General features: G+C 47.5%; 1 protein-coding gene across 1 annotated transcript; it reads right to left on the reverse strand.

The window, feature by feature from the left end:
- Positions 1–28886: 28886 nt before the first annotated feature.
- Positions 28887–58777, reverse strand: TPI1 (triosephosphate isomerase 1). Its single transcript, XM_085619845.1, has 7 exons — positions 58456–58777; positions 49446–49569; positions 48284–48368; positions 47707–47839; positions 47531–47616; positions 30775–30862; positions 28887–29486 (listed from the first exon to the last, which is right to left on the reverse strand). Exons 1-7 carry the CDS (start codon positions 58565–58567, stop codon positions 29368–29370), a joined length of 747 nt encoding a protein of 248 aa, XP_085475971.1. The 5' UTR covers positions 58568–58777; the 3' UTR covers positions 28887–29367.
- Positions 58778–72089: the final 13312 nt, after the last annotated feature.

The following is a 72089-nucleotide window of genomic DNA, read 5'->3' on the forward strand; positions in this document are numbered from 1 at the left end:
GTTTGTAGCTGCCCTCAACTGGCGGGTCAGCTGTGCCAATTTAGCCCAGGCACCACTGGGTTCTGGGGAAGCCCCTCTCCGGGACTCCTAACTCAAATGGCCCAAACATTGCAGCTGCCCTCTGTCTGGCGGGGCAGCTGTGGCATCACCCTGGGCACTACTGCACCCCTTGAGCCCCACTCCAGGACTCTCCTAGCTGCAGGGGGGAAGGCCCCGGCAGTCCCCCTCCCGCATGCTCACCCTAGGCACCGACAAAGTGCCTTCGAGGAACGCCAGCATTAACCCCCCTCACTCACCAGGGGCTCCATGGCAGACTCCACACGAAGGCGGGGTAGGCTCCCTGCTCTTCTCTCTTGGAGCGGTGTCCCTGTCTCTCCTCATTGTTTAGTGAGCATACGAGGCTCTGGCCTGCCCTAAACTGCATGCGGGGCTCTCCTCACCACACGGGAGCCCCGCCTCGAGTCAGGTGCAGTGCTGCCTGTCTTCCGCTCCGGCCACGCTACCAGCTCTCTTCCACCAGTCGCGGGTTGGAACTCGCCAGGCTCCGACGCTCTGGGCAACACGCAGGGCTCCCTCCGGTGCACGGGGGCCCCGCCTTCCTCAGGTCAGGCTTTCGTGCTGCAATTGGCCAGCTGATAAGCTCCGCCCACAACCAGGCAAGATGCCGGTCTTCCGGGCAGCGACGGTCCCTTTTCTCGGCGGTGAAATGCGGGGTGGGCACTCGCTTTTTAAATAGGCACAAATGCACGGTGGGCTCCTGCAAAAGCGCACCGAAATGTGGGGTGGGCTCCTGCTTGCTTGGCAAAATGTGGGGTGGGCTCCCGCTCGATAAATGAGCAAAAATGCGGGGTGGGCTCCTGCAAAAAGCCAGCAATGCGGGGGAAGCAGGTCACCACTCACACTGCAAAGGCACCAGCACTCTCCCCGTCATGGGAGAGATGTTTTAGCGCACACAGGGCGTTCAGGTCCAAAGTTCCAGGGGGCAAAGGCTGGTCCCAGGCAGGCCAGCACACAGGGCCCTCCAGCAGGGAAGCAGTCCCTCGTTGCGGTTCCTCCTGGGGCCCAGCAGCAGCAAGTCGCCTGGAAGCACAAAAGCACAACATTTTCATGGGGTCACAGCCCCAATATTTATACTAACATTTTCTATGTCTGCCCTGGCACAGGGCTTGGGGGAACCAGTCCTAGCTGGTTCTGGGTAGTGTGGCGCACTTTGTTTACAGGGCTCCTTTTCCCCTTTGTCAGGTGGGGGCTCGTCATCAGACACACCACAGGGGGGCGGAGCCAGCATTCACATAGGCAGGCACAGACCTATTCAGGGTCAGGGGACTACTCCCCCCCCCCCCCCACTACAAATGCAGATGCCCTATTCAGCCTAGCACTAACACACGCTGCCCCTCCTGGAGCCACACACACCTCACCAGCCCCTGTCACTCCAAAGCCAGACATGTAATTCACATCAGGCAGGCAGACACATAGCACACAGAATTGCCAACTTCTAAAAGTGGCATTTCTAAAATGGGTATAATAAATCTGCGTACACCATTACGTAGCATTTATTATCACTATTCCATATATACCAAACTTGACCACGCTGCTCCTCTCATATTAGGAATTACCACTGAAACACTTATCAGGGAATCCTCAATGCATTTCTATGGGAGGGTTGCCTCACAGTAGTGAGAAACCAAAATGGCTGTCTGTCACTACCAGGACATGTCACACACTTTAGGTACATGTCCTACCTTTCACCTGCAATGCAACCTGCCCATAGGGCTAGCTAGGGCCTACCTTAGGGGTGACTGATATGTAGTAAAAGGGGGGTCACCGACTTGGGACACACTTTAGGTGCCACTTCACAGCGGCAATAACACTGCGCGCACAGGCCCTGCAATGGCAGAGGCCTGGGGTAGGTTTGAAAGGCTACTTTGGTGGGTGGCGCAATCAGCGCTGTAAGCCCACCAGTAGCATTTAATTCACCAGCCCTGGGCATATGAGATACCAGTTTATAAGGGACTGACAGGTAAATTAAATAGGCCAAACCGTTGTAGACCAATCTTACCATGTTTATCACAGAGAGCACATGCACTTTACACTGGACAGCAGTGCTAAAGTGCCCAGAGTCCTAAAACCACCAACACCATGTCAGAAAAAAAGGCTAGGAGAAAGGCAAAAAGTTTAGAGATGGCCCTGCAAAAAGGGCCAAGTCCTACAGCCAGTCACTATATATTAATTTAAGTGTCTGATAAAAAAAATGAGCAAGTTAAAATCTCTTAGTGAAATCAGGAGGACAATAATAACCAACACAAACATAGTACACCTGACTTAGGGCCACCAGACCAAACTACCAAGCCAAAAATGCATTTATTCTGGGGGCATCACACCCCAACCACCCCCTGAAGCTATGCCCCTGATCATTGCCTCAACCAACCACAAGTGTGTTTTGGGTACAACATGCTGGGAGATGCACAGCGCGCAGCAGACACTCAGAAGGTGATCCCCATGCAACACACAAGGAACACAGGTCTTTGATGATGCAAGTTTTGTGTTTATCACAATGTTCATCCTTTTCAAAGGCTTTTTGGTCTAGTAATGTTAAGTAATATACAGATTTCCTGTCAAAAGGTGGCACCTGAGAAAGTGCCATATGCCAGGTTGCCATAGGTTTTTGGTGTCAGGGTAAAAAGGTGAGTGGTAGGAGAGGTCCCCTGCAGTCAGTCAGTAAATGACTGTGGGTGGAAGATTCTTAAAGTAGCAGGGGCTGTTCCACTGCCGAGCCCTGGTGCATCGTCCCTCCCTCCATGTGTCGCGAGACAACTGCCTGGCAGGTAGCACTCCACTGCCTGCTCTCTTGGTGCCACTGCAGCATGCCAAGAACGCGAACGTCTGGAGTCCTTGCGTGAGGTGAAGGATCACGGGATTGGTTGTGTGCCCTGTTTTGGGGGCCTGGACTGTCCCATAAACAGGCACTCTAAGGGGTGGGTCACATTAGGAGTATGCACGCTTATGACAGGGCCTGTGTCAAAGCAGCCCATCCATACCACTAATAAGCAGGGTGGATACAAAGCTCCAGTCCAGACAAAACTGTGAGCTGCAGTAGAATATAGGAAATGTACACATGAGAAACGTTGATCAGTCACAGCCCCTGTTTTTCTTATTATCCGATGTTCATGTCTCATACAAAAACAAACCTTGGCAATGCCAATCTGTCTCACTTATGGTTGCATACAAGCTAGACCGATTAGCATTGCCAATACTTGTTTACACTAGTTGTCTGTCAAGATCAGTGTGTATCTTCCACATCTCTGCTGCAGTTTTTCTAGTGAACATTAGGTGGCACTGAAAGGCAGTAAACTGGTTATTTAAATGTTGCTTTGTCTACAATGCTGTGTTCGCAGCAGGAGGAATGGCAAAACCAACAAGCGTTTGCCTTGCAATCGGTCTCGCATTTGTGAAAGTTAAAGCTATTGCCACTGTAAATGACAGTGGGCCTGATTTTGACTTTGGTGCACTTGCGCCAGTGGAGAGCCTGCACTGCTGTGCCGAAGCTGCACAAGGACCGCCTGCCGTATTCAGGGCCGGACTGGCCATAGCAGGCACTGGGCATTTCCCCGGTGGGCCGGTTTTGGGCCCCTGGGGGCCGATTTTGTTACAGGGACGTTTTTGCAGTATCGGCCGCTGTAACGAAATCGGCAGAAACCGGCCCTGGTAAACAGCTCGGCCGCACCCCCAAACCCCTGGGGGTTTGGCCAACCACTTTGCAGGGGCTGGTTTTGGGTCCCAGTCCGGCCCTGGCCGTATTAAGAGTTTAACTTGTGTATTGTGGATGGTCCTTCCCCCTTTCATGGCGGTGCCTGGAAAACAGGGACCACAAATAGAAACAGCAATAAAGTTCCGGCACGGCATGGACAGTGACATCCATGCCGTCTGGAATTTAGTGGGAATACAGACGGGGGGCACATGTTGTGCCCCCCTGAATGTATTCCTATGGTGGGGGTGGCATGTGGGCCCGGTTGCGCCCCCTTAGTTCCTGCGCCGCCAGCCTTTAAATGGCAGTTCTCCGTCCATGAAATGGCTGTCGGTGCAGGAACTCGTAATCTGCTCAGCGGGACTGTCCCGCTTAGCATACTACATTGTGGCACAGCTCAGCCACTGCCAGGAAATGACTGTTACCTGGCGCAGCCGGTGGTACTCCGCCACAATTACTTTACAAGTCGTAATGCGGGACGGACCTCCTCAAAATCAGGCCCAATGTTTTTTATTTTTGTTTTCAGTGGAGAGATCATTGTCCTTAACGTTACCGGGGCCATGTATAAGTTGTTTACGAAGGTTATTAGAAAGCGTTTCAAAGCACATGCACCGGATGTTTAATGAGCAAAGGGAGTATGTAGGTGAATGTTAATTGAACAGTAAGAATGTCCTACCACTGCTCACAGACATTGATAAAAAGTGCGACTGAGTACACTTAATGAAAACATGTGCAGTGAATACTACTTAATTAAAGTTTGCTAAAACAACTACATAAACAGTCAAGGCGCGCAAGTAGCTTTGTTTAAATGTGACTAAAGGGAAAATAATGAAGTGTTGTGTATTCATGCGCGTTAATGTGGTGCAGGTACGCCCTTGATAACCGTGGAGTCAAGGTTTAAAAGTCCAATTCACTTCCTCATTAATCTGTGATTGCTACCACAGGCATAATCTTACATCCCGAGTGCCGAACGTTGTCATATATTACTGTGCCGGAGATCAGTAAGAAACATATCCCATAAGGTCTGTGCACAAATATAAAGGAAGAGGAAATACGATTATCAGAGACCACACCCACTTGAGGAAGACTGTTGTCGAAACGCGTCGTGGGGTCTGAAGGAGTGCGAATTGAATAAAGAAGTGTTCCAAAACCTCTGGGAGTGCAGCGTCTCCATTTGGTGAATCATTGTTTGGGGTCCGTGGTCTGACATCCCAACGCTGCACCGTCAGTAAGAGTGCGCCGCTTAGAGACCACATTTGATGGGAAATATATATAAATATATATAAATTTGTTTTTTGTTTTTTTTTACTCTGTCAAAAAGAAATTGCCACCAAGGAGAAACATCACATTTAACCCCTTCTGTGCCCATGATGAGCTGGACTCGTCATGGGCCGCGGTTGCGCTGTGCCCATGACGAGTCCAGCTCGTCATGAACCCCGCCCGCTAATGCAACGCCCGGCACAGGGCGGGGAAAGGGCGTGGCACACAAGGGGTTAAATCTGTTCTGGCCTAATTATCTTCACATTGACTGGCACATGTGCTGGAACACATAGATGAGCATTTTTCTAGTCAGGCAAACTTTTGAGACACAAGCTAATCATTGTAGAACTTCAAGTGGCTGAGATTTAAATTCTCTGGGCAGAGGGAGCCACGGGAGGCCAGAATATAAATGGAAGAGAGAAAATTGCAGTCTATCAATGTGAGATCTACCCTGTATGAAAATGTCTTTTTTTATGGTCACCCCCAGTTTTTTTTCTTTGAATGATGCTGCTGGTTTTTCAACTCTGAGTGCACTGAGGCTGATAACCAGACCTCGGTTCCAGTGCCCTGACCCCAAAACATAAATGGGGCATTGGCTGTATCCAGTTGGCATAGACTATCCTACCTATAAGTCCCTAGTATATGGTACCCAGGGTCTGTAAGTTAGAGAGTCACCCCAGGGACTGCTGTACTAGTGTGCAACCCTGGGGGTGACAAGAGTAAAACGAGTCTCCCAGTCTGCCATTGCAGACTGGAAGGGCAGTTTCAAACTGCTAGCCCGACTTTGCCATTGAAAAACCATGGCAAAGTCAACTTTGCCCCTGAAACTTGTTTAAGTCACCCCGATGGCAGGCCTACCAAGTGCTAAGGCAGGGTGTAGCATATTTCATGGGCAAAACATGTGTTTGGCGTATTCGGACCGATAAAAGGGGAAACTATCATTTTTATTATGAAAAGGCTTGGCCGCTCCTTTAACGAATGAGTGACCCCCTCAGCTGTGCTAACTCCTGAACGGTGATACCAAAGTTGATACTCCAAGGTATCAAACAACTTGTTATATTAAGTTTGACTTGGTTATCAGGTCAAAATTAATGTAGCAAATTACAGTGTGCAACTTTTACAAAGATGCCACTTTGTTACCTTTAATCCCTTGTGCCCTTAACAGTTGCACCTGGAGCTTAAATCGGAGACAGCTTTCTGCCCTCCTAGGGAGACATGCTGATGACTCCAAGGAAAGGAGACAATAGGGCCTGCTCAAAGTTGCACCCGAGTTCTCTGAGCCTGGGAGAGTTGTAAGAGTGCAGCTTGGTCATCCAGAAACCAAGTTAACGCCCAGGGAAGAATTTTGTTGTAACTGCAATACTGGGCGACTGGTATCCCAATGGCAACTGGATTTCTACCAGCACCAAGAGGACTTTGAGGGATGTCTGCCCAGTGACCAGGACCTCCTTTGTCGACCAAGGAGTAGCCACAGCAAGACCCACGTCAACCGCATTGCACCCACAGCATCCTTCATCCCTTGCATCAGGACCCCTTCCATAGGAGTCCATTGCAAAGTGGATAAAGTGCCTGGAGACTGCTTCACTGAGGATCTTGCTGGTCCCCCTATCTGGCTTCCTACTGGAGGTGGTTGCCTGAAGAGACCGAGTGACAGCATTGCAACTAGCCCAACTTTTTGGTGAAAAAGTATCTAAGCATCTGATTCACTAAATGGGCCGCTGCTTGTTCACGGTAGAGTCAAATGCTTGGATTTACTTTTCCATCTCCAGAACCCTGTGGTGGATTTTTTTTTTTTAACTGTAGTCGGATTTCTTGAGTGTCTGGTCGAATTCAATTGTTTTGGTGCTGTTTAAATACTTTACATTTCTTCCTTTGGGTACGCGTTCCTGCTCAGAGCCACGGCTACCCAGGGTTGAGCCATAGGTTTGACAAACAAAACCTAAGGGTCCTGAAGGTGTCGGTGAGTGTATTACACGCTCAGGTTGCATGACCACACCATTTCCCCACATACTCTGGACCATCACAAGGGGAGGGCTGGCGAGGCTTGGCCCCAGGCCCCAGGCCCCACGCCTTTTGAGACTCCGTTCTCTTGTCACAACAGGATTGTTACAAAACCAAAGGTCCGATCTGTTCCTTCTCGCTGCTGTTGACAATGGGAAACCACTCCGTGGCGGCAAGCTTCACACGTTCCCTTACCCCAGAGTACATGCGTGTCTATCTCCAAACTACTCTTGCCTGACGACACCGAAGAGACCCCGCTATAATGCTGCCCCTCCCCCACGCCCCCATCATAAACTCGAAAATGCCTGCTGTTAACCTGTTGCCATGTTTAAGTACCTTATCTGGTATATTAACTCACTCCGCTCACCATGACAAAATAAGAGATGTGATGTTAGCGGCACACCATGCTCCCAAATCCTTAATGCCTAGTTTCACAGACTGGGGGACTTGAGTTATTAGGAGGAGTTCCACAGGGGGATATTACCCACTAATATATGTGAGCCAATGAGATGCCTCGAGGGCGGGGCTAGAGGATGGATACCTACCTGTGAAGGTCCAGAAGTTTGATCCTTAATTAGGCAGCTGCTGCTCATGGGTGAACGGTGGGGGGGTGCTAGTAAACATGAGGCGGTCCGAGAGAGACAAAGATGGAACAAGTGTCTAGGACATGGGTGGGGAAGGTCTACTGGAATACAAGTCTTAAGAGCTCCACTACCTTCTGGACAAACACTGCACCTCATGCATCCTCGATCCAGGAACAACAGGCAGCAGAGGCCCGCCCACCCACACAGGAAGCACCCATTCAGAGGAGGGAGCGGGTGAGGGGGGAGCACCGCCTCGAAGAACCGCTGTGCACAGCCTGCTCTCTCTCAGCCATGCGCCCTGATGAAGGACCAATGAAGTATTCAGGGGCCATCTTGTTTGGCCTACCTAGGAGACTTTGAATCCAGACAACCCAACCTCTTTTGGTTCAGAGGTTGTTGGCAAATAGGTTCGGATTATAGAGCGTGACCCATATTATGTACATTTTATTGAGACTCACTTCTGTAGAGAACCCAGTTTCAATACACAAAGGTTTCAATCCAGCCGCACTTTTTTGATCAGCCAGAAAGTGTTAATGTATATAATCACTTCCCTGCCGTTGGTATGCAGACCTTATACTGCCACAACCATATTGCAGGTCATTCCCCGGCCTGCACATCCCCCACATTGTTGCCCTGTGGGAGTGAGGCGGTAGTATGGGCAAACTTTTTTAAAATCTATAACAAGTCGCCTGGCACTTTTAAAGTGTGGACCTGCCACCAGCATCACTCCTGAATGATGAAAGGTGAGCCTGTATGTTTGGCTGGAGAGGGAGGTGGTCCGGGGGGGGGGGGGGGGGGGGGGACTGAGTGAGGTCATGGGCCCTGGTGAGGTTGTGTCAATTGACACAGCTGGTATCCATGCAATATTTAATTAAATATGTATGCAAGAGGAAATGGGGCAAGCTTTGTGCAACAGATATTGTACTGTATCAGAGCAGTAGCAAGGATGGGGGAGCAACCCAGGTGGTGCAACCCAGATGGAGTAAGAGTACATTTTTCAGTGGGGTGCCCTGAGAAGTATTGAAAATATAAGAAGAAATCACTAGACCCCTCATGTAAGGGGTCACAGGATGATACCGGAAATGCACAACCCGAGGAAATCCACAGTAAACTGTTTGTGCAGAATCTAGACACCCCAAGGACACAACCCAAGAAATAATATTCAGGTTCCCCACTTCAAAGCAAGCTTTGAAAAGCTGGCAGAAAGCATAATCCTGTGCAGAGAATACAAGCGAATTACACAAATGAGAGGGAAGGACAGGAGGCCATGTTGAGGTGGGGTCGAGTGCACAAGAAGCCGCTCTGGCCTTAGGTACTTTGACGCCTACATTTTAGACACCTCAGTACAAGGTGAATAGTGTCCACCCTGGGTCACTAGGGTGCCTACCGACGACATTTAAGACACCACAACAGGGTTTATGAGCCTATTCCAGGAGCTGGGTGAGTACAAGCAGAACATCTAAGTGCATAGGCTCGCTGCGGCAATCCGAAGCTGCGCAGATAAGGACTACCCCAATGCAATGCGCGACAGAGACCTTCTCAGAAGGTGTTCACTTGAGCCCTTTGGACCCAGAGGCCAGATTTTGATGGGTGGATGCAAGCAGTGAATGACAGTTAAAGAGACCCATAGAAGAGGAAGGCGGTCTGAAAGTCCCTCCATGTATACATACAAGTACTTTAACTACATGGGGGGGGGGGGGGGGGAGAGAATCATGGTCTAGTTGAGAAAGAAAAAAGAAACACCCATCCAAAGGGATCCACATATCCCCAAAGACCTGAAGGACAGTCATGCGTTTTCTAGAATCTATACAAGCTTCTAATGAGGCTAGTGTGTACCTTAACTCGGGGCACAACGCAAAAGAAAGAGGTGGTAACTAACCAAGCTAGGCAGTATGCAAGTGGCATCATGGAACATGGCATCACAGCGCTTCACATTGCATGTGGCATCCCAACCTATGGCCTCACAGGAAGTGACCTCACATCTTAAGGCCTGAAAATGTCACATTAGCTGCCACAAACAATTAAATGTCACGCATAAGTAGTCTTACACCTTAGTAGCCCTGTTTAACATAGGTAAATGTAGGCATGGTGTTCCCTGAATACGTAATAAACAAAGGGGATTAGTTCTGGAGGGACATAGGATTTATTTTAATCCAAGCAGGTGCATTGCAAAGGTAAAAGCATTTTACACTGAATGTGATCCCATAACAATTTAAATTTACCAGGGCCATTGGAATAATACAGCATGGAAGGACCAAATTACACGGCAGTGTTGACTAAACTATGCAGCAAGAAAAGAAAAATTACATGACATAATGGGTCACATTTTGAGACTGTATTACTCAGGTCATTTTTAGGTCTCGGCCTGGCGAAAAGCAGCGCATGCGCTGCTCTGCCATGCAGGGGGCTTTTGGAATCGATACGATTCCAGCATGCACGCGGGGAGACAAACGAGACAAAGATGTGCACGCAGGTATTGGACCCTTTACTGGCGGCGTGATACTCTGTGGACTTATTTTTTCGCTGCCAAAAAAGGCAGTCCCTGCGTGCACATCTTCTGTCCCTCCCCTTGTTTTACGAGGCGACCTCCGACTCGCGCGAGTGTGTCATGGACGCGCGCGCACGATTGAAAACATCCTTCATTCTCTGAGAACATGAGAAAGCTCCTTACAAGTGAGTCTAAGCGTTCCCAGACCATTTACCGTCTAAGTGAGCTGGCCAGAGCAAAGCGAGCCTCAGTCTGGTTCGAGCCGCGCGAGGTCAGATTGTCGTGGAGGAATAGCATGTGGAAGGCATGGCTCCTAAGGAAGATAAACTACTGGTTGGAGCTCGCTCTCGCACCTCATTCAATGGCCGGCACATAGAAGAACTTCAGCAGTGCTGGTTGTGCTAGCCTTTAAGGGGCAGATTTATGACGTCTGGCGCATCTCTGCTAATCAGCAGAGATGCGCCAGAAGAGTTGCGACGCATCTGCCCACCCGTGCGCCACCATTGATGCGCCGCATTTACAATGTGGCGCACCGTGACACTCGGATGGGCAGATGCGTGACGCATCTCCTGTCGGAAAGGCGGCGCATTGCTGGAGTTGCGTCGCAAGCGCGACGCAGCTCCAGCAAGGCTCGGGGGTGCCCTATCCCTTACATGCTGCGTCAATCCTTACGCCTGCTTCAAGCAGGCGCAGGGTTTTGACACAGCATGGCCTTAAAAGTGACTGAGTGAAATCTTGTAGATTTCACTCAGCCTCTTTTTGGAGGCGTTCCTGCGCCGGAACGCCCCCCCTGCTCCAGAACGCCTACATGTGGCGCAGGGCTTTACAACGTGACGCATCTGCCAGATGCGTCACATTGTAAATACCCCGCAGCATGGCGCAGGATTGGCGCCGCCGCTGCGTCACAAAAGTGACGCAACGGCGGCGTAAATGAGGCGCAAGGAGCTCATAAATCTGCCCCTTAATCTATTAAGCTTCCGGGTCACAAAGTACCTTAAGGTAAAGGAAGGGAGAGAGAATTGACGGCGTGGACAACTGTACAGACAATTGATGTAGCGATTTTCATAGTGGCAAGACAGAAGGCGCCCCATGTGCTTCAAGTCTGTTCCTTGCACCTCCGGCACTAGACCGAAACCCGACGCTGTGGTGAAAAAGCACATTTATTTGCTAATGTATTTGTTTTCTTCCGTAGCCCCGTACTGCTGATCAGCAAATCCCTTGGGTACATCAGCTAATATTGAATCAATGTGATTACACTAGGTCGGCGCAGGTCAGGTCGCTATTCAGACTTGATGCTGTTCCTGGCCAACGTAGCTTCAATGACTGCTGGACCTCAGGAGGCGCTTATTATTAATTTTCAATGTCCGTCCGAGCCCAGGGAGCCGCAGGCTACCTCCCAATTACTTCCACCTCATGGAATGGCGTTCAAACATTTAATTGCCTGTGCTTTGCTGTTTGCATGGAGCAAAACATGTCAGATTGTTTTTCAGTATGCAGTCGCTTGGTGAGTTTTTTTTCATTTTAGATCTAGGTTTTCCTTTCTTTTTCTTTAGTTTTTGTAAATCGGCACCATTAGCCTTATTTCAGGCAACCGACTTTTTCTTGTAGTCTTTACATCGAAGTGTGTGGATCTTCTTTTCACGTTCCCATTAAAAGCGACCGAGTCTTGGTGAGAGAAATAAATGCGCACTTGTTGAGAAGTGTCAAGAGCGTCCCAAATAAATTATTGGGGATCAAAGGGAAGTATGGGTATAGTCTGGGGTCAGGGCTTTAAGTGCGGCGAAAAAACGGGGGGGGGGGGAGTGTCTCTCAAAGGGGCGTGGTCGATGTAATTAAGGGCATGGCTTAAACACATAAGCTAAAAATCTTTGCTTAGGATAGTGCCAAAGTATTTTGCTGCTTCTGTCATTGTATCCAGATATATAAAACAACAAGTAACATTACAACTACAGCAAGCCAGAACTATTGGCTTTGTCAATGGTTGTTAGTTGCATAAGATAAATTAGCAACACCTATGGCTTCGTTGTATATAATATTGAAAATGCGTTAGTTTTTGTGGGAGAGGTTGTGGCATTATGACTAAAGCTACTGACTCTGAAGCTGAGGAAGTAGCTTCAAGTCTTACCTTCCTCTCAATATCGTGTGATTCTAGCCAAATCACTCAAACACCCGTAGTCTACCAACAAAAAACCTAAAATGAATATGTACCTGGTGCTCATGTAATGTGACCTTCCACCAGTTCACGCAATATAAAAGCGCAAAAAAATAAAAAAAAGCGACGTGCTGCAGAGTGAAGATTCTTTTTCTCCCACCCTGAGGGTGAGGGCAAGAATGGAGGGCTCCATTGGCACCCGTCTCAGCACCTGCTTTTTAGACCTGCCGGTGCTGAGCACCGGCAGGACCCGGCCCAGTTAAAGCCCTGGGTATAGTCACAAATGAAAGTGTAGGGGCCTTCAAAATAAGCGATTTTACTGTCTCATTTTACTGAGGCTGTGCTGAGGAGAGCAGTGAACGCACTGGAGACGCAATGTTCACTAAAGGCAATGTCGCACTGAACTATGTTCTGTATTTGTTTTTTAATGCTGGTTCTGTCCGAATTGTTATTGCACCGTTTTTGAGAACTGCCAGTTTTGTCCCTCTAAAATAAACAAAAGATGTGCTGCATTCAAAGCCACTCAACACATCTTTACCATCAGCTTTTTGGGGCAAAATTTTACATAGGGACAAAATATTTAATCCTGACCGGGATCTCCAAGTCCACGGGCATTCCCTTGTCCCTGTACTTCCCTATCTTCCCCAATAACAAAGGCAAACAGCGTACAAGCTGCTGGCCAGATAGAATCATATCACAACATGCCGCTAGGTGTCACTGCTGTGCTTGGCCCAGTGTGCTGTGGCTAGACTGTGAAGATCAGACATGCTAGCGCTTTCTCTTCTGTCCTGCAGTGCAGTGAGGTACGTACTAGCACTCTCACCAGCACCTGGTGACATTGCATATGTTATTATTTTATATAGCACACAATGTTGTAGTTGAGCGGCTTTAAGTGCTTTTGAATTAGACAGAGAACAGAAATGAAAAATAACGGTTCGAGATCACAATACTTCCGCTAAGAGAGCGAAGATCAGACGCAGGTTATCCCTCCCCACGTCGTGTGTCTCGTGACAGCCCGGGATAGAAGCCCCCCCCCCCCCCTTCATACACCCAGCTGAATTATAACAAAAACAAGCATTGAAAATGCAATAAATTTCGCCTTTGATTAAGTTAAAGCCATTTGCTTTGCTAATGGTATTGTATAGCAAAGCAAATGGCTTTAACTTAATGAAAGGCGAGACCTATTGCATTTGTAATGCTTTTTGTGTTTTTGTTGCAATTGTGTTTAGGGTAGCGCGAACTCGACCTGAAGGTCTGTTGTGCTTTAAATGCGCACCAGTTACACTACACAAGGACACATTCCTTTTTTAGGGGCGGGGAGATTAAGTGATTTGCCCAGGATCACAGGAGCTTCCACATACCCCAGCGCTCTGAAGGCACTGCCAACCCCACTTTTCAATCAATGGGCACAACACTCGCACCCTCAAGCTCAGATTCACACTCGGGAAGCCCAACCAGGACACTGAGGATAAAGAGACCATTCACCTTCTGTTTAATTGCATAGTCACAACCATTGCGACGCTTAAAATGTTAGCTCGACTCCGAGAACATTAGCGCGAAAAGACACCTTCCTTTACTTCTCCAAGCATTTGCCTACTACCTACGACTTGCCATCTGACAACGCCACCATGCCTCTTGGTTGACTTAGACTACTGGACAACACCCAGCCGGACTGACCCCAGTTACAACTTGGCATGCAGTAACAAGGGTAAGGGGGGGTAAGTCGCCTACAGCTGGGATTATAGTGGGGCATCGTGACCAGCCTGCAGCTGCTGTGTGGTCCCCAGATTTACGAGGAATACATCTTTGAACTACAACGATCCTGTGTTTTACTGAGGCACACGCATAACCGGGATATTCAGATCTCTATTAATGCACGCCCTCTCACACGTCTTGTAGGTACTCGAGCACGGCAAGATTGTTGTTCCACACCTTCCTTGGGCAGACACGGCTCACGTCCTCCCTGCAGGCCTCATTAGACAGCTTCCATCCGGCGGGCCCATGCCTCACGGGCAACACAACGACTTGTGGCTGTGGGGCCGCCGCGCCCCCGGCTTTCAGGACGTCTACTGCTATGCCATCCCCACATACCCTTAAAGTCCATAACCCTAACTATGAGAGTTCCCAGACTCACTGGGACATTACTTCTGGCACCCACCCCTTCCGCGCCGTACTCTCACAAGGGAAACCCAAACAAATACAAACATGCAACATTTTCAAATAGGTTACATGGTTCACTCGCCATTCAACAACTCCTCATCCCCCGCCTTCAAACATCATATTGGGAGACACTAATATTTTGGGACAACCATACAAAAGAGCCCCCCTCTTTCGCCGAACGCACGATAACGGTTTCAGAATATAATGGGCTGTACCATCACCTTATGACCTTGCCCGCAGTAAACCATGACTGCGGCTGCTGGAACTAAGAAAGATCAGAAGAGAAACGAGCTCGAACGCAGGGTGAGTGCGAGGGAAGCACTGCGTGTTTAATTTTGCATCTCGCTTTCACTAAAGTGAAAGCGCGATGCAAAAACAAACACGGAGCGTCATGTCTCCTTTTTTGTCCGGCTCAATTAGAGAGCCGGACTGGCGCATGCAAGACAGCGTGACGAAGCTTCTGATAAGAAACTTTGTCATGACAGCCGTAATGCAGGCGAGCCAGTCCAAGATGGGCCGGAACAAAAAGCCAAAGGGAGGCAACCGAAAACCCTCCTTTTCAATGGGAAGCCAGCATTTAACATAAACGCTGACGCTACCCAATGAAAATGAGGGGCGGGGCTTCAAGCCCCCTTCTTGAAACTGACTTCATTACTATAGCTCTCGCAGGCGAGGAGCGCATGTGCGCTACAGCGCCAGGCAAAACCTAAAAAGCATTTACAATGCAATAGGTCTCGCATTTGCACGATTTTTTGCTATTGGCACTGTAAATGCCAGTGCCTTTTGTTTATGTTTAAAAAAAAAAACCTGCAATAAAAAAGGCATTGTCATTTACAATGCCAATCGCTCAAAATTTTGCAAATGCGAGACCTATTGCATTGCAAACGCTTGCTGTTTAATATTTGTTCCAATAATAAGAGTTTCCTATAAGCGCTCTACATGTGAAAGGGTGAAAAACCCCCTTCGACGGTTACTATTAAAAAAAAGTTCAGAGGATGAAGTGAAACGTGGCTTGGGAAAGGGAGCAGTGGTAGCAGACTGCTCTCCATCAGGTGGAAACTATGCCGAGAAGAGGAACAGAGTAAATGGTTTTTCCAGCGATGTTCCCTGCAAAACGGCGATAACCTTGCTGATACGACCCTGTGGTCCTATCAGCACAATCCTCCCCCATATTAGGTATGCCTAAGTCTGCATTTTAGCAGACGTTAGTTTTCAGCAAAAACAGCAGTTTTCGCCCAAAACTAACATCTGCTAAAATGCGTTGGCAGCCTTGTAAATATCGCGATGTGCACATCAGCGATATTTACAAGGTTGTACTGCCCAGTGACACCCACTTTGCATCACAGAGATGCAAAGGGAGGCATTGGGTAAAAGGGTGCCAGCATGCGCTAATGCATGTTAGCACCCTCTTGTTAATAGGGCGATAGTTTTATCTCTGCTTTTTTTGCTTTAAAAGACCAAAAAAGCGGAGATAAAGCCCTTGTAAATATGCCCCAGGGCTAGAGCCCTGAATACAGGAATATTTCTATCTCACTAATTTTCAAGTCAAAGAATTTAGCCTGTTGCCACCTTTAAGGTATTTGGGCACAGCTGGGGTGAGAGAAGAGACATACAGCTGCTCTGTTTCCTTCTCATTTTCTGATACCATACCCCCCGCCCCCTCTCCGCCCCTCCCTCCCCCGCCTGTGGGTTGGCCAGTGTAGAATAAAAGCATTGGCTTGGAATTTTCTTTAACGCTTATTTGTATTATATTTCAGGGTTTTATTACCAGAGTGCTAAAAACAGTGTTTTTAAGCAAGCATTGAAAATGCAATAGGTCTCGCCTTTTATTAAGTTAAAGCATTTGCTTTGCTATACAATACTATTAGGAAAGCAAATTGCTTTAATTTAATCAAAGGCGAGACCTATTGCATTTTCAATGCTTGTTTTACAAGTTGGCACTGCCTGGGCAGACTGTTGACCTAATGTGTACTTGTTTAATATATGAATATAGTAAAAAAAAAAAACAAAGTTGGCTGTCAACTTTTGCATAGGGACTTCTGCACGGCAACACTTCAAATTTAGTATCTTTTGATCCATTTGAGTTAGAAACAAATTTTGTTTTGCTAAAACCTGTAGCTTATGCAGAGGACGAGGAGTTATGGGGCAAATTCATAGTAAAGTGGAAAAAGACTCCACTGCAGAATTGCAGTGCCCCGTCTATTACCAAAACAGCAAATACCCATATCTCCATGGGCCATTGCATACATCGGCATTATGTCCTCCATTGGTTTTATTATATGCAATGCTTAAAATACCACTAGCCAGACTATCATTGGTGTCTGTAGAAGGGAACTTCAGGGGAGCACACAGTCCTAGATAAACTGGTGCTACACCTGGGCCCTCAGAATTAGGCATTAGATGGAAAGGGGAACTGTCAGTCTCAGAATGGGAGCTCTGAATTTATGGTAAATTAACTTGTGCTGCCAAAAAAAAAAAAATGAATCTTCAGCTCTTATATTTATTTGCATCTGCATACCCCTTACAAATCTACACCCCTATTTACTCACTGACAGAACATTCACTCAGCCCCTAAAGTAGAAAGGTTAATAAAATAATTATATTAAAAAGTATAAACAGCTCAGTTTTCAGTGCGCATGCTCATCCCACAAGGATAACAATTTGCTCTTTGACGCTAAACAGATCATGGAAACTCCTGCTGACGTCATGTGGATGCAGGGGGCAAAGGTGAAGCACTTCTACAAAGTGGTTGGCAACTGCGAGGGATTGGTGTAGTAGGGGCACCCCTCGCCATTCCTTCCAGGGGGGCACGCTAGGGTTTTGTTACGCTTGGAGCATTGTAAAGCACGTACTCTAAACAAACGTAGGCAGGTGTCGTGCACCTGAAGTGCACAGCCTCTGGGAACGGGGTGCCAATTAGATGTTCGCCCCGGGGTTGGCATGGATGCAGAAGGCTATTAAAGGCAGGCGGTAACTGTCCGGCGTGGTCTACATGGGGAGCGCCCTACTTTCCAGGGCTCTTCCCAGGATTCCTACTAACGTGCTTAAGTCCTTTAAACCTGCTCTGTGCTCGCCGCGTCTGCACAGTTAACAGGCAGTTCATTCTTTTCTATAGGTTGTACACATGTACCTGCAGATAGACGTTAGGTTGCCTACCACTCTGCCTTGTCTGACGCGCCGCCGTTAAGGCCACCTCCATACAGTCCCCATTTTAGGGTTCCTGCAGTGGTCAAATTCCAGCACTGGTTTCAGGGTACACCATTTGCTCCAAGGTATACATTATTTCTTGGCCACCGACCCCTCTAAAGTAAACATTAATTCAATCCCTGCGGTCCGCAAATAGACCAGTTATAGGGCATCAGCTCCATCTTCAGTATGGAAAGGGTTTCAGGCCATAAAAATGCACTGAAGGCACCATAAAAACAAGCATTGGAAATGCAATAGGTCTCGCCTTTAAGTTAAAGGCGTTTGCTTTGCTAATGGACCTATTGCATTTGTAATGCTTGTTCACTTTATCATCCAATGGGGCTTGGCTACAGGTCAGTAATCAGCCAATGCACCTTGGTTCCTCCTTCACAGGCGCTATGTATGGTTTCTCCTGCCTATGCTTACTGCTCTGCCTTTCCTCTTCATTTAATTTTAAAGCACTAAACATGGTAACTGCATTATATTTGTAGGCTATGACATGGATATATGTGTGTTAGGCAATACAAGATTGAGTGGTATGCCCCATTAATCACAAAGGAATTAGAGTCATTAAAAGGCTGATAAACCAAGCGGACTCGCAAGGATTTTAGCGTGTAATTATTGGGTGTAGCACATATCCTTGAAATTAATGTTAAAACTAACTGCCGGATTTGATAAGTCACCTTGTTATTATCGGCATTGGAAGGCTGATGAACTGAGCAGGCTTGCATATATATGTGTCTATGCGTGCTGCTCCCCGTTCCCACCACCCCCCCCCCCCCCCGTTTTTTGCATTTTAATGTGTGCTTGTAAGTGCGTATCCATGTTGTATTAAGGTGCCTGGAAACGGGGCACTGGGCAACGCAGCTACAAATGTAGCAATGAATATTAAAAATGTTATGAGCCCTAACTGTGTGTGCAAAAGCAAAGCTTCTGTGCGATAAAGAGATCCTGAAAGAACACTAAGCAGTGTGATCAGATAAAGCATTGTGAACTTACCGACATTGGGAGGCTGATGAACTGAAGGTACCTGCACGTATGTGAGCCTGATATGTGAACGTCACACTCAATAAGTTACTACTTGTACCTACGCAGAGAATAAAAAAAATAAAAACACAAAAAGAGTGACTGGCTGCTAAACAAGCATTGAAAATGCAATAGGTCTCACCTTTGATTAAGTTAAAGCCATTTGCTTTGCTAATGGTATTGTATAGCAAAGCAAATGGCTTTAACTTACAGGCGAGACCTATTGCATTTTTAATGCTGGTTTGTAATGTGGCTAGCTGTGGCTGTTGGGCCTTAGCTCAGTCACCACGTAGGGAAACCTAGCACACCTGAACATTTTGGAAAACTATACACTAGGGGGATTGTAGGGTGGGGTGACTTACGTGGCACTCACTCGGTTTTCTTACCAGAAGCCCTTGCAAGCCTCAAACTTTGATTAATAAACAACTTTTTACTAGATTTCTATGATGAAATGTTCTGGAATCCCCTAGGATTAGAGGGGTTGCACTTCTCTTGAGGCATGGATCTGGGGTATGTAATAGAACCGCACAAGATAGTAATGGTAGATGGGTAATAACTGAGTTGGTGATGAATGGTAGCCCCATAACTATTTGTACAGTTTATTGCTTACACTTTGATGACCCAGCAGTTCTACATTATTTAAATGTGGAATTGGCTCTTTGGCCTTACCCTATATGTTTTTGTGGGGATATGAATATTAACCTCTTAGCGGACTTTAATTTAGGAGGGTTCCAAATTTATACTGGTAAAAAAACCTAGAGTTTTCAGGGCTCTTCAAGCTCTGGTCCAGGAACACCGTTTGATTGATTCTTGGTTTTATAATAATAAACACTTAGATGGTTATACATTTTTTTCAGTCCCCCATAACAAGTTGGTTCGTTTAGATTTTTTTTTTTTATCTGATCAGGTGGTAGAAACTACATCTATCTCAGTCTTACCCAGGATACTTTCGGATCATAATCCTTTGATAATTGAATGTATGATGAGGGGTACTAAAAGGGTCCCAAGGATTTGGACTTTTGAGAGGAAATTATTATTGGAACAGTCTTATATAGATCACATGAAAAATTGGATGGGGGAATTTTAAAAAAATTAATAAAGACACAGCTTCACATACAATAGTCTGGGATACGTTTAAAGCAGCGGTGAGGGGGGGAAAGGAAAAGTTTAGGCAAAAGCTTGTTCAGGATCAGATTAAGCGGCGGATTGAGGAATTGGGGACTGCAGAGACTCAATTGGCATGTGCAACAAAAGAGGGTCTAGAGATCTTGGAAAATCAGTCACAGATAGCTAGAGTAAGGGCCTCTTTGTTGGAGTTCGTTGGGCAGGATCTTGCTGCAAAGTACTTACAATTTAGATCAATGATGTTTGAATTTGGGGGAAAAGCTGGCAGGGTTCTGGCAAAGCGGTTACATGAGAAAGGATTGGCTAATCGCATTATAAAGATTCAGGACTCCTGAGGCTGCAGGATACACCGGAGGAAGGGGGGGGGGGGGGGGGTCATTGAGGTCTTCAGACAGTTTTACTGCCGTCTTAATTCAGAGGAAGATGTTCCTTCCAATGTAGAGCTAAAAATAGAAGATTTTTTGCAGGATCTTAATACCACTCAGGTTTCTGCTCAGCAGCATGAAACTCTCTCAGCCCCTATAGAATGGGAGGAGGTGGAGCTAGCAATTAAGTCTTTATCCAATGGGAAAGCCGCAGGTCCGGATTCCATTCCTCTTGAGTTTTATAAGTTGTTTTGTTCGGAAATTCGGGCAGAGTTGCTGGCTATTTTTAGAGGAGCACAGGGAGGATACATGATGGCAACAAACAACTATAATTCTTATTAAAAAAAAAAAAATGCAAACCTGAATTGGACCCCGCATCGTTCCGTCCAATATCGTTAATAAATGTAGACAGTAAAATATATTCGAAAATCTTATCCACTAGACTAGCAGCCGGGATTTCTCCTTTAGTGTCTCTATGACAGCACGGGTTTATCCCAGGCAGAGACACAGCCGACCATGTTCAGCATGTAATAGCTATTCTAGATTGGGCTCAGACCACTCACTCCTCCCTCGGAGTGATCCTGTTAAGAAGCCGAGAAGGCGTTTGACAGGGTCACCTGGGGGGTTTTATGGGCAGTCCTGCGATGGAAAGGGTTTAGCTTGGAATTTCTTCAAGCACTCCAATCGTTATATATCTCTCCGGAGGCTGCTCTCAGTTTCAGGATTGCAATCAATATCTTTTAGCATTGGAAGGGGCACTAGACAAGGTTGTGCAGATATATTTCCAGTCAGGGTTGCTACAGCAGAGTATAAGGTATTAGCATATGCCGATGACATTGTAGTTTTGACTAGCAATGTGGCATTGGCATTCTTTGCTATCAAGAGTCTGGCAGAACAATATGGCCACTTATCTGGCTATAAACTCATCACTAAAACCCAGGTGATTCAGTCAGCAGCTATGGATCCCTCCCATGCCCCGCTGGTGCAGACCGCATGGTATTTAGGGGCTAAAATTATGGCTGAAGTAGAAAATATTCCAGATCTGAATATTTTGCCCGTAATCAACGCAATTAATTCCACGTTGACAAGGCTAGACAATCATCTGTCTCTATATGGTAGGGGGAATGTATTAAAAATGTTGGTCTTACCAAAGTTCTTATACCTCTTTAGGACCATTCCATTGGAGTTCTCACACAAGCCTAGCTCAGGCCGAAAGGTGTTGTAATAGATTTCTCTGGAGGTTATCATCATCCTCGGGAGGGCAGCAAAATGGATGTACCTCCCTGAGGGGAGGTTGGGCAATACCTAATTTAGTGTTGTATTATTGGTCAGCTCTTGTTCAACACTTTGCTACACCACTTTTTGGAGACAGGGCATGGGTACCATTATGTTGCAGGCCCTCTATATTTGAAATAGGATTGGGAGAAGAAGCTAGGGGGATATAAGTACAATATTGGAGCCCAGCTACTATAAAAAGACAAAGTTCAAGGTCATAATAGCAATGTTCTCGCTTTGGCGTAAGATCCGTCGTAAATATTGGATTCCCAATATTAAGAAATATACACCCCTTACTGCGGCAGGACTTTTACCTCCCATTTGCCAAGATCTAAGTACATTTAGGTGGATTTCACAGGGAATAAGGCCATTGGGTGATCTTGGAAGCGAAGGAGCACTGGCCTCTTTTGAGTTTGAGAGAAATTTAGTTTAAATACTCCAGATTTCTTTAAATATCTACAGATCCGTAGTTACGTAGAGAAAGCTAGGGAGCAAGGTTCTGGATTTTTCAAGAAAAATCTACTTATAATAAAACATTCTAGAATAGGTACGTTATATCAACATTTACTCTCAGGTTTTCCAGATGACATACTCACAGAATGCTAAATGGGAAATTAAATTAGGTAAAATAAATCTAGATATTTCTCAGGCCTTAGAACTCTCAAACAGTGCCTTTATATCAGGAAGTTTACGGTCTCAAAGCTACATGGCACTGTTTCATTTGTACTACACCCCGGCCAGAATTGCTAAATGGGGAGGTAGAGGAGGTCATTGCTGCTCGAGGTGTGGGCTGGTAGCGGCTAATGATTTACATGTTTTTTTTGGTCCAAAACTCTATACATTTCTCCATGATGTAGAAGCTTTAAATTCCAAACTTAACATTTCAGCTGTTCTCTCGGCAGAGCTTGTTGTATTTGGTTGTGAGAGTAACTATCTGAAGCGGAGAACTAGGTATATAATTGCCTTTTTGTTTATAGTTATGTCTGCAGTAAGGCTGTCTATAACATCGGAGTGGAGAAGTCCTGATGCTCCCACCTTCTTAAATTGGAGAGCAAGGATCCTGGCTCTATATAACCTAGAGTCAGCTATTTTCCTAAGATGGGGCAAAAGAAGGCAGGAGATGGGGCAATGTATTTGGGATCCTTTGGAAAAATGGATTAAGGAATAGCCCAAAAAATTGGTTGGCTAAATGTGAACTCACTTATTTTATTATGCCTTATTTTTCTCTGACCTTACCCTCCTTTATAGCTATTATGGAATTTAACTGTTGGGGGAATTTACTGAGTATTGTAAGAAACCATGTTTTGTTTTCTCTTTAACCAATGCCGTTTGTTTCAAGCTTCATAATAAAAATATTTAATAGAAAAAGAAATGTTCTGGAATCTGCATGAAGCAACAAATTGGATACCACCTACCATTCTCCACCCCCCCCCCCCCCCAGTCCCCCGACAAAAATAGCACCGCGCCTGTGTTGGTAGGCCTAGTGCCCGCGACAGGAAAGACCCCAAAATACAATTTTGAGACATTAACATTTCTGGTCACAAAATGCATCTAATTTGGCAATTGTGGTAGCAAAGTTTATTTGGCCAGGGATTGATGGCCACCCAGCGAATCATACAAAACCCTGACATTTCTGAAAACTATACACCCAGGGGAGTCAAACATTGTGTGCATTCCATAGATCCTTCAAGATTCTTACCCATAATGCCTGTAAACTTAAAACTTTGCCAACAATTGCACATTTTTTTTGCATTTCTGAGAAAGACAGATGACTGGGGATCAGGGGAAGTAAGAGGACTGCGCTTCCATCAAACAAGTTCCTGGGGTCTAGTGGGTGAATCATGGTTTGGAGAACACCCGCCTCTGGCGATCCCAAAGCAGGGATCCACTAGGGAAAAGTACCACTGGAAAGGGGAGTTTGTCCCCTTTTCAATGACACCTCGTCCAAATTGGTGCTCGGGGGGGGGGCTCAGGTATGCATGCGAGACCCAATGTAAAAGTAAATGAGACAATTGGATCATTTACTTTGTGTAATGAAGTTGGCAGGCCATGCACACCAATCACCATTACACAGAAGAAAAATCATCCTCAGTTGCTGGGGAGCACTGGTGCAGAGGACAGCTCCAGCATGTCCATACCGCCCAAGAGGTTCATTTCACAATACATGACTCCTGTCTCTCAGTGAGCAATCTTCATAATACAGTGGTACAAACGTGGTCTCAAAGCCTGATCCACCAGGAGGTAGTCCATGCGTAAAGAAGAGAAGGAGCAGTCCCTCAACAAGAGTCCTGTGTTTAAGCAGAACTTAAATCTGAGTTGGGGAGGGCAGTTACAGAATTGGAATTGACAAGTTTGGAAATAAGTTACCTTCCAATAGAAAGAGCAAATCCATTGGGTTACTTGTTGTATTCCTATTTGTCCTTCTATTAGGCCAGATTTTATTTAATGGTAATCTCAGCCCAGGTCCCATAGGGGTAGGCAGGCGCATCCTTATTTTTCCATTTGGTACTCTGCAGCAGCCAGGAAGCAACATTATGGAGAAGAGACATCTCCTTTTCAGTTAGGCTAAGATCGCATTCTGACTCAAATGCCAGATGAGTTATTTCAAGAGCCCACTCCTCCCATAGCACCATAAATGCAGCCCATGTTTGTACTTTCATCCAACATGTAAAGCGCATGCAATAAAAAAAAAAAATCAGATATGTTCTTTAGTTAAACCCCTGGCAAAAATATATCAGTTGCTGTGCTTTTACCAACGAGCTAGGAGGAATAGGGAGCAACTAGGAGGGCATGGTGTACAGGGAAGTGAGGGAGGAACACAACATCGGTGAAGGCAAGAACACACATGCCCTCCCATGGAGCTCTCAAAGCAAAAGAAAAAGCATTGTCAAAGTCAACAGGTCTCATCTATGCAAAAGCTATTGGCTTTGCCAATGTGTTTTAACCATGTTTTACGCTAGCGTGGCTGCTGTTCAGCCTAGAAAGTTAGTGGCGAGGAGTTTGAGAGTGGAATGGTAAAGAGTGGAGTTGTGTAGACTGGCGTGGCATAGAATAGAATGAACTGGTGTAGCAATGCATCCTTTAACTTCTCACTTCATCTCGCATTTCTCTAAATCTTTTCAGATGCTGCATTCTTTAGTTTATTCTATAACATGACTACTGCACAATGCATACCTGGGTCGTCTCTAGATGTTGGGTGAACTCAGTATGTGGGTGCGCGTGACGGGGTGTCTTTGAAAGCATCAGAGCTGAGATTGAAGGCAGTGCGATTTTCTTCTGGTGCTGGTCAATGGGTTATAAAGGTAGTCTGACTGCATGCTTGTCCAATACTTAACTTCTCTGCAGAATGCACAAAACAACGACCACACTTGTGCCAACTGTAACTACCATTGTGTGAAGAGAATATGCATAGCTGTAAAAATACCAACAGCGCTAAAGTTATGTTAGGCCGATGGTACAGTGCACGATCACCCAGAAGGGTATCCTGACACAGCAGGTGTGAGTCAAGCCAAATGTAGGGCTTAGTGGAGTGGGGGGGGGGGGGCAAGCTCAAAAAGCCAGGTGTAGGGAGTCCCAGGGGCCAGGTTGAACACCACAGCTCACATAGCCAAGTTTTGCTCAAAATTGCAAGAGTACTGTTTCAATGTATTTCACGTTCCAGGGAAAAATATAAGATGTGCAGACTTTGTCCCAATCCCCTTGAGTGATGATCGAGGCGAACTACATGTGGTTGCTCTAAAAACAGCGGGTGTCGTCAAAATTGTGGCAAATACGTGGACTATGATACTATCATAAGTAGTGGCGAGGAAGCAGGGGAGATCTAAGCATCACAGTTGAATTTCCAAATCTGCTCATGGGAGACATTGCGTGCATCACATTGCCAGTGAGAATGGAAGCAGGCCCATCTACATTTTCACACCAGTTAAACTGTAAAGGTGAATAAAAGGTGTGGAATCACACAGGACAGCAGATATTGCGGAGTGTGATGAGTTGCCAAATGGTGTTCAGGTGAAATCATTGCTGTTTTCCACATCTCTTTAACCCCAAAATCTCCATGGTAAGTTGATCTAATGATTCTAGCACCAAGACACCCTCGGATACTCGCGCACTTTATAACATTTAGATTCATTCAGGTATAACATAGTGGAGGTGAAGAGATGGTTTGGAGTGTACCATTCTTAACAATCCAGTTTGAGAAACTTCCATAACTGATCAAGGTCAAGACCCCCACATGGAAGCACTGCAAATAGAATTTCTGTAAGGGGGAAGAATGTGTTACATCAGTTGTGTTGAATAACATAGTATAGTACACTATGTTATTTTAATTTCTGGTTGCCTCCTCTTTAAAACTGGTCATCCCACAAAATGTTCTCATGGAACGTTGGTAGCTGCAGTGGTATAGCGAGTAACTGTACCGCACAATTTTATGTATAGATGAGCTTGTCAGAACGTAGTCAATAAAGCTTTAATCTCAAACTACTTTGTATCAAATTGGTATAGGATTAAAAGTAACGCTTCGATTGTCACAACCCTTCTAGCGAACCCACTTCCAACACACTTCTATCACCCCATTAAATTCACAAACATACTTTAAATTCACAAACATACTTTGCTACAGCAAAAAGAACAAACCACGTGGAAGAACTACAACTAGGGTGCATGTAAAGGTGGTGCACACAGGAGAAACTCCTGTGAGGGCTGATTGTTGTGGAACCACATGGGAATAGTGCTTAGAATCGAGGGTTATTCATATCAGTGTCCAATCTGTTATAGAAAATCGTAGTTTGACTTTGAGGGTACGCATGAACGATCAGAGAAAAGTTAGAGCTAGTAACCATACTATGTAGGTAGGTAAACAAGGCAAGCCTTGTGGGGAACTGGCAGGCCCGACACCCAGTTACTAGCAGAGACATCCTCCTAAACAACCCACCGCAAGTGCGGCAAATTCCCTTCCTCTGGTTATGTGTCCCCGGTCAACGCGGTCTCCCTCTCAGCCCTCCATGATGTACAGGTTTAGCAACAGACACAACAACCCTGCACAGTACCTCTGCCACAACTGCTGATGAGCACAATCACATCCTCCTCTAGGCTCTTGCAAGACTCACTCGCAACTTCCACACCCAACGGCACGGAAATGAGATTTTGAAATTAACTATTTACAGGCTTATTAGATAATCCCAAATGCGTTACTTCTACAAACAAAATATCCCTAATAATGATGGAATATTCAGCATTTTAAATCTGGGCCGAGACACCTGCTTAGGATATAGAAAGAAAAGGGCTTTTCACTTCAATCTACGCAGGCCCGCCATTTTGCGCTCTAGCATGGACAGAGCTTGGCATAGCCTGGGAACCTAAAAAAAACTAGCACGGTCCGCTTTCATCCATCGTTGTGAAAGCTTTGTCTTAATGGGGCCATGTGTTTGGAAACATAGCCCCATAAAGATAAGAAAGCTTTCACGGCAGAAGGAAGGCAGACGAGCCCGTCCAAATGGGACGGCTCACAAAGCTGAGCAAAAACATCAAACACCTCTTTTCCAATGGCTGGCCACTGTTTATCATAAACGGTGATGCCGGCCAATGGAAAAGAGGGGTGGGGCTTAATGCCCTTTACAGAAAATAACCAAAGTCATTAAATCTCGCCAACGAGACTGCGCATGTGCACAGCCTACGCCAGGCAAGATCTAAAAGGGTATGTGTGAGCCCAAGCTTTGTGTGCTTAAAGTAGAGCTTGCAGCAGGCACGCAATGCCCATTGGGATCAAAGGGCTTCAGCCCCTTCTAGTGTGTGTCAGCCCAGGCTGAGACAGTTTCCCGGGCACACAGCCGCTGCCGAGCACTTCACAGGTCTTTAAAAGACCATTTGCTTGTAAATGAGGCTTTGTTTTTTCCACCCCTTCTAGAGCCCCTGCATCTCCACTCTATTGCTGGAAGAGTCAGCCCCCCCTCGAAATTCTTAGCCCTCCACCCAGAAATTTTGCTCTAGTTGCACCTCTAGAGCCTCGCAGCAAGCGACACGGCTAGTGTATGGTGCCTGTTATGGAAGCGGGTTTGATAAATTGCAGTGGATTTCCCAGCATTAGGAAGCCAATGAGCTGAGCGACCTTGCATGTATCTGAGCCTGTGCGCGCTGCCTTTTCCTTGTCCCATTTTGTAGTTTGAGCTGTGCTCATAAGTGTGTTTATATGTTGGTTTAAGGTGTGTGGCCGGCGCATTTATAAACTAAGTGGTGAATTAGGAAAAAGTACCCGTTATTGAGCAAGGCCCAATATTTCTACAGCAAAGCAAAACACTACAGAACACCGCAACAAGTTTAAAAGTGGCATTAACTCCTGGTACAAAAAGGCTTAACAGTTGGCTAATATGTGGACTTTGCACACAATAAGTCATTAAAGTGCCTACGCGGACAATAAAAAAATAAATTAAAAAAAAAACACAAAGTGAGTGGTTGATGGAAAAGGGTGGCAGGTGCACATAGCTGTGTAAATAAAAGAGAAGCGGCAAGGACGACAGGTGAGACAAGGGGGGGATTAAGTGGCGAATTTATGAACTACTGTGGATTTTGAAACATTAGGAGGCTGATGAACAGAGTGGGCTTGCATGTATAAGCTTATGCGCACTGTCCTCCCCTCATACCACAGTTTTTTTGCATTTTGCCCTGTGTTTAAGAGTGTCTGTGGAATTAAGGTGCTTAATACAGAAAAGTGTTAATTTTGTGAGCCCCAGGTTTGTGCATGAAGTAAAGCTTGCAGCAAGCGAAACGGCTAGTGTATGTTGCCTGTTATGGTTGCGGCTAGATAAGTGCAGAGCAAAAGTAAAAAGCAAAGCTAAAGAATCTAATAAAGAAACGCTTGTGTAATATCGTGGCACCAAGTGTTTTGATGTGGGATTAATGTGCCTGGTGACGGGGCACTGGCAACATGTGTGCGCATTTAAAGGAAAAGGGCCCAAAAGAGCTCTGGGAAAGCTAACCAGTGCACAGTGAAAGAATATCATGGCACAGAGTGTTTTGATGTGGAATTAAGGTGCCGGGGGACGGAGCTATGGCTGGCACAGCAGCGAGATATGTGGTTTTATACATGAAAGTAGCTGTTAATTGTGCAAGCCACAGCTTTGTGCATGAAGTAAAGCTTACAGCAAGCAAAATGGCTAGCTGAATAAACCTGCGATAAACCCATACAATGGCCTAAACAAAACCAAAAAACCAAACAGCAGCAAGTTAATAAACCTACTGTGCAACGCCGCCGGTAAGAGATCCAATCCCGCTGTGCGGGGCTAAAAGGACAGGGTGGCAACAATGAGGGATTGACATGCCTTCAGAGCAATCATTGCCCTGCCTTTGGCATAATTCGTGACACCAAACGACGTACACGAACGAAAGGTGAAGGCAGAGATGGGACATGGCTTCGGAATCCGTATCGATTCCAAGAAGCCTCTGCAGGACAGAGCAACGCATGCGCTGCTTTCGCCAGGCCGAGACCCAAAAAACCTTGCACTACACAAAATGAAACAGACAAAAGTCACCTTCATGATCACTTTACTTTGACATGAAATGATCACATGACTGACAATGATTGACCAATGTGACAGTACAGGCCCCACACGTTTCCCTGTTAGAGGACTGAACCCCACTTAGTGGGGCAGGGAAATTGCAGCTCAGGGGAATCCAGTGCTCGTGTTCTGGAGAAAGTGCATGGAAGATAAATTCAGTGCTTGCTGGAATCCCTGATGTCCTCAGGAAAGAAAAAAAAACACAAGTAGCACACATACAGACTAGCACAATGCTCCAAGGTGGAAGACTTTCGTCCCTCAAATATCCTGGAACAAAAAGGGCAACTCATAGTGCAGAATGTGACACAGTAAACAAATATTGAATTTTCCGCAACCGTTCTGGATCGCAAAGGTCAGTCCATGAGTGACATCCACTTATGCCTAGATGTGGACGTGTATGCCTCAGTTCAGCCATTTTGTTGGGCTAAGGAGAGGAACACATGGGTCTGTTCACTGCTTTGCATTGATTATTTCAATAAACTCCGGCTTGAGGGACGCTCCTCCCACCAGGAAGCCATCCAGGTCAGGTTGAGAAGCCAGCTCCTTGCAGGTACCTCCAGTGACGGATCCTGTAGGAGCAGAAAGGAGGTGGTGAGGTTACACAAGGCAGGTCTGTAGATTACAGCTAGAGAAAACATGATCCAAGGTAAGCAATTGCAGGCTGCAAACCAAATCAGTGCGGTTAGGCCGCTGACCTAGCACAGTTGGGGTGGATGAAGGTCCAGCTCATATCGGGCTAAGCACTAAGCCTGACCTTAAGGTCTGGGTTACGATGGCTTACATGGTGAATCTTTCATAGATATTTTACAAATTAAGGGAAGATTAGGTTTCAGATAGTGTAAAACTGAGGCTACACAGTGTTCCTGCAGGATGGGAAGTGACAGCTACTTCAAGTTAGAGATTTTGGATTCTGGCTTGGAGGGCAGCACCGAGGATGCCAAATTGACATCTGGAAATAGACTGGGCCCCAGGATTGCATTTGTCACCCCGAGTGGGAAGGGTATGCCCAGACATGGGTCCTGTGCTCTCCATGCCACTGGAATCCAGCTATCCTGGCTGAAGAGGGGTGAAACCCCGAAACTGGTCCTAGGATGCTTGGTTCCAGTCCAAGGAGGACCTGGCTTGGAAGTTCGGGCTGGACTGTTCCCATGAGGCACAGGGTCAAGACTGATTTGCATATGGCTGGGTTCAAACTGGAAAGGCATGGTGAGCAAAAACGATGGATTTAGGCCCAGATCTCTGTACTGGGGTGAATGTACGACATTGTTCTGCATTCTGTCAACTTTTTTTGCATTTGTGCCAGAATAAGGAGCATCTCTGGGACACAGGTTAACAAAAAAGCAGGTTTGTCCTGTCGGTGAGAGGGAGGTTGGAAGACTATGAGGCCGGTTTTACAGCCTTTAAAGCTTTTGTTGCATCCAAGGGTCCAGTTCCAGCACCTCAGTAGCAGAGGTGAAAAACCCCTAGGGTCTCTTGAATGGAGGAAACTATGGCCATGTGAAGCCAGCAGACATGACACAGTGTCTGATTAACGCATTGCAAGGATGGATTTAGATAGGCCGCTGGCACACATTTATAACACCCGATAGTAATGCAGGTGTCCAGCATAGTTCTGGAGTGCCAGATTTTCAGAAACGCCATAAAGGAAACATTTGCATGCAATTATTCTAGATTTAAATATTCATACCTCAAGATAACCCTGAAAAATGAGGTATGCTTTGGCATGATCAAATTATGTTGCACACGTGGCTTAAAGAAATGCATTCTTAGGTACAGCCTCAGGTAAGAAGGCCAAAGCAGATAACAGGAGAGGACAGCACAAGGGAGCAGCCACGACAGGCAAAGGGATTAACGTACCTCCGTAGATGATGCGCGTGCTGTTGGCAACTTCCTCAGACACATGGGTCTTCAGCCAGGCCCGCAGTTTCAGGTGGACCTCCTGGGCCTGCAAGAATGATAATTGGTTAGGATGCTTTACCAGCCCAGCTACTCACGAACACAACCAGAACACCCATAAACTGGACTCCGATTACTCATCATGCATTCTGGGTTCCGGACCGTTGAACAAGCGCATCACCTTTGGGTACAAGATGCAGCCAGTCGCTAAAAGGCAACTGTTACAAAAACAAAAAGACAACTGTACAGGGTTCAGGTTCAAACTTCTGGCACTGCAGCCTGCTTCTGAAGACTGGTTTTGGCCACAGCTGAGCTGACCGCCAACAATGACCATGGGCCAATGTGTGACCACACTGCAAACAAACGAGAGATAAATACTGCCATGAAGCACAGAAGAGAGAAAGGGGTTCTTAACCTGCGACACCATCTTGAGATCTGACTTTAGAACATTCAGTAAGGTCTTTCAAATTAGCTATTCCGAGAACCTGGTGTATTTGAAAGGTATGCAAGTGGTAGGGGGAACCAACATGGCTGTTCCAAGATCATACATGCCAACATTTAGGGAGCAAAAAAAAAAACAAAAAAAAAAAACCCAACTACATTTTGCTTTAAAAAGGTCAGGAGTCGGTCTGAATTAGTCTACAAGCATGTATGCGAGACCCTTTAGGGCAACCAGAGACAGCACAACTGCCCTACTTAGATCACAGAGCAAACAAGGAGATGGACAGAGCGCTAAAGCTTTTCAGACACTAACCCCCAGTTTCAGATCTGGGTTGAATCCATCATTGTTTAGCTCACTTCGCCACCCCAGTTCAGACCAAGCCATATGCAAATCAGTTTTGACCCAGTTTCTCATGGGAACAATCCAGCAGTGGTTTTAGACAAACTTCAATGCATCCAGAAGATGGAGGAAATGCTGAATGATCAACATTACATATCGATTACCAAAGACCCTACCAAAAGAGTTCAAAGTACTATACTCCAACTTACTACGCAAGCTCTAAGACTAGAACAAATCAAAGAATGGCAATTTCTTAATATCCAAGAACCAAAAATGGCGGCCATATACGGAATCCCCAAAATACATAATGATCGTACCAATCCCCCGTACAGACCTATAGTTACTACTATAGAATCTGTTACGGAACCACTGTCCAAGTATGTAGACACCATTTTAAGACCCTTCGTACCACAGATCCCGTCCTACATATGGGATACTAGGGACATTATTACCAAAGTTGAGAATTTATCCTTCAATGCCAACACTCAATTAATGGTCACTATGGACATCACGGCTTTATATTCCAATATCCCACAATCTGGAGCTTTGGAAGCTGTAGCCTGGTTCATGGAAACATTTGACATAGACTGCCCTAGATAATTTATCTTGGATTGTCTTACTGTGATACTTACTGAAAACACCTTTGAATTCAACGGCTCCCTTTATAAACAAACTAAGGGAGTCAGTATGGGGGCTTTGTGTGCTCCAACAATGGCCAACATTTACATGGCCCTATATGAATCACGATTTATATATAATGAGATTGCCCCTTTCAGTGAATCCATAAAATCTTGGTCCAAATACATAGACGACGTCTTTGACGTCTTTTTTATCTGGACAACTGACCCTGATGACTTACCAAACTTTGTATCCTGGCTTAATTTGTGCGCTGATAACATTTTCTTTACAGCCAACTTTAAACAACAACGTGGAGTTTTTGGACATCCAAATCCAAAATATAGATAACCTTGAGGTAGATCTATATGTTAAACCCGCAACACACTACTCCACTTTGATAGTTATTATCCTCTCACGCAGAAACTAGCATCCCTTTTAGTCAGTTTCTGTGACTCCGCCGGAACTGTACTAATGTTCAAGATTTCGATACAAGATCGAAAGACATGAAACAGAAATTCCTCACAAGAGGATATCCAAAACGCCTCTTACGAGATTCGTACAAACGAGCAAGATTCTACGACAAACATCTACCAACATCACACCCCAAAATTACGAACTCAAGATTAGTCTTTGTATCAAGACATTCCACTATGAACGAAAAAGTGCGTCACATCATCAATTCAAATTGGCACATATTGAATGCCACCAAGCCTAAAAACCAAGCTTTACCCAAACCCCTATACGCATATAGGAAAAATAAAAATCTTAAAGATCTCGTAGTTAGATCACGTATGCAAACTAAGCTTGGTGCCACCCAAACCCAGTCGTCCATCACTGGGTTACCTAAAGTAACAGGCAATTTCAAGTGCCTTTCCTGCACAGCGTGTGAATTTGCGATGGACACAAAACTATTTTCGTTCAATAACCACAATATACCCCTCACGAGCTTTACAAACTGTAAGACTACCAACGTAGTCTACCTACTACTGTGCCCTTGTAACCAAGGCTACGTAGGTGAGACAGCACGCATGCTGTCCACTAGTTTGACAGAACACAGGTCAGCTATACGCACCTAAAAAATTCAAGCCCCTTTGGTTCGACACTACATGGAGGCTAACCATACTGCTGACCAAATATGTTGGCTCATATTGGAAAAAAAAAAAAAAAAAAAAAAGAAACAAATTCTAGCACAATGAGTACCAACATACGTAAAAGTAGAGAAGTCTATTGGATTTTTTCTCTCAACACATACCTTAAAATGGTATGAACAACGAAATTCCTTGGGAACAAGCTATCAAACACAACTGTAGCTGATGTGTGAGTTTATTTTTATCTGTATTTATTTTTATTCTGCAATTTTTCCCCACTCAAAACTAAATCAGTTATGTACGTCTTGTACAGTATTTTTAATCATTACTTAGATTACTAATTCACGTTTCTGTACAAATGTAGCCTATTCCATATTAATTCCATTACCCTGTATTATTCCATCCTATGTTCTCTCCATAAGTTATCCCCTACAAGATGGCCGCCGTTTTTCACTGGCTGTGACTTCCGTGCACGACAGGCCATGCCTCTATCTTTAGCCTAATGGAAGCGCTTGTATCACTGGCCCCGCATTTCTAGTACTGGTCTATTTAAGACAGTTTGGGTTCATGCTCCCACCCCTCCCGTCTGAGCTTCGAGGAATACGAGAGATGACTACCGGCTGAAATGACCCAAGGACACAACTTGACGACAAGACTTTTGTTTGGGTCCCTTTTTAAACTCAAGTAAGCAAAACCTTCAACCGCCGTAGCACTTATCACCCGCACGCATGGCTCCGATTTAGTCGATTCATCTAATACCTTGTTTTCCATTACGCATTTTAGATATCTTTTTCTTCACGGATTAAGTTAAAGCTATTATCCCGTTACAATCGAGGCTACCCTGGATCTCTTTCGAGGTAAGCCGCTAGGGTACCACCGCCTTGAATTTACTGCAAGACACGCGAGTTTGTGTCTGCAATACCATCTGTTAATCTGTTTCCACTTGTAGATAACCGCATTCCTCAAGCCTTATCTGACTGCTCATATACGGAGCATCTATATGAGCACTCGCACTACATGACTTACTGATGAGACGACCAGCAGAGAACAGGTCGGTCTCACATCTTTGCTATTCAGGCCCTGCTTGCCCTTACAACATATTTACTATACAATTTCTAATTTTTTTCAACAGTTAGTAACCATTTATACACATGTGGTGACAGCCGATGTGAAGCACTATTCATGAGCTAGTGATTCCTTTGCTCCATCAAATGAAATTTGTGAGTTACCATTTATTAACAGGCATGATTCCAATCGGCTCAGTTTGGTGTAACTTTACACTTTATTCCTCCTACCCCTCACTCCGTTTTATTTCATTTGGCTTACGAGCCATCCTTTTCTACTCACCTATATCCACTTACTCATCTTTTCATATTTATCTTTGACTTCTCCATCTTACTTGACTTCCTTTGGCAAGACCACAAGCTACATCTGCATGTCCTTGGTCCTTTTTTGTTAGAATTACATAGGCTTATGATACGAACCCACTATTGGCGATTGTTTTTAAGGTGCAAAACCTTTTAGTTCACGTTAAGAGACTATAAAATCTGACTAGTGATTTTAAACGTTTTTTATTTAAAATGCCATGTACACTATGTTATGTATGGGCATTAAATAGCTGTTTTTGATTGTATCTATTGGTTGACCAAGCATGCTCTGGATAGCTTTCTGTATTTCATTTAGGCACTGGTGAACATACTGTATGGCCCCCTGACGAAGGCACATGCCGAAATGCGCGTAGGATTATGGAAACATCCTAAGGCCATTGACACACTTAATAAATTGTGTAACAGATTGCAAATATTGTTATTAATACGGTGTCTTTTCCATATTGTTTATTTTTCGATGTTTATTTCTCGGAGACCATCCATGTCCTCCTTGGCCTAACATCTTTGTGTATATAGCAATGAAACAACTGATTACTCCTATGTATATATGTAAAATTTAAAAATGAACTTGTCTTTATACAAAACTATTAAACAATTGTTATAAAAATAGCCTTTATAACTAGTTTTGCTTTCAAGAGCTATGCTGGCTAGGTTTGTTGAAATTAGAACATCAATACTGTCTCCTAAATCTTTGCTCCTTTTCACTTAACAATCCAGCCGAAACTGGTCCTAGGATGGTAGTTTCTGGTCCGGGGAAGACCTGGCTTGGCAGTTCGGGCTGGACTGTTCCTATGAGGCACAGGGTCAAGACTGATTTGCATACGGCTGGGTTTGAACTGGGTGGCGGAGTGAACTAAAAACGATGGATTCAACCCAGATCTGTGACTGGGGGTGAGTGTCTCCAAAGTTTCAGTGCTCCGTCCATCATCTCAGTGTTTGCTTCCTACTTAGATTGCAGACCGGGCTCCATTCAACTCCGTGAATTTCCTTCTGCGTGGGGGTGGGGTGGAGGTGTTCATGGGTTAAATCGGCATGCTGCAAAGTAATAGTGTTTTGTTAGGGAGGCAAGTTATAGGCAGGGCCATGGGAATTATGACTGTGCAGCCATGTTTTTTTTTTGCACGATTATGGATTCGCCACATAACCATCTGCAGATTAACAAAAAAGTTGTTTCTAGCTCAAATGGTTAAAAAGTTATTAAAAATGCAATGCTGCGTATCTGAAGGCCCTTTACAGAAGTTGACTGGTCACCTTTATTGCTTTGATGTGTTAAACAGCTACACAAACCTAAAGGTGCAACCTATTCCCAGGTGTAAAAACAATGGCCCAATCCAATCACAAAATGTGCTGTATAATTTAGTCAACACTACTGCATAATTTAGCTGTTCACTGCTGCATATTTAGTAGCCATGGCCATTTGTTCCATGGTGGGTGGGGGGGAAATGCTCTTAAACTATAAAAATCTATGTTGCAATTCCTACAACTCGATTATTTCATCAGAGCATCCAGCCTCAAATTGCAATCCAGATAATACTGCAGGAGGGTGACCTCTGAACTAATCTACATGTAGCGGCTCTACAAATCTCCTGCAGTCGAGGTGCGTTCACTAGCAAAGTGCAACATCTCCCCTAGTGGAGAGGGCCGCATACTGCAATGGCTTCCCTCGCGTTGACCACCACACATGGTCCTGTCCTCTTCGATGGCTTCCAATCAAGGCAAGATCTATTTAAAAAATTGCCTGCATCTCACACAAAGCCTTGCACATGTCCTCCCCTTGTTACCTGGCAAATAAATTGAAATTGTCCAGAGGCTCGACCCTGTTGAATGCGGAAAAGCTTCTGCATGAGGCACCCCCAGTCTTCAAAAAGGGAAAGATCGATGGCGCAATCCTTCTCAGGCAATGGTGAAAATCTGGAACTCTTCCCCATTGCTCCGAGCCACCTCCTCTACCCGGATCTTCAAAGCAGATCAAATATCTTCCAAAGACACTTTCAGAACTAATACTTTCATTCTCAGACCCCTCCTGGAAGGTGTTTTTTTTTCCCTGTATATTCCTCACTCCTGCTTGCTGTGTTGGACTTTATGTAACCTTCATTTTTATTCTTCTGTCTTTGTAATACTTCTCTTGTAATGTAACTGGCTCTATTGCACAGCGCTCTGACACCTTCGGGTAATGTCCACGCTTTATAAAAATGCACTACATAAAAAAGAGAAAATGTTCTATAATGCACTGCGCCAGGCCTGGCATCGCTCTTTAAGAACGAACAGGTGGGTATGAACCCAACCAGCTAAACCAGGTCCGTGCCCAGCATTTTTGGCAGGTGAAGGTAAACACAACCTGAATCTTGGGCTCCATAAACAGTCAAGAGATCTAACCAAAGAGGCCTGGCTCGGCAACCCCAGTCTAGAGCACATCCCAGTGTTCACACCAGCTGTGGTGCCAGAACAGGCGTCAGAGCCAAGGTGCTGCAGTCGGTTTTACGTCACGGAGGTCACAGGGCTTGTGAAAAACTCAAGAGTTACATTAAATGTAGCAAAGGAGCCAGGCTGGTTTAGTAGGGGTAGCGTCCAGTGGTGCACTCGAGTCCCATTATACCACATCTGCATTGTTCTAGGACACCGCCTTTCAGAGAGCGCCGTTCCCTTTGCAAGGGCCACTGCACGTGCAGGACTCATGCGGCTTCACTGCGAAAGCAAAGTGGAGCACAAGCAAGAACTCATCTGTTCACATTTATCATTTGTGCATCAGACAAGCGCCTTGTGTTTTGATCCTATTGAAATCTTTGCTTCCATCATACTTCTAAATTACAAGAAAATACAAATTCCTTGTGACCTTTTCTTGCTGCAGAGATATTCAGAAGTGTGCTCAATTGCAAGTATTTAAATTGTATTGTGGGTGTTGAACACTTACCTTCGGTAACGATTTATCTGTAAGAAACGTTAGTTAGATTCCTCACCTTAGAATATCCCCAGGCGTCAGACTGGATCTGGAAGATTTTTCGTCAGCAATACCCCTTGCGCGTCGCTAGGCGTCGTCTGCGGCTCCGCGTCAGTCGTCGGCGTCATGCGCCGGAATGACGGAGTACTTAGACGCCGCCCTCGCGCGCTGACGTCAGTTCTTGTACATAGCTTTCCGCGCCAGGAACGCAGAGCCATGCAAAAGACCGACACTGGTGCCAAAAATAAAATCTAGGGGCCTGAAAAGGATAACCTTAACCCTAGATGTCAGTTCGCAGAACGGGGAGGATGGGTGGGTCGGTGAGGAATCTAACTAACTAATGTTTCTTACAGATACATAGTTACCGAAGGTAAGTAACTTGTTCATCTGAAAGAAACACGTTAGTTAGATTCCTCACCTTAGAATAGAAACCCAAGCAATACCATCCCCGGTGGTGGGTCTGCGAACCAAGATCACACCAGAAAGTCCTGGAGGACAGAACGGCCAAAGAAGCCATCCCTCCGGACTTGGCTGTCAAGGCAATAATGCCTGGCAAACGTGTGTAGCGAAGCCCACGTTGCCGCCTGACAGATGTCCTGCAAAGGGACACCCTGTCCCAAAGCAGTAGTAGCCGCCGTGGCCCGAGTAGAATGGGAGCGCAGCCCAACAGGAGGGTCCTTTATTGCCAAGGAATAACAAATTGATGCACAAAACGACCCGAGAGATGGTCCGTTTGTGCACAGCTTTCCCCTTCTTTGCACCCACGTATCCAACGAAAAGTTGGTCGTCCACCCGGAACTGCTTTGTGCGGTCCAGATAAAAGGAGAGCTCACGTTTTGGGTCCAGACGATGGAGCCTCTCTTCTTCTTTGGAAGGATGCGGAAAGAAGGTGGGCAAGGTGACAGACTGCCCAAGATGAAAGGGGGTCACCACTTTCGGAAGAAAGGAGGGGCGAGGCCGAAGGACAACCTTGTCCGGATGAACAGCGAGAAAAGGAGGCTTTGATGATAAAGCCTGGAGCTCACTCACCCGTCTAGCCGAGGTGATGGCTACCAGAAAAGCAGTCTTAAGCGTCAGCAGACGAAGAAGACAATTATGAAGAGGCTCAAAGGGAGCGCACATTAGAAATGAGAACAAGATTCAAGTCCCACTGAGGCATTACAAAAGGGACAGGAGGGAACGTGTGAGTAATGCCTTTTAGAAAGCGTGTAACGACAGGGGACTTGAAAAGAGAAGGCTGATCAGGAAGCCGCAAGAAGGCAGAGATTGCAGCACGCTAACCTTTCAAGGTGCCCAGGGCAGAGCCCTGCTGGGCCAAAGAAAGAAGGAGGAGAACCTCAGAAAGAGGTGCGGAAAGGGGGATCCACAGCCTTTGCTGTGCACCATGCCACAAATTTGTTTCACCGGCAGGCGTATACCGTCTTTGTGGAGGGACGCCTGGCTGCCAGAATGATATCACAGACTTCAGGAGGCAAGTCAAATGGCATCAACTGCCGCCGCTCAATCTCCACGCATGGAGGTGGAGGCTGGACAGGTTCAGGTGTAGGACCGTCCCCTGCTGCTGCGACAGAAGATCCTCCCGAAGGGGCAGACGTATCGGTCAACATACTGAGTAGCTCGGGATACCAGTACCTTCATGCCCAATCCGGAGCCACCAAGATGACTTGGGCCCGGTCGCCCTTGATCTTCAGCACTCTGGGCAGAAGTGGTATAGGCGGAAAGACATACAACAGACCGCAACTCCGCTCGTGACGAAAAGCGTCGCCGAGCGAGTGCCGCCTTGGAAACTCCAACGGGCAGAACTGATGATATTGGGCGTTCTCTTCGGTGGCGAATAGATCTAACCAAGGCTCTCCCCACTGCTGAAAGAGACCTTGCACCACTTCGGAGTTTAGACGCCATTCGTGATCCCTCATGCACCTGCAGCTGAGTTAGTCTGCTCTGGTGTTCAGAGAGCCCGCCAGATGTTGAACCACTAGGGTGACGCCTGGGTGTTCCAGCCACGTCCAGAGGTGCAGAGGCTCCTGACAAAGGGTCCACGACCCCACCCCGCCCTGTTTGTTGCAATACCACATGGCGGTGTTGTCCGTGAACACCTGCACGACACTTCCCCGGACAGAGGGAAGGAAGGCTTTCAGTGCAAGTCGGATCGCTCTCAACTCCAGGTTGATGTGGAGGCGAGACTCCGGAGACCAGAGGCCTCTGATCTCCGCCTCTCCCATATGGCCACCCCATCCCAGGAGGGACGCATCCGTCACTACGACATGCTCCGGTTGGGGAAGGGAGAGGCTCTTGCCCGTGACCCAATCGCGGCCCGTGACCCAATCAGTCCGTGAGCCACCACTGCAACTGCCGTGCCCTCCGAGATAAAGACATGGTCGGACAGGTTGCCGTGATGCTGGGCCCACTGAAACTTCAGGTCCCACTGCAGAGCCCGCATGCGCCGCCTGGCGTGATGCACTAGTAGGATGCAGGAGGCCATCAGCCCCAGAAGCCGCAACACTAGCCTGACCGAAACCCAGGATAGAGGCCGAAAGATGGGAATCAGGGCCTGAATATCCCAGACCCGCTGTTCTGGCAGATAGACCCGCGCCGAATCGAGAACCGCTCCGATGAAGAGGAGCTTCTGAGAGGGACTCCGGTGTGACTGCGGCACGTTGATGGAAAACCCCAGCAAATGCAGGAGATCTGCCGTAGTCTGGAGGTGGGAGACGACTGCCTGGGGCGAGCCCGCCTTCAACAACCAGTCGTCAAGATAGGGGAAGACTGGAACCCCTGATCTGCGCAGATGAGCTGCGACCACCGCCATCACTTTCGTTAACACCAGAGGGGCACTGGTAAGGCCGAAGGGGAGCACAGTAAACTGAAAGTGCTCTTGACCCACCGGGAACCGCAGGTTAACGCCGGTGGGCCGGCATGACGGGGATGTGGAAATATGCATCCTGCTACCAACGCTACCATCCAGTCTCCAGGGTCTAGGGCAGCTAGAACCTGAGCCAAAGTCAACATCTTGAACCTCTCCTTCCGGAGGAAGGCATGGACGTTCGAGGTCCAAGATAGGGCGTAGGCTCCCTTTGCCCTTCTTGGGAACCAGAAAGTAGTGGGAACAACCACGACCTACTTCTGGGCTCGGAACGCGCTCGATGGCCCCCTTGGCCAAGAGGGCCGAAACTTCCTCGTGGAGAAGATTCAAATGATCCCCCCGATATACGGTGGTGCTGCGGTGGCATGGCTGGAGGGGTCGTCTAAAGGGGAGGGAGTAGCCCCTTCGGACGATTTGCAGCACTCACCTGTCCGATGTGATGGACCGCCAGTGGAGCAGGTGATGGCGAACTCTGCCGCCCACTGGCGTGGAATGGAAGCTCGGACTAGGAAGGCTTTGAGGCGGATGCTGCCGGGGTGGATGTGGGCTGACCGCGTCGTCCTCCAGAACCGCCTCGGCGGAAACCACGTCCGCGACCGTGCGCAGGTTGGTTCTGCGGCTGGTGGCTAGGCAGACGTGAGGAGGCACCCCTTCCTTGGCCACGAAAGGCGGAAGTTTGCGACCGCGGGGCCGAGAGGCCCAAGGACTTGGCCATAGCCCGGGAGTCCTTAAAGCGATTCAGCGCACTGTCCGCTTTCTCACCAAAAAGGAGAGTGCCATCAAAGGGCATATCCATGAGAGTGCTCTGGACATCACCCGAAAAGGACGTGGACCGCAGCCAGGCATGACGTCTAAGCGCCACCGTGGTAGAAATCGCCCTACCCAGCGAGTCCGTAGTGTCAAGCCCACATCTGATAGCATGTCGTGCTGCATCACTCCCATCGGCCAGAGCCTGGGTAAGTCGTGTCTGGACCTCCTCCGGACACAGGGGCAGCACGTCCTCCACCGTATCCCACAGAGAGTGGGAATAATGGTCCAAAAGACAGGCGGTGTTCAAGGACCGCAGGCCCAAACTAAGGGAGAACAGCTTTTTGCCAAACTGTTCCAGTCTCTTGGAATCCCGGTCCGGCGGAGCGGTCGGGAAGGAGGATTGGGAGGTAGAAGCCTGGATAACCAGGCTCTCGGGGGTAGGGTGTTGGGACAGAAAACTGGGGTCGCCCGGAGCAGGGCGGTGGCGCCTGGCGACGTTCCTGTCCACAGGAGGGACTGTGGAGGGCTTGGACCAGGTGCCCTGCAGAACGTCAATGAGGGCCTCATTGAATTGCAGCAGAGGCTCAGTGGAGCTTGCTGCAGACTGAGGCGGCAGATCCGTAAGCAGAGAATTGGCCAGGGACCAGGGTTCAATTCCCGACACGGCAGGGTCGTGGACCAGGGTCAAAACGGACTCAATAATTCTCGCCTCGGTACCTACTCTAACCAGGAACACACTCGGCAACTCTGGGCATTAGCTTGCCTCATCTCCACAACGGCCCCCCACATTCGCCGGGGATGCCTGGTTTCACCTTGGAGATACCCTGGAGGGACCATCTCACAGGGATAGCCAGGACGGGTTCCCCAGCGGTCTACAGCGCCAGGACGCCTCAGGGCAGCAGTGCGCTTTACAAGACATACATATACATTTACAGCCACGGCAGGTAGCTCGAGCCCAAGGGCTGCGGCCGCCGTGCGCAGCACCACAGGGAAAGCAGCACCCTCCTCCGAAGCCACAGTCGGAGGAGAGATGAATCCAGTGTCTGGAGAGGTATCCAGACCACTGGCCTCCCCCAGTTCATCTGCCCAGTCCTGTGACAGCTGAGCCTGAACGGCCATAGGATCCTCGGACCCCTCCCATTCGCCCCCGTCATCCGATTCCTGGTAAACAGGTGGAATGATCGGAGCCGGACGATAGACCTAATGTGTCTCCAGCGGCGCCGAATGCGGCGTCCATCGACGCCGTAACGGCGCGGGGCTGAACTGGGGCACGACGCCGAGCGGAGCCGGCGTCGGAAGTGGAACCGGTGTCGACGCCGGTGGAGGAGCAACGAGGTCGACCGGCGGGGACTGGTCCCTCAGGCACTTGCGGCATCGAGGCTGGAGCCGGCGCCGCCGGCATGCAAGGTTGCCCAGTCGGGTCCGCGGGGCCCGAAGGCGCGCCAGCGGGCGTCAACGGCAGAGCCAGGTTCCTCATGGCCGAGAGGAAGGCACTGACTTCCGCTGGCATCGCGTCAGTCCCAGGGACCGGCGGGTATGGGGACTTGCGTGGCGCCTGCGGCTCCGCTGGAGCCGCGGGGGTGGAACCACCCTGACCCTCGGCCGAGTCGCGCGACCGGCGAGGGGAGTCCGAAGAGTGGTGTCGCCTCTTGGACTTCTTGGAGTGCTTCGACTTAACCGAAGACTTGGAGCCAGACAATAGACGTCGGCTGCGGCTCCGCGACCGATCCTTGGACCTCCTCCTGGACCGGGATCGAGAGGGGCGTGGAGCCGAGTGGCGAAGCTCGAGAAGCTTACGGGACCGCTCCCGTCTAGCCTTCGAGGTCAGGGCCTTGCAGTCCGAACACTACTCCGCGTCGTGGTCGAGGCCCAAACAGTAAAGGCACCGGCGGTGATTATCCGTAACCGACATCAAGCAGTTGCAGTCAGCACAGGCTTCAAAACCAGGCATCCTACCGGCACCGAGACAAGATCAAAAAAACTTAGTCAAAAAGACTAAAAGGGGTAGCTCTCTCGGATCTGCGCTTACTGGCGCGGAAAAAAGAAGAACTGACGTAGCGCGCGAGGGCGGAGTCTAAGTACTCAGACGACGTCATTCCGGCGCACGACGCCGACGGACGGGGAGCCGCAGACGACGCCTAGCGACGCGCAAGGGGTATTGCTGACGAAAAATCTTCCGGATCCAGTCTGAAGCCTGGGGATATTCTAAGGTGAGGAATCTAACGTGTTTCTTTCAGATAGAAAGCATTAATAACCCACATTTGTAAAGCGCGAACAATCACCCACAAGGGTCTCTAGGCGCTGGGGGCCGTCGGGAAGAGTAAGCAGTCCCTTCACATTTCAAGCCTTCAAACTATGGCATGGGCTTCTGTCCACATGAGGGTAAACCGCTCCAAAGTGAACTTCAGGAAGCAACTCAAAGCCATCTATTCCAGCACTCAGCAGCAACTAGCACCAACACGGAGGTTTACCAGCGCTGGGAGGCCTGTTAGTAGCCATGCGATATACAAATCCTAGGAATTCATTAGAACTGTTACTATTGTGGTGCACGGTTCTTCAATTAAATGTGTTCAGCTCTTTCCTAAACTGGAGCAGGGTTGGGGCGGTCCTGATGGCTACAGGATGTTCCACATCCTGGGTGCATAAACTGGAGTGGCTTAGCCAGTCAGCTTGATAAACATGTGCTGTTTGCTCGTGGTGGTTTGCAGACTACAACAGGTCACAGGCTGCAGTGCTGATCTTTCACTGCAGGCTAGAAGTTGGATCCAAACCACAGGCTGCACGACTAGACCACCACTGCAAGGAATACCTGTTGTAGGCCAGATCCCCAAACTGGAAAGGAGAAATTCAAGGACAAGCTGCAGAGATAGACACCAGCATTTGGATAAGAGCAAAGTGTCTGGTCACAGAAACCAGGGGAAAAGACTGAAGGAAGCCACAGAGGTGCACTGCTTCCCTAACCCCATCTCAATCCTGCGTAGAGCCCAAACCTTGCTGCCAAGGCAAAATCTAACCCTTGGGGCCATTTAGTATTCTCATTTGGGCTCCCTTTACACAACTCAATGCAGACTAGTCTACCATAACCAATGAGCTGGTGCAGTTAAACTGGTGACAATAGATTCCTGCAAGGAATCCCTTGAAACACGTTTGTGGGCAGCAAGGCTAGAATGGCACACAAGAGTGGGGCAGCCCACAGGTCACGTGCTTTTCAGACTGACAGAAAAAGAACGAAGACTCTTGCATACATCTGCCCATGAAGCCTTCCTAGGCTACCAAAACCTGCTGTGGGGAGTGCACCTATCCAGGACATGCTTACAGTACCTGCTGTGGGGAGTGCGCCTATCCAGGCCATGCTTACAGTACCTGCTGTGGGTAGTGCGCCTATCCAGGCCATGCTTACAGTACCTGCTGTTGGGAGTGCGCCTATCCAGGACAGGCTTACAGTACCTGCTGTGGCGAGTGCCTATCTAGGACCTTGCAGTACCTGCTGTGGTGATTGCCTATCTAGGACCTTGCAGTACCTGCTGTGGGGAGTGTGCCTATCCAGGACATGCTTACAGTACCCGCAGTGGGGAATGTGCCTATCCAGGCCATGCTTACAGTACCTGCTGTGGGGAGTGCGCCTATCCAGGACAGGCTTACAGTACCTGCTGTGGCGAGTGCCTATCTAGGACCTTGCAGTACCTGCTGTGGTGAGTGTGCCTATCCAGGACATGCTTACAGTACCTGCTGTGGGGAGTGTGCCTATCCAGGACATGCTTACAGTACCTGCTGTGGGGAGTGCGCCTATCCAAGCCATGCTTACAGTACCTGCTGTGGGGTGTGTGCCTATCCAGTACCCGCAGTGGGGAGTGTGCCTATCCAGGACATGCTTACAGTACCCGCAGTGGGGAGTGTGCCTATCCAGGACATGCTTACAGTACCTGCAGTGGAGAGTGTGCCTATCCAGGACATGCTTACAGTACCTGCTGTGGATAGTGTGCCTATCCAGGACATGCTTACAGTACCCGCAGTGGGGAGTGTGCCTATCCAGGACATGCTTACAGTACCTGCTGTGGGGAGTGCGCCTATCCAAGCCATGCTTACAGTACCTGCTGTGGGGAGTTTGCCTATCCAGGACCTGCTGTGGGGCATGCGCCTATCCAGGACAGGCTTACAGTACCTGCTACGGGGAGTGCGCCTATCCAGGACATGCTGTGGGGAGTGCGCCTATCCAGGACATGCATAGCAGTACCTGCTGTGGTGTGTGTGCCTATCCAGGACCTGCTGTGGGGAGTGTACCTATCCAGGACATGCTTACAGTACCTGCTGTGGGGAGTGCGCCTATCCAAGCCATGCTTACAGTACCTGCTGTGGGGAGTTTGCCTATCCAGGACCTGCTGTGGGGCATGCGCCTATCCAGGACAGGCTTACAGTACCTGCTGCGGGGAGTGCGCCTATCCAGGACAGGCTTACAGTACCTGCTGTGCTGAGTGTGCCTATCCAGGACAGGCTTACAGTACCTGCTGTGGGGAGTGCGCCTATCCAGGACATGCTGTGGGGAGTGCGCCTATCCAGGACATGCATAGCAGTACCTGCTGTGCTGAGTGTGCCTATCCAGGACAGGCTTACAGTACCTGCTGTGGGGAGTGCGCCTATCCAGGACATGCTGTGGGGAGTGCGCCTATCCAGGACATGCATAGCAGTACCTGCTGTGGTGTGTGTGCCTATCCAGGACCTGCTGTGGGGAGTGTACCTATCCAGGACATGCTTACAGTACCTGCTGTGGGGGTGTGTGCCTATCCAGTACCTGCTGTGGGGAGTGTGCCTATCCAGGACAGGCTTACAGTACCTGCTGTGGCGAGTGCCTATCTAGGACCTTGCAGTACCTGCTGTGGTGAGTGCCTATCTAGGACCTGCTTACAGTACCTGCTGTAGGGAGTGTGCCTATCCAGGACCTGCTGTGGGGAGTGCACCTATCCAGGACATGCTTACAGTACCTTCTTGGGGGGGGGGGGGGGGGGGGGGGGGGGGAATGCACCTATCCAGGACATGCTTACAGAACCTGCTGTGGGGAGTGTGCCTATCCAGGACCTGCTTTGGGGAATGCACCTATCCAGGACATGCTTACAGTACCTGCTGTGGGGTGTGTGCCTATCCAGTACCTGCTGTGGGGAGTGTGCCTATCCAGGACAGGCTTACAGTACCTGCTGTGGGGAGTGTGCCTATCCAGGACATGCTTACAGTACCCGCAGTGGGGAGTGTGCCTATCCAGGACATGCTTACAGTACCCGCAGTGGGGAGTGTGCCTATCCAGGACATGCTTACAGTACCTGCTGTGGGGAGTGCGCCTATCCAAGCCATGCTTACAGTACCTGCTGTGGGGAGCTTGCCTATCCAGGACCTGCTGTGGGGCATGCGCCTATCCAGGACAGGCTTTCAGTACCTGCTGTGCTGAGTGTGCCTATCCAGGACAGGCTTACAGTACCTGCTGTGGGGAGTGCGCCTATCCAGGACATGCTGTGGGGAGTGCGCCTATCCAGGACATGCATAGCAGTACCTGCTGTGGTGTGTGTGCCTATCCAGGACCTGCTGTGGGGAGTGTACCTATCCAGGACATGCTTACAGTACCTGCTGTGGGGAGTGCGCCTATCCAAGCCATGCTTACAGTACCTGCTGTGGGGAGCTTGCCTATCCAGGACCTGCTGTGGGGCATGCGCCTATCCAGGACAGGCTTACAGTACCTGCTGCGGGGAGTGCACCTATCCAGGACAGGCTTTCAGTACCTGCTGTGCTGAGTGTGCCTATCCAGGACAGGCTTACAGTACCTGCTGTGGGGAGTGCGCCTATCCAGGACATGCTGTGGGGAGTGCGCCTATCCAGGACATGCATAGCAGTACCTGCTGTGGTGTGTGTGCCTATCCAGGACCTGCTGTGGGGAGTGTACCTATCCAGGACATGCTTACAGTACCTGCTGTGGGGGTGTGTGCCTATCCAGTACCTGCTGTGGGGAGTGTGCCTATCCAGGACAGGCTTACAGTACCTGCTGTGGCGAGTGCCTATCTAGGACCTTGCAGTACCTGCTGTGGTGAGTGCCTATCTAGGACCTGCTTACAGTACCTGCTGTAGGGAGTGTGCCTATCCAGGACCTGCTGTGGGGAGTGCACCTATCCAGGACATGCTTACAGTACCTTCTTGGGGGGGGGGGGGAATGCACCTATCCAGGACATGCTTACAGAACCTGCTGTGGGGAGTGTGCCTATCCAGGACCTGCTTTGGGGAATGCACCTATCCAGGACATGCTTACAGTACCTGCTGTGGGGTTGCAGTTTTACCAGTTCCAATGGCCCAGACGGGCTCGTAGGCCAGCACCACTTTGCTCCAGTCCTTCACGTTATCTGTGGGCAGAGGAAAGATTTAACGAGAGGGAGTCTTTAACCTCACTGCAGCCTCCCACCGCCACATGCCCAGTCTGGACACGAGCTTACCTGCGATGAACTTAGTCTGCTCAAACACCACCTTCTCTGTGATTCCGGCTTCTCGCTCATCAAGCTTCTCCCCGATGCATGCAATGACACTCAGGCCTTCGGAGAGGGCGTGGGCAACTTTCTGCCCTATGAGCTGTGGGAAGAAAAAAGGGAGTTCGGGTGTGATGTCATCTGGTAGTTACGTCAGGGGAACGACTTTGCAGACTGAAGACACTACATTCAAACCAGACTCATAAGTTAAAAGGGCAGGGCTCCAGTGGCCTAAAAATGCAGAGGGGACCTCCCTTTGAAGAGCGCGAATGTCACCTCTTCACACCCAAACCGACTTCACTCCTAATGTGAAGATGGCAAGTGGCTGAGCACCAACCACCCCCCCCCCCCCCCACACCTCAAGATCCCCCTGTACTGCAGCGTTCACATGAGGCTTTGCATCCTCCATGACTGGAAGGCAGCTCAGAAATACCTTCCAACCAAGGAAGGCGGCACATCTGCCCCCACCCCACTTCTCATTATGGCATTTTCACGGCGTCTCCCCCTCCCAGATTAGAACCTTCATGCAAGATAGAGGGATTCTTACTTCATCGGACTCTCCGAAGACATGTCTCCTCTCAGAGTGGCCCAAGATCACCCAGTGTGCACCAGTGTCCTTAATCATCGCCGGGCTGAGGGGGGGAAGGTAATAAAGCAAGTCATTAAAGAAAACCAAGAGACTAGAAAAATAAACAAAAAAAGTGCTATGGGATAAAGTCTCAGGTGCTTTTCCAATTGAACAGCTCTGCCAATGAGGCTGGCAGTGACCATCCTGCCCAAGCGAGCTCCTCCAATGGAACTAGCCCCAGAAGGACCACACAGACGTTTGCCATAAGGGCGATTCAATGAGCTTCCTCAGCACTGATCCACCAATGGGGTGCAGGCCTGTAGGAACGATGCTCCGTGTTCACCAAAAATCAGACAACGGAGGGCCTCCTCAGACTACACCTTTGGGGTAAAGTCCTGGAGTGGCCTACACACAGAATGCTGTGGTATCAGTGCACAGCAGACTACCAACCACACAGCTCCCCCACAGGGAGCAACACTGGAAGACCCACCATGTACTGCTGCACCAATGGGCACTGCCTTGGTATGGACTCCAGAATAGAGCAACACTGGGAGACACCATGCACTGCTGCACCAATGGGCACTGCCTTGCTATGGACTCCAGCATAGAGCAACACTGGGAGACACCATGTACTGCTGCACCAATGGGCACTGCCTTGGTATGGACTCCAGCATAGAGCAACACTGGGAGACACCATGCACTGCTGCACCAATGGGCACTGCCTTGCTATGGACTCCAGCATAGAGCAACACTGGAAGACACACCATGTATTGCTGCACCAATGGGCACTGCCTTGCTATGGACTCCAGCATAGAGCAACACTGGGAGACACCATGCACTGCTGCACCAATGGGCACTGCCTTGGTATGGACTCCAGCATGCAGCCATTTTGAGATGAGCTAGTGTCAAGATTCTAGTTTCAAAATGTCTACCGAGCTTCATTAGTTCTATTTGGAACAAAAACAGTCCTAATTCAGCACAAACGCAAATTACTTTTCATGGTGGGGCTGGGGTGAAGATAGACGGCACTAAAGCAGAGAACGAACTGCTGGCAGGTGGAGAATGTTAAACCATCAAAGATTGCAAAACTGCGAAGGATGCAGAAGGTAATGAGTAGTTCAGCCACGCGGGGGGTTCTCACCTGATCTCCCCAGTGAAGGCTCCCTTTGCCACTTTGTAGCAGTTCTGGGCGGCAACCCCAATCTTGGCATCAAGCTTCTGGCGGGCGAAGTCAATGTAGATGGAAGGCACACCACAAACCACCTCTGCGGAGAAAGAACATGCGTCAGGAAGAGGAGGAACACTTAAACAGTAATCACCTCCAGGTGAGAGCCATGGTTACCAATGGACCAATGCAATCAGTAGGCAGGATAGTTAGATCTGAGGTGCAAGGGCCTGCAGAACACATCCCGCTAGGCTCCTGCTCACAAGATCTACAAAGGAAGGCCCTGTGCCCTCACAAGCAGGGCCAGCTCACAGAAGTGACCAGCACTTAGTTGCCCGTGTGTTTCAGATGAAACAAGAGTTCTAAGAACGGGGAGGGGGGGGGGGGGGATGTATGACACCTCCAAACTTTCCATATGAAGAACACCCACTACATCAAGCCCTCAGCCACTTTCAACACCTCACTGCAATTTCTTTCCTGGTGGCCAAATTGGCAACAGAGACCGAAAAGTTAGTCTGAAATCGGTCCAGGGTGATGGGAAAAAATATCCAAATATTGGAGTATACAAAAAAAAATGAAACAATTACTTTCCTTCTAACATGAATCGATAGATTATGCCACAAAAGAAAATGGCAAACACTTCCTTTAGAAAGACTTGTGGCAACATGACGCAGGAATAGGAGACACTCGAGGGCAACAAGGCAGAACACACAGCAGCCAAAGATGTGTCTAAAGTGCAATCCAACCCCCACCAGGTACGAGATCAAGCTCAGGGACCAGGGGGGGGGTCGCCATTTTACCTGGCCCACAGCCCCCAACATCCTTAAAATGCCCCCGAGGAGGGCGGCCATGTTACCCGACCCTCCGGACCGGAAGCTCTTGCGTGAGCCCTACACAAGAAACCCCTCAGGGGCAGGCGCGGGACTATTCCGGGGCTGCGCAGCTGCCCGACCTTCAGCATCGAGGCGGCTATTTTTGTCCCCTGCCGCGCTCCAGCCGCCGCCCGCAATGCAGAGGTCTCCGCTCCTACAGTAGGAACAGCTCAGTCTATGGGAGTCCGGGAGACGGTGTAACCCAACCGCGCAGCATTTAAAGGTCACGGAGGGCAAACTGGGCCACGGGCGGAGAAGGTCACAGGAAACCAGAGTCCGGGCCGAGAAATGTCATAGGGCAGAGAGGGGTCAAGGGGAACTAAAGGGGGCAGGAAGAGGCCCAGGACAGACAGACGAGAAGCGCGGGGCACCCTGGGTCCATGAAGGAAACTAGACAATCAAGCTGTAGGTGTGCGGGCAAGACAGCAGTACTATCCCTCGGGTTACACATCTTTGTAATTGCATCAATGTTGCAGCCTCAGATGCAAGGATTGACGTTTATATCACTGACCTTTAAGCAAAGGTCATACTAACTTGTCTACCCCCCCCCCTCCCCTCCACTACTATAAAATTGGTCAGGCTACAAGGGGTGGGCAATACATTGAAGACGCCCAACTCGGAGGGGAGCACTCATTCGTCTAGTTCACATCCCATTTAAATGCCATTACAAAAGTCCAATGAAATGCGTACTGGTTTAGATATGTATAGTTTTACATACTCACCAATTCAGTTTTCAGCAGGTTACACGGTAGAGACCGGCACACAATGAACATTAATCCCGTCCCCCAAAGTGCCCACATGGTACGTGCTCAGACGGGGAGGGAAGGAGTTGCCTCAATACTTGCATTTGTGTATCGGGTCAATGGACGCACCCAACACCACACAACCCAGAATGCATTGTGCTCACAACCATAGGGGTGGAAACTGATGTAGAGCGGTGGTCACCATGGCCTCTGCACAAGTTTACATACTATGGGCTCAAAACATGCAGCCTCCCCGTCCAGATCTGTACGGCAGTCGCATGAGCCACTGAAAGGTTAGACTTCCAAACGCGCATGAAGACCTGAAGGACGATTGGGCCATGTCTCCAACGTTCCGCTGCCACAGAGTTATTTTAAGGCACTTGGCATCCCATTTCTCTGGGCAGCTTTACATGGAGACTCACTTTCCATACAAGATGGGGCATGGCTGCCCCAGACCTTGAATTACAGTACCACTGTGCAAGCGCCAATCACTCCCTGCTGGTTTCACCCCTCCTTCCACATCATATAGTGGAAAAGGCTGTGATGGCACATATCCGGATAGCAGAAATGTTACGCCAATTAGGTCTCCCGTAGCAACGCTACCCCTGTTATGTGCCTCTGATGGGCTTGGCAGAGGTAAGGGGACACCGGGACCCTCAACCAGCCATGGAAAGGATGGACAGCCATTACGATTCGGTCGGTGGTGGTACATTGCGGTTCTTAGTTGGTGGAGCAATTGGTCTGGGTAACTGATCATGAACAAGACGCCTCCACATAAACTAGTTACACGACCCCCAGCAATTTTAATGCTATAGGATGAGGTGTAAGATATGAACGGTACGTATAGTATTTGAGTGATGCGTTTTAGTTGGTGTGAGACTGTTCTTTGGTTGAATTCTACTCAAGTCCTTGTTTTCTAAATAGTGCTTATAAATTGAAAAATAAAGACAAGATAGAGATAATCTTTAGGTAAGTAAAGTTGTGTTATTCCTTTTGTTTGACTCTCCACAAAGCATGTGTTTGGAGGTGGGATGTTTTTGCTCTGAGAGCTAAGGGGACCCACAATGATCTGCTCCTCGCCCGATCTCCCACCGACTACAACCTACACAAGACCTAACACCACAAGCAACTACAGAAGACGGGGCTTTGAACCATGGAGCCGTTTATCCAAGCTGCGGTTTCCTCACTGCTGCTTGTGCGACACCCACCCCACTGGGCATGTCTCGGTGTTTCCAAATGTAAGCTGCATTAGCAAGAGCACATGGAGAACCCTTCACACACACCTACTCACTGCTCAGAAGCTTGGTCAGCTAGTCAGTCTTCACCCCGTACCCCAAGTTGGAGGAAGGTCCGTGACTGATGGGGCCTAGGAGGGATTAGATGGATTTACACACTTGGACTGGGTAGGATTGGAGCGCGTAGGGGGCCCATTATGGAGGTTTTTGCTCTCCCTTCTTGTACTAGTTTAATTTCGGCCAATTGTGCCACGGAAAGCTGTGGCAAGGCTTTTAAATTTGGAACGCATGAAGTCAGTGAATCAATTTGCCCAAACGAAGGTATTCGCTTATATTATACCCCAATCATTGCACGTTCGTCCTTGTATTATGGATATGCCGCAGTATTGTATTGATTACATGCACTTTCATACTGACCATAGTAGACCGGCTTTCAGAGTATTACAGCCATTAACTAACGAGGCCTCCCTAAAACTTGGCTATGAGTACATAGGTCGGTTTTAAACCCTGTTAATTTTAATAATTTTTATTCCGTTTTCTATTGTATTTCTATGCATGCACTTGTTTTATGTTCGTTTTGCGCTGTGTAAGGCTTTTATGGATGTTATGCCATCGAATAAAGTTCGATTGACTGCTACTGGCCTCATGTCCATGACACGGACCAAGACACCCAAGTTCATTGCAATTGCACACTGCCTGCAAGGAGATGCCTGGTGCACATTAGGCTAGACAACACGGACCTGCTCCTCGCCAAGGCCACCCACACCCAGGGATATTTGGGCGTTCCGCAACCAAACCAGAGCAGCCTCAGCCAACCTGCACAATGAGCAGTAGACCAAAGCAGTTTATGCTGCACAGGGGTCTAAAGCCCCTTGATGCCGACTGCTCATGGAGTCGGCCACTCAGGCTGTGTTTGGTTGGTTTGTTCGGGTGGAATCGTTTTACTTGAGCTGCCAATAATTGAAAACAGTATTGACGGTTCATAGCGTCACTGTACCACATCCACCACTGGATATACACGAGTTGCTGCGACAGTAAGCAGACTCTTAAAGTAATGTTTTGTCATCGGATGCCTCTAAAAATGAAATCTAATACATACAAGTGGAGACAAGCTGCGGAACTATACCCCAGGTACACTCGGGCCCTCATACCAGCCCTGCCCCTCACACAGCTAATGACTGACCATCAGGTCCAAACCAGCCAAGGTGACTAGGCCACGCCCACCACTGCCGCCAGCCTCTATCCACAAAGGAAGCTCAGGAGTCAACTGACCAGGCTCTGCACGTGCAACACCCACCCTCTTCCTCCACCGGCCACTACCAACACAAGGGCACCAGCTTCTCTGGTGAAGCCCTCCCCACTGCCTCGAGGGGTTCAAACAGGGCCAGTCACGAAAATGGGACAGCCATCTCCTCCCCCACCAGTTCCCTTTAGACTGATGCCTGTAGACTTGTTCGGATGTCCAAGAGACCGTGAAGTGGTACCATCGCCAGACTCTGCACCACAGTGCAGCCGGGCTAGTCTCCATGGCAACGGAGGCAGGGAGAGCTCATCAGCTTTACAGGTCAGCAGCCTTTGTTTTCGCTGCCAGTCAAGGCCCAGCAGGGTGCCAGACTAGCCAGTGGGCAAGGCTTTGAGTGCAATGAAAAATGTGATGGGGTGGGTTCTAAAAGGGGCGGTGCAAGTGTAAATAAGGGCATGACAGTCACATGAACAAAGTAATTCCCATACTGTACCACCCAACCGGTATGTTGGTGCCTCTGAGATTGGTTATTGCATCCAGAGAAATATAACAACTAGCATACACCTAAAACCAGACAGGCCTATTTGACTTGGTCAGCTATTTAATATAAACGAGTGAACATAATTTTGTTGGCAATATTGAAAATTGGATGGCCATGTATTCTAAACACATTTTTGAGCCACTGACCGGCAGTGTGGGAATCCCTGCCTTCTGCTTGCTTCACTCCAGAGCAACCGCGGCAGTTATATGCAGCTAGAGGCGATCTATTTCAAATAACACTGTAGGAGCAATAAACTACAACACCCCGGAAGTAGCTTAATCTTGCCTAATAGTGTTAAAGATGTGAACTATACCCAGACACCAATTCAATGACCTGGATTACTCAATGTTTTTAACACTAATTGCCGAAATGTCAGTGTTATTGCCAGTAAGTTTGATATTAACATAGGACCCCTCAATGCCCGTTTAAGTTACCGGGTTCAGGACCCGGCCCACTTAAAGCCCTGGCAGCGGGTGCATCCACTAAGCAGCTCCGTGCATGTGTGACGTCCTCACCCCACCTACACACCTGTAGTCCATAATCTGCAATTCTGCTTTCACCCCCCGGAAGCAGAGAGTAGAGCGCCCAGGGCAGATACGAAAGAGGCATGCCTGGCTGAACGTGCCCGGTGTGGACAGGTTATCACAGGCTCCCGTTGTAACATACGTGGCAATCGATAGTTGGGTATTTATAAGGGGTAGTAGGTGAAGAAAGCGGAGTAGTTTCTCTAGACGAATCCAGAAGGCGAGGGGTTAACGGGTGTAGAAATGCACTGTGCGCGTTTATAGTTACATTTCCGGATTTCCAGTCAAGAAAAGTGCGCATGCTGGGATGTTTACGATCATAGCTGCAATGTTGAAAGTAAAATTAAAGTCCCAGAATGTAACGGGACGCTGGCTGAATGCAACTACATGGGTCCGCTTGGCAGCTACGGAAGCAGAAGGGATCGGTGCTAGTTTTGCATCTCCCGTTCAGCACGACGGCAAGGTAAGCTCTCGTGCTCCAGGCACGGGGACCTCTGATGCAGAGGCGGCCCCTTTAAGAGCAGGCCTGGTAGCGATGATGAAACCGTGGCCCAGAGTACGTGCAGCAGAGCACAGCTCGAGGAGGGGATGAGAGGCGGAGCCGGGGCGGGAGCTTCCACTGCGGGGACAGACCGAATGAAGAGGGCCCAGGGGAGGGAGGGCCTCGCCTCTACATTCAGCAGGGGTTCAAGGGCAGGAGGCATCCCCACTGCTGACATACCAGGTCCATCAGAGCGGGCCCCTCCGCTGCCTACCGCCCTTGGAATGTGACTGTCCCCTCCCTACGCCCTTCAACACAGTCAGTCGCGTTGCAGGGACATGGGGGGGGGGGGGGGGTAATAGGAGATTACGCAAAATCACCTTAAACCATATGCAACATTGACGTCTCCCTTCCTATGGATAGAACTCCTTTGAGGGTCGGCCATTAGACTTCTACAATCCCCAATGCTTCAAATTGAGAATGACGCAAATCCGCATCAGGTGGCGAGGTGTCTCCGGTTAGAGTCCATGGTGTGTTACAGGAAGCACAGCACGTGACTCATACAGCGAGGATGGGAGGGCGCGCGACCCATCCCGCCGCGCTAAATTAAAGTTGGGGAGAGATGTGGCGTAACGACCAGAGCTGTATTTGAAGGCGGGGAACCGGGTTGGAGTCTCGGCGTCGCTCAACATCCCGTGGTTCTGAGCAAATCACCTCATCTCCCGTGCCTACCGAAAACGGATGCGTCCTGTAATGTAACTGGTGCTCATTTAAAGCTCTCAAAAACCTTCGGTTAGAGTTCGCGCTATATGAAACTGCTGAAGGCCTAAAGAAAAACACGATAGAGTCCATTTCTGAGAGGGGGGGGGGGGGGATATTCAATTGTGTTTTCAAGCTCTAGCGGGGTTTTAAACCATTCTACCTTGAATGCTGCAGTCATCACTGCACGTTAACCAGAGAACGAGGCATCTTTCTAAAAGGGAAGTGTCCAAGACGTAGGGTAGTGGTGGTCTCAGGTACCGAAACCTAGCTCCCCTGTTGTCAAGGGGAAGGTGACATAACCCAGAGACCGTACATTGTTACTTTGGGGGCGGGCACTGAACCACTTGACAAGCCAAAGGCACAAGAGACATGGACCTATGGAGTAACAGAATCAACAGGCGATGTCTGGATTATTTTGTACGCATAAACCACCTGAAACAAAGTTACACCCTCTAAGCGTTCTATGCTTCACCTCATTTGCCCAATAGGTGGGAAGCAGCTACTCCTCCCCCTAACAGGCCTTACTCCATCTTACATAGGAGCACAGATGCTCAAGCTTCCAGGTCGCGAGAAAAGTCCAAGTCACGTTCCAAACTGGCTGCAAACTAAACCACCAGTGCTGCGAAGTGGATACAGTCACAAGGCAGCACTTTACAGAAGAAACCGTTGCACCAAGCCTATGAACTGGTTCTACATCACCCACAAGAATGTACCCGACTTGTGTGACCTGCACCTGAAGAAATGTCCGACCCTGGGGGTTGCTGCAGGAGCCGCTACTGAAATCTCTGCCGCCCAGTGCCCAATATGAGCCCGCGGGGCCCACCAGACGTCGTTGCCGAGGGCCCGCGCTTATTTTTCCTCACACTGACCCAGAGCAAGGGGGGGGGGGGGTACGGGACTGAAAGCATCTCAAAGGGATAAAGGTATGTAGAAACTTGAGATGAAGGGGCGAGTGTGGTGGATAAAAGGACTTGGGTGGAATCAAGACTACGGACCCTTTGCATTCAGCACGTCGACATTTTATAGCAAAGGCTGTAGGTTTGAGTAGAACTTTGGTCCAGCACTTAAAAAATAAAAACACAATTTAAGCACTGTGCTGCCTCTCAAAATGACCTTGTACTAGAAAGCCAGTGCCCAAATAGTCCGCTGTCACAGACTTGCAGTAAATTGTGAGTGAGGTACCCCTCCCCCCCCCCCCCCCCCCCCCACCACACACTGCGAAGGAACCGATGATCTGGCCCCACATAAATGCAATCGATGTGAGGTAACCTTCCCCATAATTATACAACACGCCATTAACCATCCTCAATTATACCCCATTGTTGGCATTTAAAGCTGAACGCCACCTGGTCTACAAAGCGAGAAATAAGCTTTAGGACCCTAACTCCCAGCGGCATCCATTAGCCTGGAAAGAGTGGGCGTCGTCCCCGCCTTTAGTAAATCAGGACCGGTGTGCCTCAAATTAACGCCCCAAACACACCTACCTGCTGTCCCTACATTAAAGCCACAGATTTGCGAGGCAACACCATTCACGTGGAAGGACCCTAGGTTTCTAGACTGCCCTCTACAGCCCCACACTCCACTCAGCTTGTCTGTTTACTGGCTGCTCCTGTGCTGAATCTGGACTGTCTGTGCTCACTTCATGAAAGGGAAGAGAAAGTCCCCAGTACTTAATTCCCCTATCATAAGGGATGCGATGTCCATTAAAGCCGACTCGTTGCAGCTATTTACCTTGGAATATAGTTGCATTTCCTGTTTTCAGTGGTAAGCCTTCTCCAGTCTTTGCCCATCCCGCAACCAATAGCGGAGCTCTGGGTTTCCACTATTCAAGGTGTCAACTCACTATAAGTGCATTCAGTCATCCTCTTTTAATGTCGACCTTACTTCAAGTTACTACACCCTACAGTGGCCCGTGTGTATTATCTCTCCAGGCTCGTATTACTAAGTAGCCCGCTTCTACAGTTCGGTATCCGTTTTAAGTTACACTCAGTGTTTAAATGAGAATACAGAAGTGCCTTTGCTCACATTAAGTGTATTGCATCAGTGATAAGGGGACGGTACTCTGACATTAAATGTTTCGCAGCACTACTAAGTAGTGCAGGTACTATAACGTTCAAACTAAAGTGCAGGTATTTTGTACCTGAGAGTTGTAGCACAGGATACATCTATACGCTCGGTGCTTTTACACTCGCCCCTTGCACACAATCCCCTCCCCGTGTGTGGCAGGTTTTCCTGCTGTTCGTGGTGCTGAACGCCCCTCTCCCCTTGCAGGCGCAGAGATGCCGACTGTACCTTGAATCTTTCCTAACGTTCAGGATGCTAGTACATGCCCTCTCCACCTTATCCCGCATTAATGCCCACCAATGTCCCATTATGGTTATCGCTGGTTCCATGCTCACTACCCACCTGTGCAGAGAAGATGACCACGCCCACTCGACAGACGCGCTCCTTTATTGCCATATACATGTATATACCGCTCTCAATTTTCTACTATTCCCAGTACCTACCCAGCCTGTTGATACCCCTTTTCTCCTCCAATAATGCCCAGTCGTTAATGCCCTCGCCTGCCATCCATTAACCCCCACCTGTGTCTGCATGCAGTTTCCCGCCGTTGAGTGTCTGGATCAGCTCCCCCAGGCTCTTCTTGTCTCCGTTCATCTTCCAGTTTCCCCCAACAAAGAACTTCCTGGGTGCCATGGTGGTGAGCGAGGTGGTGTGGCTGCTGAACGGAATCTGAAGGTGACCCTGGAATGGAGCAGACAGAACCACCCTTTCCTGCTCCTCCCTTATATATGCGCCGAGACCGAGCCCCCTGCCCGACTCCGCCCCCTCGCCCCTTGACAGGCGCAGTAGTTTTCTCGACGCATGCGCATTACCGTCAGTTTGGGTCGCGCCGGCGTCATTTCTTATCTTGGCAACAAGAGGGCGCGGAGCAGATGTGAGAAAGGTGGTTTACAAAACACAAAGATGCGACAACCATCTTGGAATGGTAACGTAAGGCTTTTAATAACTAAAACACACGAAGAAAATGCAGACTATGAACTTCTTAAATATCTTTTGTAAAGTACAAATCTATATTAGGAAAAAAGGAGCCAAACATTATACAACCATTTTCTTTTCGAAATACTCTGAATAACTAGCAGTGTAGTTTGTTTTCATTAGTTGTAAACGCTACCTATATATCTACATGAAACTATGAAACAAATCAGCTTCTGTTTCGTTGTCCTCACTGTTTCAGCGTTTACACAAATACACTGCTACTATTTCAATATGGCCGTCATATGGTGCTGTTGCAAGGCCGGCATCTGTTTCTCTAGGCACTTTTCCAGGGGTTACTTTACTTAGCACCAGTCGCCTGTGTTAGACGAGACGAATTTTAAGCAAGGTAGTATTTTTTTTTTGCTTAAGGACAGACCTCTGTGTGAGATGAGACTTAAGCATGGTAGTATGCATAATGTGTTTTGCTCTAGTGGAGCGTTCGCTTAAAATACCAATACGGTTGCCACCTGACCGGTTTTATACCGCCATGACCGGTATTTTAATATCCCTGTCGGTAAAAAAAAATAGAAAAAGCATCTAAATCCGGTATTTCCATTAGCAGTACAAATTTAAAGAAAGTGAGAAGAAAACACTTTAAAATACAGCCCTGCCAAGTACCACGCATCATGGGTTAGACTAATGTATTTTAGTGCTGGTATCCTCATCACTGCACTAAAATGCTAAGGTCATGCATAACTAGTTAGCTCCAGCCCATGTGTGATGAGGGCCTGCAGCTCTGAGAACAGTGGTTTAGGTAACTGAACTCGCCTGATGTTGTGCTTGATGTACTTCACCAGGCAGAAGTGTGAGCTGAGGCCTGGGTCGAGAAAGAGTGACTGGTCGATATGGAAATCAGTCTTTCCTGATGAAGTTGTTTACTATGTAACATTTGTTAGTTACACTATGAAAGGAAGTCCGAAACAAGCATAAGGTACGTTTATTACTGTCCATCTCTGCGTCCCGGCAACAACTGCCGAGCCTCCAAACCTGAACCATCCACCAGGTTCCAACGCAGGGAACCAGAACCACCCAACATTCCATCCCTACACACGCCCCTTCCTTCTAAACAACAAAAAATAAAAAATGAACAACCAAATACAGAAAAAATTATATAAGCTAGACTATGGCTAAATAAAAGGAATAATAGAAATTCTTTAAAACTAGTGCAGTGCTACGAGACAAATAGGTCAATACATTTTGTAATCCTTAAAATTTGCAGGACAGAACCTCACTCTGTCTGGGACTCTCTTAATGGCACTCTCCTTGACCTGGGTAACATCAATATGTACTCCCATTTTCCTCCCAGCATACTCGGTTTTGGATTTATGAGCTACCAAAAGGAAATACTTGTTCCATGTTTTTCTGTTTTCTAGCACCACCACATGATCCTTCACTTCCGTAACCCGGTGAGGTGCAGAAAAGCGTGGCCAACCCTTGCGAGTAAAACCAGGTCTCTCAATTCTCACCCAGTCTCCAACCTGAACAGACAACGACCTATGACGTTTATTAGTGGAACTGTTTTTCGTTTGTACAGCAGATCTCACATCCGCCAAACTTGCCATTCTTTCAGCATCAATGGTTTTCCTATCCATCCACTCTTTATTCAACTTGGACCCCGCAACCCTGCCCCTCAACAAGGTGAAAGAGGACATTCCTGTACTTATGTGAGGGGTATTTCTTACTGCTCACAACATTTCAATTGTCTCTTTCTATTGCAAACCATTGATGAGTGCAAGCTGTAACTGGTCTTTGATGATACAGTTCATTCTCGCCACAAGACCATTACTACGAGGATGGTAGAGAGAGGTTAAGATGTGCTTTATACCTGATTTATCAAGAAAATCTTTCATTTCCCTGGATATCAGCAGGGTCCCATTGTCGGTCACTAACTCCTCGGAAAAGCACTCTCTAAAAAATAACTCCTTGAAATATTTAATGACAGCTTCAGAATTTATATTGTCCATGAATTTCACCTCCGGCCATTTTGGCATATAGTCTATCATGACCAACGCATATTTAGGTGTACTGCCCATAACCCCCTGCAACATCAAACGCTACTTTACTCCAAGGTGTATTTTGAACTACAATAGGATTGACAGAAGCACAAGTCACCTGTGACTTGCCACTAAGGACAAACATGCAACAGTCTCTTACATAATGTTGATCGCTTTGTCAACCCCAGGCCATCAGAAATCCTCCATTACACTTCTTTTTATGGCTCAAATCCCAAGATGCTCCTCATGGGCCAGATCCACTACTCTTCCATGTAGGCATTCTGGAACAACCAACTGCCCACTCCTGCACACCATGTTCCCCACAATAGATAACTCCTCCCCCATTCTCCCGGAAGGGATCAATGACTCTGGAGTATTCCTGATAATAGGCCAACCACTCACCACAAACCTAATTACTTTTTGTAATGTTTTGTCACTCAATACAGCTTCCAAACACTCCTGCTCAGACAGAGCCCCCTTCGTGGTATCACTAACTGAACACATCACACACACCGTCTCAAGATCATCCCTCTTTTCCTGTTCCTCCTCAATCCCTTCCAATGGCAATCTGGAAATTGGAAAGACAGTCAGCAACATAATTCTTCGCCCCGGGGCATATTCCAACTTGTTAAGATACTCTTGCAACCTATATTTCCATTTGGCAATGCGTGGGGTCGCTTTACCCCCACCCTTTGTGGTGAACAGGACCAACAAAGGCTTGTGATTTGTGCTTAAAACAAATTCTTTCCCCCACAAAAAGTTTTTAAAATGTTGTACACCCCACCACATGGCCAATGACTCCTTCTCTATCGTGGAGTAAGTCGATTCTGCTCCCCGCAATATCCTAGATGCAAATGCAATGGTTTCTTCCTTCCATCATTCCTTTTCTGCATAAGCACTGCACCATGCCCCACATTACTAGCATCGTTGGTAATGATGCATAAATCATTGATGTCAAGGATTTTGAGGAGACAAGCACTCACTATTTCTTTTTTGATTAATTCAAAATTCTCTTCACATTCTTTGTCCCACACATATTTAAAGTTTTCCTTCAGGAGACCACGCAAACCAGCTGTTTTATCCCACAAAAACTTCACAAATTTGAGAAGTACTTCACCAGCCCGAGAAATGAGCGAAGCTGGTCCTTGACACTGGGTTTATGCGCACATTGAATGGATCTAGAATCTTTGCTTTCGGTTCAACTCCCTTCCCTGATACATGTATTTGTATTTGTAAAGTGCGACATTCATCCCAGAGGACATCACGGCGCTTGGACCGCATACAATGCGGTAAGGGAAAGGCACAGGTTATTCTAAATTAATGACTAATTGGTTTAGTATATGGGGAACAGGAAGGTTTTTAGCTTCTTTCTAAAACACAGATAATCATCTGTCAGGCGTAAGTCAAGAGAGAGGTAATTCCAGAGAATCGCAGCTGACTTAGAGAAGGAGCGATCGCCCATCCTGACTTTGGTAGTACGTTAGACCTTTGCAAGGCCCTGATGGCGCGATCTCAGGTTGCCTGATGGGACGTGGAATTCCATTTTATCTTGCAGAACGTGTGGGCCTTTCTTATGTAAGGTTCTCTGTGTGTAGCAGAGGAGCTTACATTTGGCTCTTTGGCGCACCGCCAACCACTGTAGTTCCTTCATGCTGTGGGATGCTGAACTGTATCTGGTTTTATTGCAGACCAGTTTAGCGGCAGCATTCTGGACTACTTGAAGTCGAGAAAAAAGGTAATCGTCCATGCCAATATAAAGTGCATTTCCATATTCCAGTCTGCTCAGGAAAAGGGCCTGTGTGACCGTTTTCCTGCAATTCAAAGGGATAAAATGTAAATGTAAATGTACTTATAGAGCGCACTGTCACCAGACGGCCACCTTGCGGTGTCGCCTTTTGCGGTTTCCTGGCGCTGATACTCATACCGCTGTGGAACCCCTCCTGGCTTTCCCTGTGAAGTGTCCACTCCTGGGCACCCCCAGGGTGAAGCCAGGCATCCTTAGCGCTGTTGGGGCCGGTGTGGAGGCTAAGCAAGCTATTGCCCAGAGTTGCCGCGTGGGGCCCATGATTAGAATAGGCACCGAGGCGAGAATAGACAGGTCCGAGGAAATTGAGCCCGAGCCCCGCCGAGGCGGGAATCGAACCCTGGTCCCTGGCCAAAACTCTGCTTCAGGGTCTGCCGCTCTAACCATTGAGCCACACTCCTCCACTTATTCACCATTTACATTTACATTTGTGAAAATTGAAATTTCTCCTCCTTTAGGATCAAACCACTGGCTTTGATGACGTCTAGCACCTCCCACACCCTGCGGTCATGTCCCGCCTCCGATTCCCCAAATATCAAGATGTCATCCTGAAAAAACATGAAACCTTTGATATTATTGAATAGATTGTTCATCAACCGTTGGACTATAGCTGATGCCGACTACAAACCAAATTGCATTTGGATATACCGATATGCCCCCTCAGGTGTGACAAATGATGTTAAGTGTCTAGAATCCCTACTCAACTCAATCTGATAGTAGGCCAAAGATAGATCAAGAGAAGTAAAAAAAAAAAAAAAATAGCATTACCCAAAGGTGACAGCATTTCGTTTATATTGGGCAAAGTTTGGTGATCTACCCAGATGTTAGAATTAAAATCCACACAAAGTCTCATCGATTTATCTTCTTTGTGTGCAAGTATTATGGGTACTACCCATTCTGACCCTTCAATCGGTTCAGTTATGCCTGCAGAACACAGTTTTTCCAATTCAAGCTTTTATTCTTCACGCAAACCTAATGGCATCATGCACACCTTGTGAGCCACCGCCCTTGCATCATGCTTTAAAATGATGCGGTGCTGGAAACCCTTAAGCTTCCCCAAATGCTCACTAAAAGCCTCGGGGTAGCTTTTGACCCACTCCCTAGCTTCTACCTGGTTGACCTGCCTGGAATTGGAAAGAACAGGCAATGATCGAGCACAAAATATTTATCACCTTTTTGTTTAGACTGCACCATGTCAGGATGATTGGGGTCTAAAATAATTCCAAATTCTCCTTGTTCATCCCAACCTAAAAAGTTAGCACCATCCTTAACTATGTATACTGGTCCCACAGCATGTTTCCCATCAAATTGCAAATGAGCATTACATTTCCCCACAATTTCCACTCTTTTGCCGTCATATGCGAAAATTCGAAAGCGAGATTCATGCCTCACAGTGTCACCAATTTCATCGAAATCCTTCTCATTCAACAATTTGAAAGGAGAACCAGAGTCTGCCAAGAACTTCATATCTCTCTTGTTCACGGAAATTATACAAGACAGAGGCTTCCTACTGCGTGACCCCTTCATAGATGTTATCTCCACTATTCCACACTCTCCTTGGCTTGTTGAGGATATATTAGAACAGTATGCCATCCCCATCAGAGTCAAAGAAATCCTCCTCATTACTCTTGATGGACTGTATGGGATCAGGTCGTTGACCAATATTTGCTCTGCATTCGTGTGCAAAGTGGCCTTTCTTGCCACACTTACAACACACTTGATTCAGTGCTGAGCAAAATCTGGCGTTGCCCATATGGGACCTGCTGCCACAGCAGAAACATGCGGTTTCACTCTTCACAACTTTCACGCTCCTAGACGTGGATGAGTGCACTTCTGTATTGCAGAGAGAACCAGCACTAGTTCCTTTTGTAAGTTGCTTAGAATTTAGTTTGGTATTAAGATGTTTCACATCGATGGGTGTGGTTCATTCGTTCATTTCTTTCATGTAGATTTGCAAATGTTCAATGCTTCTAGCTAACTTCAGTGCTGTCTCTAAATCAGGATTCTCGGTTGATAGAAGAATTTCCTAAACTTTCTTATTACTAGTTCTTTTAATCAATTGATCTCAAATAATTTCATCTTTGAATTCTCTATAGTTACACTTTGCAGCAAATGTCTAAGAGCTGCAGCAAAATCATCAACCGATTCAACTGGAACTCAGGAGTATTGAAGAACCATATGGCGTTCAAGAACAATGTTTTCCCTTGGATTAAAACTTTTGTCTAATGTACTGATAATGAACGCATATTCGTCAATCGCCATTGAAGACTCACCGTCCTCCCCCCCCCCCATGTGAAGACACTCACAATCTCTAGCGGTTGAGTTTTCAAAATATTTCAGGCTTCAGTTGCTAAATTGTATACTAAAAACACCTTTTTCTTTTTGGATGTAAATGTATCCCCATCAATTGCCTCCAAATAAGCCTCAAAGGTTTCCTTCTATTGCTGCAATTTAAAGGAGGGGTTCCTGGTACTTGCAGAAACTGTGCTATTCTATCCATGAGGTGACTTACATGGGTGAGTTTTTGCTTATCATCATTACAGATAACAGAATTAGAATGCAGATATGTATTTTGCATGATTCCAAATGCCGTGCCTGCTGGCAACCACTTGAGAATATTGCTTTGCAGATGCGCCTGTCACCGAAGTAGGATGGAGACAGATCTATCTTTTGAATTTTTCTTTTTGGTCTGCCTCTCACCGAGATACAGTGCAGGCAGGTTAACCATCAAATCACCAACGACACCAATTGATGTAGGTGATTCATCCCCATCAAAGATGGCCGACACATTGAACACAAGATGCATGTGTTTCTATAGGCGATTGTGCTTACTCTGGGAAGCTTCCTGACCACACAAAATGGCTGCTGGACCTGCACAACAACTAGCGGCTTGCAGAACTGACGTGCACAGTGTCCCGATTTTGACGCGCACAGTGTTCCTTCCACAGGCAGTTTGGCTGAGCGACCTAGCCAAAAAACACACATATGCAACATGCAACCAAGTCCCCAAACAGTTGCCGTCAGTACTAGCACATCACACCCACCTGCGCAATCCACATCGGCCCCAATCAGACAGAAGCACTGGCAACCTGCAAACGTCAACCGATGCCCGACGAAAGCAGATGCATGGCTTGAAGTAGAAATCATCACTACTAAAAGGAAGTCCGAATCGAGTGGTGGACCACATGGTAAGTTTATTACTATCCGCCTCTGCGTCCCGGCAATAATTGCCGACCCTCCAAAACTCCAAACCCAAGCCCTCCACCAGGTTCCAATGCAGGGAACCAGAACCACTCAACATTCCATCCCTACACAATAACATTGAGGAGCTGCATCGGAGCCCAGCTCTCAGTCACTTCACATCAGGGGACAGCCTCCTGCTGGCCCGCAGTAAATGTGTCTGTGCATCAAGGTCCTGTACCGATGGAACACAGGCCACAGAGTTAAAAGCTCTGTCCCAGCAGCTCCCTAAACAGCCCAGCAAGCAGCCTCACTGAGCACTTCTGCAAGTAGCAGTAGTTGCATCTGAGCATTATTTGCGATGTTCCACCGCTGCTCAGTGCACTGGCCCTGGCCTGCAATTAAGCAGTTTCAGGTGAGTAAAGGCCATACACAGTGTAGTGTTTTGCGAGTTAGAAATTATGGAACCCTGTTGGCTCCTGAGGGACTCCGTAGAACTGTGATGTAAGTGTTGGAGTGATATGCATTGAAGGCTGGTTTAGAATGTTGAGATCGCAGTTACACATGGACAGATAAAGACATGTAAAACTAAGCTTTATGTGTGGCGTAGTCATTGGCGGGTACCCTGGCTGGTGAAGACTGTACAACTGGTGACAAGTTAGGGGATAAGTAAACCAAAGATCGTCAGTGTTCTCCCAGAGTGTTTGCCGTGGTCCAAGCAAACTGCTTGTGTGTGCCACGTGTGTTGCAGTCGAAGTACAGAATCAAAACTTAATTCATGTGGATTCACAGCACAATTCCAGCAGCTGTAAAGAAGTTGAAAATAACTAAAGCATTGCAAAGAAATGTTCATATCGGTGATTGAGAACCTGCTGGTCAGACCGTACATAAAGATACCGCACTCCTACGCAATATACAGTCATACGTAATACAGAGTGATACCGCTAAAGGTGGATGCAACCAGGTTTTGAAAAAGCAGCAAATAGTGACAGAAATTGCAAGATAACATTGCAATCTGAAGCGCTGCAAAGCAGAGATCAACCAGGTGTCAGACAGTACAAAGAGATGCCTAAAACAGAGCAAGTCAGATACAAGAAATGGTCATCTGCTTACCAGAGCTGAATAATGAGAATCATGCCATGGCATTTAGTAGAGTAACCCCAGAACAAGTGCCCAGGGTTGTGTTAACGAAGCTGTTCATACATAAAGTGGCGCACCATCAAAGCTGGTCAGTGGCAGCTCATAACAACTCCAGAGGTCTCCATAAAAAGGAAGACATCCCATCCCACAGTTCCATTGATTGATCAAGAGGAGCGAGAGGTCAGAACAGCACTGGGCCATAGAAATGGTATGCATGAAGCAGGTCCTAGCAGACCGTGTCCAAGAGACCTCTGCTCTTAGTGTCAGATTACCAAAAAGCAAAATATTGGCGATAGATGGGACAGCTTGGATAGAGACATTTCATGATGTCATTGATGCTCTTGAAGAGATTGATAACAAAAGATTATTAAGTTTCTCAAAACGTTTGCTGGTAATGGTGTAAAAGAAGTCCTAAAGAAATTGCTGCGAACTGACTAAAACATCACATATCATCAGATTAATGGAATGTTGAATCACAAGTTTAATCCAATGCCAAATGTTATTTATGACCGATACATCTTCAATGAAGAACGTCAGAAAGTTGGTGAAACCATTGAAGAATTTGTGGAGAGATTCAACACACTCCTTAGTCATTGTCAGTTCAATGAATTCAATGATGAGGAGACTCCGAGTCAGAGTTATGGACAGATGCTTGTCAGGTTTATTCAGATGAATGCTGAGAGAAACGCTTAGTCTGGAGCGAGTGCTAATAGGTGCCAGAGCTGAAGAGTGTGCTGATAGACAAGCTGCTGACATGGAGACTGGCGGTGCCCAGAATAGATCTGTCATGAGTGTGAAAAATAGGACAAAACAAAAAGACTTTAGGGCACAAAGTGATAGCTACACATAAAAAGAAGATGTGTTTTAGATGTAGATTTACGTTTCCACACAAAGGTAAATGTCCGTCTCTTGGACTAATATGCAAAGGTTCTGGAAGGAGAACCATTTTGTGATGGTTTGCAAAGCGAAGGAAAAGGTAAGTGCGTCACGGCATGAAGCCAAGGTGGTTGCCAGAACGTCCAGAAGCAGCGTTCAGGGCACACCGACAAGGCCAAGTGGCGATATCAGTTGAGACAAATCAACACTTAACAAATTTGATCGTTATCTAATTCCTCAAACGGTTCTTCTGTATCATTATCGAGTGAAAGTGATGAAAATGATTGCACCATGTCGATGTTTACCTCAGAAGAGTATGCACATGTTGGTTTTGCCGCTTGTAAATTAAAATGTCAGTCAAGAAAAGTTCGGCATGTTAAAGCAACAAAATCTTTCAAAGATTGTCCAAAGATTACACTGAAAGTAAATACTTGTTTGATACTTTTCATCATTGACGATGGTGCATTGTTAACCATTGTGCCTGAGGAAAAATACAATGAACTATCTCCATAGCTGCGATCTACAGCGCCCTGTGACCTCTCCCGCGCTCCCCGCCGGCACCCTGCCTGCGGCGGCCGCCGGTGAAGGTCCGTGAGCTGCTCCCTCTTTGCTCCTGTCCCTCTCCTATACCCTCTGTCCCTCCGCCTCACTCTTGATGCCTCTTCCTGATATAGGTTTCACCTAATCGGTGGTTACGTGTTACTGTCCCTGGATTTCGCCCTGGTGTCGCAATGTTAAGAGTGCCTCTGCTGTGCTGTATTGTATTATTGTGCTTACTCCTTTACTGCTGTGGAATCTTGTAACTGTACTGTGCAATTTTTCTCAATAAAGGTGTTTTGAAAATTATGCCATAAAAAACCCAAGTATACACTTGGGCTGCCTCGACTACCTTATAAAGTCAAGGTTCATTTGTAGCAACAATGAAACCCAAGAAAAAGAAAGTGCAAGCACCCACCCATGTGCTTCAAGGCACAGCGTCAAGTGCCTGTATGCTCAGTTTAAGCACAGCCGCTGATATGGGGCTGATTTCTGTGAATTACAGCATGAATGTTCACCATGAAATTGTAAGTCAGTTTCCCTTGGTTATTGAATGGCTGAGGAAAACTTAAGACTATGAAAGTAAAGTTGCATATTAATGAAGATGTCCGTCCTGTCGCTAAGTGTAGGAAGCTGGCTCTTTATATGATATACCACTTAGTGGTTACATTGTGCAAAGAGTCCAGAGAGTTCCCCCAGAAGTGCACAGGGCTCAATATAAACCCAAAGTGCTCTATTTTTTGTTAGTGTTGTCGAGCAGCCTTAGGCCTAACTAAGAGGAGTGTATGACATTTGTTATGCACACAGTGATTCATAAATGACACACGACTCAAAATGTAGATCCACACCAATTTAATAAAAATAAGCTTCTTTTCAGTTTTATTTTAAGACCAAGATATACGTTCTAAGGTAAGTATGTTTTTCACAAGTAATACTTTTTGCTTTAAAAAGTGGACACTGTGCAATTTTTAAGCTCAACAATATTAACCTATGGGAGGAAAATAAGAATGCGGTTTGAAAGGGAAGTATACGAATCAGCACCAGGCAATGTTCAGGTACGTAGCAAATCAGCACCTCCAGCTGCACTGGGGCGACTGGGTTCAGGGTTCAAATTCCGAATCTGGCACCAATATTATCCAATAGAGAAGGGGGGTTATCGAAGAGATGCAGCTCACAGGTGAGTAACATGGTTTGGTAGCTCAGTCTCTGGGAGTTAAGGTAAGCACAGTGGGGGGCCACAAGGCAGCAACAAACTTACACCCTCAGTGGCACAGGGACAGCCTGGTGCAGAGTGCCAACACAGCGTCAAGCTCCCAATGCAAATCAATAGAGAAGATCGATTTTCAAGAAAGGCTGCAGGCTCAGGCCAGGAGGCCGACAAAGAAAACCCACGTCTGCCCAGGTAAGTAGAGATGCTAGGGCAAGTACGGACACCGTTGGTCACACTCCCCTAGGCCCAGGTGCATCTGGTACAGGGGTGTCCTTAGGTGTCAGAAAAGTCTTCTAGGCAGGTTGCGATCTGGCGGAGTCTTCGAGTTGAGGCTGAAGGCGCAAAGGTGGAGTCTGGCAGGTGTTAGCCCACAATGAACTCTTGCTCAGAAGTGCTGGGGAACCTTCATAGGACCGGTGGCCACTTACTCAGGCAGTGGGCGTCAGGTGCAGAGGTGGGTACAGCCGTGGTTTCACGGTTCCTCAGGGCAGAGCTCTTTGCTCTTTAAAATGTTTTTCTTCTGGACAGGTCCCCTGAAGCTGAGACAGAGAATCGACCAGTCATCACATCAAAAAAGGTGTCTTGGTAACAACTGTTAGCAGATTCTATACTTCTTATAAAGGCAGGAAAGGCTAATGGGTACAATTCATCCATGACCTGTGTTCAGTAAATAAGGTGGTTATCCCTAGCTTCCCGTGGTCCCTAACCCTGCTAAAATCCTTTCATGTATCCCATAAATACCCAATGGTTTGCAGTGGTAGATTTGTGTTCCACCTTCTTCGTCACACCAAGAAGAGAATCGTGTTTGTGTTCTTTTTCGGGAGACCTCAGCTTGCAGACTTCCTCAAGGATTTAGAGTCTCCTTCAACCTTTTACCACGCTTTAAATAGAATTTTAAACACCTTGGTATTTCCCAGAAACTCTACTTTAGTCCAGTACGATGATGACGATTGCTCACCTACATCACTTCAGATCATTGCAAACTGACTCTGTCTACCTCCTCACTAAATTGGCTAAGACAGGGCATAAGGCTTCAAAGGAGAACTGCAGTTTGCCCTCATGTGTGTTACCTTAATCATGATCGTGTGATCTCTGCCTGAGAAAATCAATTATCAATAGAATGGATTGAAGCCATCCATAAGTTATCCTGACTAGTAACCTTCTCTCAGTTATGACCTTTCTTGGGTATGGATGGCTAAGGTAGACAGTAAATCCTTGCGTACTCCAAAATCGCAAAGCACCTGCAAAATTATAGTAATAAAAAGGACACCCAAACTTTTGTAGTGGTCTAAAGAAGCTGAACATGCTTTTGTACAAATAAACCAAGCCCTCACTCCTGCTTTAGGGCTTTCGGATTATGCAAAACCATTTCCATTGTATGACCCTGAATGAGTTGGCTTGTCTCTTCGGGTGCTGGTACAGCTTAACGGGGTCAGAGAAATCCCATAGCACTGTGCTATGCTATTGATTCACCTGCTATAGACCCTGTAGCACCGGGGCTCCCTCCATGCCTCTGCTCCATAGCAGCGGCTGCCCATTTTGTCAGACCCTTTGAAAACATTGCCTTGAGTTCTACTTTGATTGCGGCTGTTCCTCACTCAGTTATTACTCTCCTCCTCACTATCAAGACCCAACACCTTTCCACTGCCAGGTTATCATGCTATGAGTTTCTATTATTTTCTGCCTCTTATATCACCCTAGTCTGTTGCACCACTCTGAGCCCTGCATCTCTAATGCCTGCCAGCAAGGAGGGAGAATCCCATACTTGTCTTGTGGTAACTGAACACGTACTAAAAGCCTGCAGCAATCTTACAGATGCACCAATACCAAACTACGAGTTAGCGTATTTTGTGGAAGGATTATATCTTAGAAATGAAGGGGAATTAGTTGCAGGATACTCTGCATGTATTGTATATCAATTTGCCAAAAGCTTCAGCCTGCCCAGTGTGAGATCTGCCCAAGTTGCTGAACTTGTTGCACATACTTCAAGTTATATCCTTGTGGAGAAAAATACTGTAACCGTATTCTCGACCCAAAGTATGCATTTGAAGTTGCACATTACTTTGGATTTCTGTGATTGCAGATGGGTTTCTTAACTTCTGCCGTTACCATGATTAAAAATGTCTTGTATGTACAGAAATGCTTTACTTTTACCCCAGCGGGCTGAACTTGTTAAATGTGCTGTCCACTAGAATTCTCATAAAGAGGTATCTCAAGGGAATGGCTTTGTTGTCTTTGCAGCTAAAAGACTGCTCTGGCTTCAGCCAATGAGTATACTATGTATGTAGTACAGACTGGTTATTTTCCTGTACCATCCTAAAAGATTTGTCTTTTTTACAGGAGCAAACCGTCGAAGTTGAATAACCGTACTGGACAAAACAGAATTGTACAAGACACTCAGACTGCGTGGTCGTAACCAAATTCTTGGTCCCCAACATT

This window comes from Triturus cristatus, chromosome 7 (assembly GCF_964204655.1).
Source record: "Triturus cristatus chromosome 7, aTriCri1.1, whole genome shotgun sequence".
Classification (NCBI taxonomy): domain Eukaryota; kingdom Metazoa; phylum Chordata; class Amphibia; order Caudata; family Salamandridae; genus Triturus; species Triturus cristatus.

Coding starts and splice junctions, on each gene's coding strand:
- TPI1 (XM_085619845.1), bottom strand. CDS start 58,567: ATGGCACCCAGGAAGTTCTTTGTTGGGGGAAACTGGAAGATGAACGGA. Junction 49,570..58,455: donor GAAACTGCATGCAGACACAG/GTGGGGGTTAAT, acceptor CTTTCTCCGCAG/AGGTGGTTTGTGGTGTGCCT. Junction 47,840..48,283: donor TCTTCGGAGAGTCCGATGAA/GTAAGAATCCCT, acceptor TTCTTCCCACAG/CTCATAGGGCAGAAAGTTGC.